Genomic DNA, 72,089 nt, shown 5'->3' with positions numbered 1-72,089 from the left:
CTTTTAGATTTTCTTCTGTATTGCTTGGGAGAATACTGGGAGGAATTTCAGTGACTTTCTTACTCAGCTGGCCCACTTGTGCCTCCAAATTTCTGATGGAGGACCTTGTTTCACTCATGAAACTTAAAGTGGCCTTAGACAGATCAGAGACTAAATTTGCTAAATTAGAGGGGCTCTGTTCAGAATTCTCTGTCTGTTGCTGAGAAGATGATGGAAAAGGATTGTTATTGCTTAGCTTGTTTCTTCCACCATTATTAAAACCTTGTTGAGGCTTTTGTTGATCCTTCCATGAGAAATTTGGATGATTTCTCCATGATGAATTATAGGTGTTTCCATAAGGTTCACCCATGTAATTTACCTCTGCTATTGCAGGGTTCTCAGGATCATAAGCTTCTTCAGAAGCTGCCTCTTTAGTACTGTTGGATGCATTTTGCCATCCATTCAGACTTTGAGAAATCATGTTGACTTGCTGAGTCAACACTTTGTTCTAAGCCAATATGACATTCAGAGTATCAATTTCAAGAACTTCCTTCCTCTGAGGCATCCCATTATTCACGAAATTCCTCTCAAAAGTGTACATGAATTGGTTATTTGCAATCATGTCAATAAGTTCTTGAGCTTCTGCAGGCGTTTTCTTTAAGTGAATGGATCCACTTGCAGAATGGTCCAATGACATTTTGGAAAACTCAGATAGACCATAATAGAATATATCTAATATGGTCCATTCTGAAAACATGTCAGAAGGACACTTTTTGGTCATCTACTTGTATCTTTCCCAAGCTTCAAAGAGGGATTCACCATCTTTTTGCTTGAAGGTCTGAACATCCACTCTAAGCTTGCTCAGCTTTTGAGGAGGAAAGAATTTATCCAAGAAGGCCATGACCAGCTTATCCCAGGAATCCAAGCTATCTTTAGGTTGAGAGTCCAACCATGTTCTAGCTCTGTCTCTTACAGCAAAAGGAAAAAGCATGAGCCTGTAGACTTCAGGATTTACTCCATTCATCTTTACAGTCTCACAGATCTGTAGAAACTCAGTTAAAAACTGATAAGGATCTTCAGATGAAGTCCATAAAACTTGCAGTTCTGTTGCATTAGAGCAACTAATTAAGGTTTCAACTCAAAATTGTTTGCCCCAATGGCAGGAATTGAGATGCTTCTTCCATCAAACTTGGACGTGGGTTTAGTAAAATCACCAAGCATCCTCCTTGCATTATTGTTTTTGGGTTCGGCTGCCATCTCCTTCTCTTGTTCAAAAATTTCAGAAAGGTTGCCTCTGGATTGTTGTAATTTAGCTTCTCTTAGTTTTCTCTTCAGAGTCCTTTCAGGTTCAGGATCAACTTCAACAAGAGTGCCTTTTTCCTTGTTCCTACTCATATGAAAGAAAAGAGAAAAAGAAAAGGAAGAGGAATCCTCTATGTCACAGTAAAGAGGATCCTTATTATTAGTAGAAGAAGAAAAGAATAAAAAAAGGAGAATCCAAACACAAGGTAAGGATAGAGGCAGTGATTGGAGATGAAGAGAGGTGAAGAGAAGTGTTAGTAAATAAATAAATAAATAAAAGAAGAGAAGAGAGAGAGAATTCGAAAATAATTTTGAAAAAGTAGTTAATGATTTTCGAAAATTAAAGATAAGATATAATTAAAATTAAAATTTAAAACAATTAAAAAGAATTTTTTGAAAAAGAGATGAGATATTTTCGAAAATTAAAGAGGGAAAAGTAGTTAGGCGGTTTTGAAAATGATAAGAAATAAACAAAAAGTCAATTAGTTAGTTGAAAAAGATATTAAAATCAAATTTGAAAAGATAAGAAGATAAGAAGTTAGATAAGATTTTGAAATCAAATTTTTGAAAAAGATAAGATTTTGAAAAAGATATGATAAAAAGATAAGATAAGAAGATATGATAAAAAGATAGGATTGAAAAAGATCTAATTTTTAAAATTAAAATTAATTACTTAACTAATAAGAAATTAAAAGATAAGATTCTAGAATTTAAAGATTGAACCTTTCTTAACAAGAAAGTAACAAACTTCAAATTTTTTAATCAATCATATTAATTGTTAGCATAATTTCGAAAATTAAGATAAAATTAAGAAAAAGATTTTTTGAAAAACATTTTAAAGAATTTTCGAAAATTAATAAGAAAAATGAAAAAGATTTAATTTTTGAAAAAGTTTTAAAAAGATAAGATTTTTTTAAAATTGAAAATTTGACTTGACTTGTAAGAAACAACTTAATTTTAAAATTTTTTTGACCAAGTCAACTCAAATTTTCGAAAATTTGGAGAGAAATAAGGAAAAGATATTTTTTTAATTTTTAAATTTTAATGATGAGAGAGAAAAACAACAAAAATGACTCACAACATGAAAATTATGAATCAAAACTCATGATGCATGCAAGAACACTATGAATGTCAAGATGAACACCAAGAACACTTTGAAGATCATGATGAACATCAAGAACATATTTTTGAAAAATTTTTTATGCAAAGAAAACATGCAAGACACCAAACTTAGAATTCTTTAATGCATGGATACCATGAATGCAAAAATGCATATGAAAAACAATAAAAGACACAAAACAAGAAAACATCAAGATCAAACAAGAAGATTTACCAAGAACAACTTGAAGATCATGAAGAACACTATGAATGCATGAATTTTTCGAAAAATGCATAAAAAAATTTTTAAAACATGCAATTGACACCAAACTTAAAAATTGACTCAAGACTCAAACAAGAAACAAAAAATATTTTTGATTTTTATGATTTTATGATTTTTTTTTGTATTTTCTTAATAAATTTTTCGAAAATATTCTTTAGAAAAATGAAAATAAGGAAAAAAAATTTTTCAAAGATTTTTTGAAAACATTTTGAAAAGAAAATTACCTAATCTGAGCAACAAGATGAACCGTCAGTTGTCCATACTCGAACAATCCCCGGCAACGGCGCCAAAAACTTGGTGGACGAAATTGTGATTGATGACAAGTCATCATATACCCATTTTTCAAGCTAATTTCACTTGTTTCACTAGTCTTTATGCACTTTCTTGCATCTTAAGTAAGTAATTTGGAATGAAAATGCATGACTTCTTTAAATCAAACAACCATCATTAAATTGATGCTAAATCATGAGGTTTGAGCTAAAATTAATTGATTTTTAATGAATTATAAACCTTATGAGTTTGGAGATACTTTGAATGGTTGCTTTGATTTCTTGTAGGTGAAGAAAAGAAGAAAAGAAGAAAAACGTGGCTTAAGAAGTGTGGCCATGGGAGGAGAAGTGTTGTGTAACATAGAAGGAGGAAGCAAACACTGCTCTCCAAGAGAGCAGCATAATGAACCAAGCCTCCAAAATATCACTGCCCTGCCCACAATAAGAGCGGAGCACAATTCTATGCCAAGGACCAAAGGAAGCAAAAATTCTGCCCTGCCCTCCTCAAGAGCAATATCGGGCTTCATCCAAGAAAAATTCAAAGGAAATTGCTCTCCTAGTGTTACCCATGGGTTTCAAACCCAAGAACAAGGAGGAAAGGAGTAGCGCTCAAATACAAGGAAAACAAGCAAAAATTGGCTTGTTTTCAATCTCCAAGAATCGAACACAGCACCATGAGGAAGCAAGGAACTAGGCGTTACTTTGGTGCCAAGAAAACCAAGGAAAAAGGGGCAGTGTGTGCTTCCACCAGGTTTCAAACTTGGGACCTCACCCTTGGTTGCCTTGCTGCGCTGCCCACAAGGAGAGCAGAGCAGCATTTCTTGGCACGGGCAGCACACAAGCGCGCACACAAGCACGCACGGCCAGGAGCATCACGCGCAGCTTGGACGCACGGAAGGCAAGCATGCACGCACACTGCCCTGCTCTTCGCAAGGGCAGGGCAGCATCCTGATGCTACACACGCTTAGCACGCACGCAATGAGGCCGCATGCACAATTTCCCTGCTCTGCCCTCCACAAGAGCAGACCAGCCTCCTAGAGCCAACTTCTTCATGGGCTAAAAATTGGATTAAAAATCCAATTTAATTCATTTCTTCACCAAATCAAAAGCCCATCCAAATTCCAAAATCCAAGAATAGAAAGTGTATAAATAGGAGATAGTTTGATGTAATTAGGACCCTTCTTTTGATTTTTGAATTTTTACATCTTTAGACTTCATTTTCTTTGAGAGCTTGGAACTGAGATCTTAGAGAATTGGGAAGGAGAATTGATCTCTCTTCTTCCTTGTTCTTACTTGAGCACTTTTTACTTTTCTTGTTTGAGTCTTGGGTGTGAAGAATTGAGGAATTTCTGTCTCAATCTCCATTTAAGATCTCTTTGATTTTCCTACTGTATAATTGAGTTGAATCCAATTTCCTTTACTGCTTCAATCTTTAATTTCTTGTTAATTGCTTTGTGAACTTGGATCTGGGAAGGCAATTGAGATCTAGACTTTGCTATCTAGTCTCTGGAGTCCTGAGATCCAATTTTCCTTTTGGTTTTTCTATTGAACCACTGCTGCAATTAAATTTCCATTTCTGTTTGAGATCTAGTCAATTCCAATTCATCTCTTGCTTTGATAATTGCTGCAAGTTAATTTCCCTTGCTTAAATTCTGAATTCCCAGTCCTCAAATCCCTTTTTCCATTTAAGCAATTTATATTTCTTGCACTTTAAGTTACTACAATTTACATTTCTTGCACTTTAAGTTTCAGTCATTTAATTTCTTGTTCTTTAAGATTCAGCACCTTTACTTTCAGTTCTCTTTAATTTCTGCAATTCATCCCTCTCCCTTTACATTTTCTGCTATTTACTTACTGCTGGATACAAAATCACTCAACCAATACTTGATTCGCTTGACTAAATCAACCACTGAACTAAAATTGCTCAATCCTTCAATCCCTGTGGGATCGACCTCACTCCCGTGAGTTTTATTACTTGATGCGACCCGGTACACTTGCCGGGGAGTTTTGTGTTGGATTGTTTTCCACACATCAGTGATCATCAACAATGGCTCCAAAGACTTGGTGCTCCTAAACATGAATTACACTTTGTCACAACTCTGCACAACTAACCAGCAAGTGTACTGGGTCGTCCAAGTAATACCTTACGTGAGTAAGGGTCGATCCCACAGAGATTGTTAGTATGAAGCAAGCTATGGTCACCTTGTAAATCCCAGTCAGGAGGATTTAAATGGATTAAGAGATTATTGGTTTAAATAATGATAATAAAATAAATAGAAAATAAAGATAAAGTTACTCATGTAATTCAATGGTGGGAATTTCAGATAGGTGTATGGAGGTGCTATGTTCCTTCTGAGTCTTTGCTTTTCTACTTCTTCCTTCCAGATTCTTATCACTCCTTTCTATAGCAAGCTATATGTAGGGCATCACTGTTGTCAATGGCTACATCCCATCCTCTCAGTGAAAATGGTCCAAATGCTCTGTCACAGCAAGACTAATCATCTGTCGGTTCTCAATCAGGTTGGAATAAAATCCCGTGATTCTTTTGCGTCTGTCACTAACGCCCAGCCTTCAGGAGTTTGAAGCTCGTCACAGACATTCAATCCCAAAATCCTACTCGAAATACCACAGACAAGGTTAGACTTTCCGGATTCCCATGAATGCCGCTATCAATTCTAGCTTATACCACGAAGATTCTGATTAAGGAATCCAAGAGATATGCGCCCGGTCTAAGGTAGAACGGAAGTGGTTGTCAGTCACGCGTTCATAGGTGAGAATGATGATGAGTGTCACGGATCATCACATTCATCAAGTTGAAGTGTAACGAATGGTGTGCGAAATTGTGATCACTACTTTTCACAACTCAAATAATCCCTAGTAATGGCCCCAAAAACTTGGTGCTCAATACCATGGCATAAACACAACTTTGCACAACTAACCAGCAAGTGCACTGGGTCGTCCAAGTAATAAACCTTACGCGAGTAAGGGTCGATCCCACGGAGATTGTTGGTATGAAGCAAGCTATGGTCACCTTGTAAATCTTAGTCAGGCAGACTCAAATGGGTATAGATGATATATAAATAAAACATAAAGATAAAGATAGAGATACTTATGTATATCATTGGTGAGAGCTTCAGATAAGCGTATGAAGATGCTTGTCCCTTCCGTCTCTCTGCTTTCCTACTGTCTTCATCCAATCCTTCTTACTCCTTTCCATGGCAAGCTTATGCAAGGGTTTCACCGTTGTCAGTGGCTACCTCCCATCCTCTCAGTGGAAATGTTCAACGCACCCTGTCACGGCACAGCTATCCATCTGTCGGTTCTCGATCAGGCCGGAATAGAATCCAGTGATTCTTTTGCGTCTGTCACTAACGCCCCGCCCTCAGGAGTTTGAAGCACGTCACAGTCATTCAATCATTGAATCCTACTCAGAATACCACAGACAAGGTTAGACCTTCCGGATTCTCTTGAATGCCGCCATCAGTTCTTGCCTATACCACGAAGACTCTGATCTCACGAAATGGCTGGCTCGTTTGTCAGGCGAGCATTCGGTTGTCAGGCGATCAACCATGCATCGTGTATCAGGAATCCAAGAGATATTCACCCAATCTAAGGTAGAACGGAGGTGGTTGTCAGTCACACGTTCATAGGTGAGAATGATGATGAGTGTCACGGATCATCACATTCATCAAGTTGAAGAACAAGTGATATCTTGGAACAAGAACAAGCGGAATTGAATAGAAGAACAATAGTAATTGCATTAATACTCGAGGTACAGCAGAGCTCCACACCTTAATCTATGGTGTGTAGAAACTCCACCGTTGAAAATACATAAGAACAAGGTCTAGGCATGGCCGAATGGCCAGCCTCCCAAAGTGATCAAAAGATCTAAAGATCAAAAGATTCCAAAGATCAGAAGATGTAAATACAATAGTAAAAGGTCATACTTATAGGAAACTAGTAGCCTAAGATTTACAAAGATGAGTAAATGACATAAAAATCCACTTCCGGGCCCACTTGGTGTGTGCTTGGGCTGAGCAATGAAGCATTTTTCGTGTAGAGACTCTTCTTGGAGTTAAACGCCAGCTTTTATGCCAGTTTGGGCGTTTAACTCCCATTTTGGTGCCAGTTCCGGCGTTTAACGCTGGGAATTCTGAAGGTGACTTTGAACGCCGGTTTGGGCCATCAAATCTTGGGCAAAGTATGGACTATCATATATTGCTGGAAAGCCCAGGATGTCTACTTTCCAACGCCGTTGAGAGCGCGCCAATTGGGCTTCTGTAGCTCCAGAAAATCCACTTCGAGTGCAGGGAAGTCAGAATCCAACAGCATCTGCAGTCCTTTTCAGTCTCTGAATCAGATTTTTGCTCAGGTCCCTCAATTTCAGCCAGAAAATACCTAAAATCACAGAAAAACACACAAACTCATAGTAAAGTCCAGAAAAGTGAATTTTAACTAAAAACTAATAAAAATATACTAAGAACTCAACTAAAACTACTAAAAACATACTAAAAACAATGCCAAAAAGCGTACAAATTATCCGCTCATCACAACACCAAACTTAAATTGTTGCTTGTCCTCAAGCAACTGAAAATCAAATAAGATAAAAAGAAGAGAATATGCAATGAACTCCAAAAACATCTATGAAGATCAGTATTAATTAGATGAGCGGGGCTTTTAGCTTTTTGCCTCTGAATAGTTTTGGCATCTCACTTTATCCTTCGAAATTCAGAATGACTGGCTTCTTTAGGAACTCAGAATCCAGATAGTGTCATTGATTCTCCTAGTTAAGTATGATGATTCTTGAACACAGCTACTTTATGAGTCTTCGCCGTGGCCCAAAGCACTCTGTCTTCCAGTATTACCACCGGATACATACATGCCACAGACACAAAATTGGGTGAACCTTTTCAGATTGTGACTCAGCTTTGCTAGAGTCCCCAGTATTAAGCACACTCTTTTTGGCTTGGATCACAACTTTATTTCTTTCTTTTTCTTTCTTTTTCTTTTTCTCCCTTTTTTCGTTTTTTTTTCGCCTCTTTTTTTTGTATTCACTGCTTTTTCTTGCTTCAAGAATCATTTTTATGATTTTTCATATCCTCAGTAACATGTCTCCTTTTTCATCATTCTTTCAAGAGCCAACATTCATGAACCACAAATTCAAAAGACATATGCACTGTTCAAGCATACATTCAGAGAACAAAAGTATTGCCACCACATCAATATAATTAATCTGTTATAAATTTTGAAATTCATGCAATTCTTCTCTTTTTCAATTAAGAACATTGTTTATTTAAGAAAGGTGATGGATTCATAGGACATTCATAACTTTAAGGCATAGACACTAATGATCATAAGACACAAACATGGATAAACATAAGCATGAAATTTCGAAAAACAAGAAAATAAAGAACAAGGAGATTAAAGAACGGGTCCACCTCAGTGATGGCGGCTTGTTCTTCCTCTTGAAGGTCTTATGGAGTGCTTGAGCTCCTCAATGTCTCTTCCTTGTCTTTGTTGCTCCTCTCTCATGATTCTTTGATCTTCTCTAATTTCATGGAGGAGGATGGAATGTTCTTGGTGCTCCACCCTTAGTTGTCCCATGTTGGAACTCAATTCTCCTAGGGAGGTGTTCAGTTGCTCCCAATAGTCTTGTGGAGGAAAGTGCATTCCTTGAGGCATCTCAGGGATCTCATGATGGGATGGGTCTCTTGTTTGCTCCATCCTTTTCTTAGTGATGGGCTTGTCCTCATCAATGAGGATGTCTCCCTCTATGTCAACTCCAACTGAATAACAGAGATGACAAATGAGATGAGGAAAGGCTAACCTTGCTAAGGTAGAGGACTTGTCCGCCACCTTATAGAGTTCTTGGGCTATAACCTCATGAACTTCTACTTCCTCTCCAATCATGATGCTATGGATCATGATGGCCCGGTCTAGAGTAACTTCAGACCGGTTGCTAGTAGGAATGATTGAGCGTTGGATAAACTCCAACCATCCTCTAGCCACGGGCTTGAGGTCATGCCTTCTTAATTGAACCGGCTTCCCTCTTGAATCTCTCTTCCATTGGGCGCCCTCTTCACATATGACTGTGAGGACTTGGTCCAACCTTTGATCAAAGTTGACCCTTCTAGTGTAAGGATATTCATCTCCTTGCATCATAGGCAAGTTGAATGCCAACCTTACATTTTCCGAACTAAAATCCAAGTATTTCCCCCGAACCATAGTAAGCCAATTCTTTGGATCCGGGTTCACACTTTGATCATGGTTCTTGGTGATCCATGCATTGGCATAGAACTCTTGAACCATTAAGATTCCGACTTGTTGAATGGGGTTGGTAAGAACTTCCCAACCTCTTCTTCGGATCTCATGTCGGATCTCCGGATATTCACTCTTTTTGAGTGAAAAAGGGACCTCGGGGATCACCTTCTTCAAGGCCACAACTTCATAGAAGTGGTCTTGATGCACCCTTGAGATGAATCTCTCCATCTCCCATGACTCGGAGGTGGAAGCTTTTGTCTTCCCTTTCCTCTTTCTAGAGGTTTCTCCGGCCTTGGATGCCATAAATGGTTATGGAAAAACAAAAAGCAATGCTTTTACCACACCAAACATAAAAGGTTTGCTCGTCCTCGAGCAAAAGAAGAAAGAAAAGAGTAGAAGAAGAAGAAATGAGGAAGAAGGGAATGGCTTTGTGTTCGGCCAAAGAGGGGGAGAAGTGGTGTTTAGGTTGTGTAAAAATGAAGGAGTGAAGAAGGGTTTATATAGGAGAGGGGGGCTCATGGTTCGGTCATGTAAGGGTGGGTTTGGGAGGGAAAGTGGTTTGAATTTGAAGGGTGAGGTAGGTGGGGTTTTATGAAGGATAGATGTGAGTGGTGAAGAGAAGATGGGATTTGATAGGTGAAGGGTTTTTGGGGAAGAGGTATTGAGGTGATTGGTGAATGGGTGAAGAAAAAGAGAGGGTGGTGGGGTTGGTGGGGATCCTGTGGGGTCCACAGATCCTGTGGTGTCAAGAAAAAGTCATCCCTGCACCAAATGGCATGCAAAAATGCGTTTTGAGCCAATTCTGGCGTTAAACGCCGGGCTGGTGCCCATTTCTGGCGTTTAACGCCAGGTTCTTGCCCTTTCCTGGCGTTTAACGCCAGTCTGGTGCCCCTTTCTGTCGTTAAACGCCGAGAATGGTGCCAGACTGGGCGTTAAACGCCCATCTGCTAGCCTTACTGGCGTTTAAACGCCAGTAGGTTCTTCCTCCAGGGTGTGCTATTTTTCTTCCTGTTTTTCATTCTGTTTTTGCTTTTTCAATTGATTTTGTGACTTCTCATGATCATCAACCTACAAAAAACATAAAGTAACAAAGGAAAATAGATAAAATATGACATTGGGTTGCCTCCCAACAAGCGCTTCTTTATTGTTAGTAGCTTGACAGAGGGCTCTCATGGACCCTCACAAATGCTCAGAGCAATGTTGGAACCTCCCAACACCAAACTTAGAGTTTGAATGTGGGGTTTCAACACCAAACTTAGAGTTTGGTTGTGGCCTCCCAACACCAAACTTAGAGTTTGACTGTGGGGGCTCTGCTTGACTCTGAATTGAAAGAAGCTCTTCATGCTTCCTCTCCATGGTGACAGAGGGATATCCTTAAGCCTTAAACACAAAGGATTCTTCATTCACTTGAATGATCAGTTCACATCCATCAACATCAATCACAGCCTTTGCTGTGGCTAGGAAGGGTCTGCCAAGGATGATAGATTCATCCATGCACTTCCCAGTCTCTAGGACTATAAAATCAGCAGGGATGTAATGGTCTTCAATCTTCACCAAAACATCCTCTACAAGTCCATAAGCTTGTTTTCTTGAATTGTCTGCCATCTCTAGTGAGATTCTTGCAGCTTGCACCTCAAAGATCCCTAGCTTCTCCATTACAGAGAGAGGCATGAGGTTTACACTTGACCCTAAGTCACACAGAGCCTTCTTGAAGGTCATGGTGCATATGGTACATGGTATTGAAAACTTCCCAGGGTCTTGTCTCTTTTGAGGTAATTTCTGCCTAGACCAGTCATCCAGTTCTTTGGTGAGCAAAGGGGGTTCATCCTCCCAAGTCTCATTTCCAAATAACTTGTCATTTAGCTTCATGATTGCTCCAAGGTATTTAGCAACTTGCTCTTCAGTGACATATTCATCCTCTTCAGAGAAGGAATACTCATCAGAGCTCATGAATGGCAGAAGTAAGTCCAATGGAATCTCTATGGTCTCATTTTGAGCCTCAGATTCCCATGGTTCCTCATTAGGGAACTCATTGGAGGTCAGTGCATGCCCATTGAGGTCTTCCTCAGTGGCGTTTACTGCCTCTCCTTCCTCTCCAAATTCGGCCATGTTGATGGCCTTGCACTCTCCTTTTGGATTTTCTTCTGTATTGCTTGGGAGAGTACTAGGAGGGAGTTCAGTAACTTTCTGCTCAGCTGTCCCACTTGTGCCTCCAAATTCCTAATGGAGGACCTTGTTTCAGTCATGAAACTTTGAGTGGTTTTGATTAGATCAGAGACCATGGTTGCTAAGTCATAGGGGTTCTGCTTAGAATTCTCTGTCTGTTGCTGAGAAGATGATGGAAAAGGCTTGCCATTGCTAAACCTGTTTCTTCCACCATTATTGTTGTTGAAACCTTGTTGAGGTCTCTGTTGATCCTTCCATGAGAAATTTGGATGATTTCTCCATGAAGAATTATAGGTGTTTCCATAGGGTTCTCCTAGGTAATTCACCTCTTCCATTGAAGGGTTCTCAGGATCATAGGCTTCTTCTTCAGATGAAGCATCCTTAGTACTGCTTGGTGCATTTTGCATTCCAGACAGACTTTGAGAAATTAAATTGACTTGTTGAGTCAATATCTTGTTCTGAGCCAGAATGGCATTCAGAGTATCAATCTCAAGAACTCCTTTCTTCTGATTTGTCCCATTGTTCACAGGATTCCTTTCAGAAGTGTACATGAATTGGTTATTTGCAACCATTTCAATTAGTTCTTGAGCTTCTGTAGGCGTCTTCTTCAGATGAAGAGATCCTCCAGTAGAGCTATCCAAAGACATCTTGGATAGTTCACAGAGACCATCATAGAAAATACCTATGATGCTCCATTCAGAAAGCATATCAGATGGACACTTTCTGATCAATTGTTTGTATCTTTCCCAAGCTTCATAGAGGGATTCTCCATCCTTCTGTCTGAAGGTTTGGACTTCCAGTCTTAGCTTACTCAATTTTTGAGGTGGAAAGAACTTTGCCAAGAAGGCATTGACTAGCTTTTCCCATGAGTCCAGGCTTTCTTTAGGTTGTGAGTCCAACCATGTCCTAGCTCTGTCTCTTACAGCAAAAGGGAATAGCATAAGTCTGTAGACCTCAGGGTCAACCCCATTAGTCTTGACAGTGTCACAGATTTGCAAGAATTCAGCTAAGAACTGATGAGGATCTTCCAATGGAAGTCCATGGAACTTGCAATTCTGTTGCATTAGAGAAACTAATTGAGGCTTAAGCTCAAAGTTGTTTGCTCCAATGGCAGGGATAGAGATGCTTCTCCCATAGAAGTCGGGAGTAGGTGCAGTAAAGTCACCCAGCACCTTCCTTGCATTGTTGGCATTGTTGTTGTTTTCGGCTACCATGGGTTCTTCTTCTTTGAAGATTTCTGTTAGGTCCTCTACAGAGAGTTGTGCCTTAGCTTCTCTTAGCTTTCGCTTCAAGGTCCTTTCAGGTTCAGGGTCAGCTTCAACAAGAATGCCTTTGTCTTTGTTCCTGCTCATATGAAAGAGAAGAGAACAAGAAAATATGGAATCCTCTATGTCACAGTATAGAGATTCCTTGAGGTGTCAGAGGAAAAGAAAAATAGAAGGAATAGGCAGAAGGATTCGAACTTTAATCAGATAGAGTTTGAATTGTGCATTGAGAATGAGTGGTACTCCATAAATAGAAGGATGTGAAAAGAGAGGAAGAAATTTTCGAAAATTAAGTTAAAAAGATTTTAAAAACATTTTGAAAAACTTTAATTGATTTTCGAAAACCAAGAGTGGGAAAGAAATCAAGTGATTTTTGAAAAAGATTTTGAATTTAGAAATCAAAAAGATATGATTGAAAACTATTTTGAAAAAGATGTGATTAAAAAGATTTGATTGAAAAGTTATGCTTTTAAAAAGATATGATTGAAAAGATATGATTTGAAAACAATTTAAAAAGATTTGATTTTAAAAATTAATGACTTGCCTAACAAGAAAAGATATGATTCAAACATTAAACCTTTCTCAACAGAAAAGGCAACATACTTGAAATGTTGAATCAAATCATTAATTGATAGCAAGTATCTTTGAAAAAGGAAAGAAATTGATTTTGAAAAAGATTTGATTGAAAAGATATGATTTGAAAAAGATTTGTTTTTTGAAAAACTTTGAAAACTTGAAAAAAAATTGATTTGAAAACAAAATCCTCCCTCTTGTGCCATCCTGGCGTTAAACGCCCAGAATGGTGCACATTCTGGCGTTTAACGCCCAATGCACTACCTTTTTGGGCGTTAAACGCCCAACCAGGTACCCTGGCTGGCGTTTAAACGCCAGTCTGTCCTTCTTCACTGGGCGTTTTGAACACCCAGCTTTTTCTGTGTAATTCCTCTACTGCATGTTCTGAATCTTCAGTTCCCTGTACTATTGACTTGAAAATAGAACCAAGATCAAATAAACAATGCATGCAAGACACCAAACTTAAAATTAGACACTAGACTCAAACAAGAAATATAAAATATTTTTGGTTTTTATGATTTTAAAATTTTTTTTGGATTTTTCGAAAATTATATGGAAATAGAAAATAAAGGTTTCAGAATTCTTAATTTGGATTCCAGGAATCATTGCAATGCTAGTCTAAGACTCCGGTCCAGGAATTAGATGGCTTCACAGCCAGCCAAGCTTTCAAAGAAAGCTTCGGTCCAAAACACTAGACATGGCCAATGGCCAGCCAAGCCTTACCAGATCATTGCTCCAATAGCAATATTGATAGAAATCAACAAGCTCTTGTGATGATCAGTTGAAACCTCGGTCCAATAAGATTAGACATGGCTTCACAGCCAGCCAGACTTCAACAGATCATCATGAAACACTAGAATTCATTCTTAAGAACTCTGAAGAAAAATACCTAATCTAAGCAACAAGATGAACCGTCAGTTGTCCATACTCGAAACAATCCCCGGCAACGGCGCCAAAAACTTGGTGTGCGAAATTGTGATCACTACTTTTCACAACTCAAATAATCCCTAGTAATGGCCCCAAAAACTTGGTGCTCAATACCATGGCATAAACACAACTTTGCACAACTAACCAGCAAGTGCACTGGGTCGTCCAAGTAATAAACCTTACGCGAGTAAGGGTCGATCCCACGGAGATTGTTGGTATGAAGCAAGCTATGGTCACCTTGTAAATCTTAGTCAGGCAGACTCAAATGGGTATAGATGATATATGAATAAAACATAAAGATAAAGATAGAGATACTTATGTATATCATTGGTGAGAGCTTCAGATAAGCGTATGAAGATGCTTGTCCCTTCCGTCTCTCTGCTTTCCTACTGTCTTCATCCAATCCTTCTTACTCCTTTCCATGGCAAGCTTATGCAAGGGTTTCACCGTTGTCAGTGGCTACCTCCCATCCTCTCAGTGGAAATGTTCAACGCACCCTGTCACGGCACGGCTATCCATCTGTCGGTTCTCGATCAGGCCGGAATAGAATCCAGTGATTCTTTTGCGTCTGTCACTAACGCCCCGCCCTCAGGAGTTTGAAGCACGTCACAGTCATTCAATCATTGAATCCTACTCAGAATACCACAGACAAGGTTAGACCTTCCGGATTCTCTTGAATGCCGCCATCAGTTCTTGCCTATACCACGAAGACTCTGATCTCACGGAATGGCTGGCTCGTTTGTCAGGCGAGCACTCGGTTGTCAGGCGATCAACCATGCATCGTGTATCAGGAATCTAAGAGATATTCACCCAATCTAAGGTAGAACGGAGGTGGTTGTCAGTCACACGTTCATAGGTGAGAATGATGATGAGTGTCACGGATCATCACATTCATCAAGTTGAAGAACAAGTGATATCTTGGAACAAGAACAAGCGGAATTGAATAGAAGAACAATAGTAATTGCATTAATACTCGAGGTACAGCAGAGCTCCACACCTTAATCTATGGTGTGTAGAAACTCCACCGTTGAAAATACATAAGAACAAGGTCTAGGCATGGCCGAATGGCCAGCCTCCCAAAGTGATCAAAAGATCTAAAGATCAAAAGATTCCAAAGATCAGAAGATGTAAATACAATAGTAAAAGGTCCTACTTATAGGAAACTAGTAGCCTAAGGTTTACAAAGATGAGTAAATGACATAAAAATCCACTTCCGAGCCCACTTGGTGTGTGCTTGGGCTGAGCAATGAAGCATTTTTCGTGTAGAGACTCTTCTTGGAGTTAAACGCCAGCTTTTATGCCAGTTTGGGCATTTAACTCCCATTTTGGTGCCAGTTCCAGCGTTTAACGCTGGGAATTCTGAAGGTGACTTTGAACGCCGGTTTGGGCCATCAAATCTTGGGCAAAGTATGGACTATCATATATTGCTGGAAAGCCCAGGATGTCTACTTTCCAACGCCGTTGAGAGCGCGCCAATTGGGCTTCTGTAGCTCCAGAAAATCCACTTCGAGTGCAGGGAGGTCAGAATCCAACAGCATCTGCAGTCCTTTTCAGTCTTTGAATCAGATTTTTGCTCAGGTCCCTCAATTTCAGCCAGAAAATACCTGAAATCACAGAAAAACACACAAACTCATAGTAAAGTCCAGAAAAGTGAATTTTAACTAAAAACTAATAAAAATATACTAAGAACTCAACTAAAACTACTAAAAACATACTAAAAACAATGCCAAAAAGCGTACAAATTATCCGCTCATCAACGAATATATTAGAACAGGAATAAATCGAATTGAATAGAAAATAGTAGTAATTGCATTGAAACTTGAGGTACAGCAGAGCTCCACACCCTTAATCTATGGTGTGTAGAAACTCCACCGTTGAAAATACATAAGTGATGAAGGTCCAGGCATGGCTGAGAGGCCAGCCCCCAAAACGTGGTCAAAAGATAAGAAATACAATCCAAGACATCTTATAAACTAGTAAAAAGTTCTATTTATACTAAACTAGCTACTAGGGTTTATAGAGGTAAGTACTTGATGCATAAATTCACTTCTGGGGCCCACTCGGTGTGTGCTTGGGCTGAGCTTGATCTATCCACGAGCTGAGGCTTCTCTTGGAGTTGAACACCAAGTTGTAACGTGTTTTGGGCGTTCAACTCTGGTTCGTGACGTGTTTCTGGCGTTTGACTCCAGAATGTAGCATGGAACTGGCGTTGAGCGCCAGTTTACGTCCTCAAATCTCAAATAAAGTATGGACTATTATATATTGCTGGAAAGCTCTGGATGTCTACTTTCCAACGCTTTTGAGAGCGCGCCATTTGAAGTTCTGTAGCTCCATAAAATCTATTTTGAGTGCAAGGAGGTTAGATTCCAACAGCATCCGCAGTCCTTTGTCATCCTATCAAAGTTTTGCTCAGGTCCCCCAATTTCAGCCAGAAAATACCTAAAATCACAGAAAAACACACAAACTCATAGTAAAGTCCAGAAATGTGAATTTAGCATAAAAACTAATGAAAACATCCCTAAAAGTAACTAGATCATACTAAAAACTACCTAAAAATAATGCCAAAAAGCGTATAAATTATTCGCTCATCACCTACTAATGCGGATAATTGGATACAAGCTATTGAGCGAGCTTTACAAGCTCAGCAGGTTCCTAATGAACAGTGGGTTGAGTTTAGAACCTACCAGCTGCACGGTGAAGCTCAGCATTGGTGGCAGGGCATGAGGCGTATTCTGCAGCCTGATGGGGTTGTGATCTCGTGGGAGTTGTTCCGAGAAGAATTCTATAAAAAATACTTTCCCAGCTCAGTTAGGAATTCCAAGAAATTTGAACTGCTTCAGTTGAAACAAGGCCAGATGACCGTTACTGAGTACACAAGTAAATTTGAGGAACTATGCCGCTTTTCACGCATCTGTCAGGGAGCTCCTGAGGATTTTGCTGAGTGAAAATGCATTAAGTATGAAGAAGGCCTTCGTAGTGACATTTAGAGCTTTGTAGCACCTATGGAGATCTGAACCTTCTCTGAACTGGTGAGCAAAACCAGAGTTGCTGAAGAATGTCTGAGAAAGGCGACATTAGATAAGAGTGACCACCAAAGCTCTGTTAGGGAAGATCGCGGAAGAAATTTTGCTCCTAGAGGTCAAAATTTCAAGCGAGGCGGCAATATTCCACAGCAACATCATGGCCAGAATAGCTTTCAGAGGTTCAATAATAACAAGAACCAGGGAAAAGGGCACGGAAAGCAGGCTCATTTTCCACAGGACGACTTGACTTGCAGGAGGTGTGGAAGGTACCACCCAAACACTCTGTGTAGGGCCGGTTGGGATGTCTGTTATTACTGTGGAAGAGCCGGACATATGTCCTGGAATTGCCCAAAAAAGAAGAATCATGATGCTAGGAGAGCTCCGCAGGCGGGACGAGTGTACACTATTTTGCCTGCTTTGCATGATGATAACCTATAACACTTATCATAATTCACCATCGGGCTGTGAGAATTGTAACTTCCAAGGGAATGATTGAAAGATGACTTTTAATTACTGAGACAGAACGGCAGTTGGTTGAAAGAGGATTGGAAGAGTAAGCATACAACTTGAGTTATAGGTTAGGGATCGAGAGTGTTGAGAGTGGTGCGACGACACTATTAGAATCGATGGAACTCAAGAGCTTGAAGGATTATAAAATAGAGGACGAGATCCGTCCAATCAAGTGTTCCCGGTATGAAATACCAATTGGACTGGAGAGTGCGTTAATGAATCCTTCCGAGTCATCCTAACCTTTTTTTGTAGCTTACAATGGAATTCTACCCCGAATGCCTTCTTAAATAATGAATGGATCAACTCCTAATTCTATCCCATACTTGCGCGAATCTCGTTTCTTTCAAATGAGTCTGAGTTTGTCTTGTCATAATAATGTAAGTTCGTGAATCTTAGGAACTTGTCGCGAGTAAAATTGCTCTCTTTTATAAAACTGGAAATCCGTTAACATCAGGGTGCGCTATATCTTCTCCTCAAACTAGCTTGAATTTCAATTCCTCTCTAAGAGTGCACCTTAACCCCTTCTTGTATATCTTGTTAATCTCTAGAACTTGTTGTACCCATCATATAGAGCATCCCTTTATTATGCAACAAATACCGTTCCAGTAATTCAATTACCTCTGGATTTATCATCTTTACAAGCTTGAGTCAGCATCACGTATAATGCCTAACCAAAAAAAAATGTCGGTCCTTTAATATTCTTCCATACCTTAGAAAACATTACTGTTTAGACACTTGACAGCAGTAACGGTTCTGAACTTCCTCGAAAGAAACTAGTTACACATTATTATATATTACTTTGACAGTCGGTGCGCAATTAAGATTAAAGGATTAAAACCAGAAGGTATTGAATTGTTTATGATATTAGTACGGAATAAGAATTGGAATGGGAGAACACACCTAAGGATTTGAACCCAAGAAGAGAAATGATCAATGCGCCTATCTCAGGTTACTAAACTTGAATTTTGGGGGCAAAATTCCTAATTAGGTGGGTAGGATGCTGGTGGACGAAATTGTGATTCTTAAAGTTGTACTTCTTGTACTTTTATGGAATTTGAAATTGGCACGTGTGATCACAACTCCGTTCAACTTAACCAGCAAGTGTACTGGTCATCCAAGTAATACCTTACGTGAGTAAGGGTCGATCCCACAGAGATTGTTGGTATGAAACAAGCTATGGTCACCTTGTAAATCTCAGTTAGGCAGATTAAATTGGTTTATGGTTTCGAAAATTAATAATAAAAAGAAAATAAAGAAGGGTAGAAATACTTATGTAAATCAATGGTGGGAATTTCAGATAGATGTATCGAGAAGATGTGTTCCTCTTGAAACTCTACTTCACTACTCGCTCTTCCTTCAATCCTTCTTACTCCTTTCCATGGCAAGCTGTATGTAGGGCATCACTATCATCAATGGCTACTTTTAATCCTCTCGGGAAAATGGTCCTATGCGCTGTCACTGCACGGCTAATCGTCTAGAGGCATCACCCTTGGTTGATAGCTACATCCCATCCTCTCAGTGAAAATGGTCCAAATGCTCTGTCACAGCACGGCTAATCATCTATCGGTTCTCAATCAGGTTGGAATAGAATCCATTGATTCTTTTGCGTTTGTCACTAACGCCCAGCCTTCAGGAGTTTGAAGCTCGTCACAGTCATTCAATACCGGAATCTTACTCGGAATACCACAGACAAGGTTAGACTTTCCGGATTCCCAGGATCCTACTCGGAATACCACAGACAAGGTTAGACTTTCCGGATCCTCATGAATGCCGCCATCTATCTAGCTTATACCACGAAGATTCTGTTGGGGAATCTAAGAGATATGCGCCCGGCCTAAGGTAGAACGGAAGTGGTTGTCAATCACGCGCGTTCATAGGTGAGAATGATAATGAGTGTCACGGATCATCACATTCATCAAAGTGTTGTGCAACGTATATCTTGGAATAAGAATAAGAGAAAATTGAATAAAAAGTAATAGTAATTGTATTGAAACTTGAGGTACAGCAGAGCTCCACACCCTTAATCTATGGTGTGCAGAAACTCCACCGTTGAAAATACATAAGTAAAAAGTTCAGACATGGCCGAATGGCCAGCCCCCAAAACGTGATCACAGGATTCAAAATACAATCCAGGATAATAATATGATAGTAAAAAGTTCTATTTATAATAAACTAGCTCCTAGGGTTTACATGAGTAAGTAATTGATGCATAAATCCACTTCCGGGGCCCACTTGGTGTATGCTTGGGCTGAGCTAGATCAATCCACGAGCTGAGGCTCCTCTTGGAGTTGAACTCCAAGTTATGACGTGTTTTGGGCGTTCAACTCCGGATCATGACGTTTTCCTGGCGTTTAACTCCAGACAGCACCATGTACTTGGCGTTCAACGCCAAGTTACGTCGTCAATTTCCGAATAAAGTATGGACTATTATATGTTGCTGGAAAAATCTGGATGTCTACTTTCCAACGCCGTTGAGAGCGCGCCATTTGGAGTTATGTAGCTCCAGAAAATCCATTTTGAGTGTAGGGAGGTCAGATTCCAACAGCATCAGCAGTCCTTTTGTCAGCCTTTTTCAGAGTTTTGCTCAAGTCCCTCAATTTCAGCCAGAATTTACCTAAAATCACAGAAAAACACACAAACTCATAGTAAAGTGCAAAAATGTGAATTTAACATAAAATCTAATGAAAACATCCCTAAAAGTAGCTTGAACTTACTAAAAACTACCTAAAAACAATGCCAAAAAGCGTATAAATTATCCGCTCATCACAACACCAAACTTAAATTGTTGCTTGTCCCCAAGCAACTGAAAATCAAATGGGATAAAAGAAGAGAATATACTATAAATTCCAGAATATCAATAAATATTAATTATAATTAGATGAGCGGGACTTGTAACTTTTTGCTTCTGAACAGTTTTGGCATCTCACTTTTTCCTTTGAAGTTCTAAATGATTGGCTTCTCTAGGAACTTAGAATTTCGGATAGTGTTATTGACTTTCCTAGTTAAGCATGTTGATTCTTGAACACAGCTACTTATGAGTCTTGGCCGTGGCCCTAAGCACTTTGTTTTCCAGTATTACCACCGGATACATAAATGCCACAGACACATAACTGGGTGAACCTTTTCAGATTGTGACTCAGCTTTGCTAGAGTCCCCAGTTAGTGGTGTCCAGAGCTCTTAAGCACACTCTTTTGCTTTGGATCACGACTTTAACCACTCAGTCTCAAGCTTTTCACTTGGACCTTCATGACACAAGCTCATGGTTAGGGACAGCTTAGTTTAGCCGCTTAGGCCTGGATTTTATTTCCTTGGGCCCTCCTATCCATTGATGCTCAAAGCCTTGGATCCATTTTACCCTTGCCTTTTGGTTTTAAGGGCTATTGGCTTTTTCTGCTTGCTTTTTCTTTTTCTTTGCTATTTTTTTCTTTTCGCCAATTTTTTTTTATTTTTTTCTATTTTTTTCGCAAGCTTTTGTTTTCACTGCTTTTTCTTGCTTCAAGAATCAATTTCATGATGTTTTTCAGATCATCAATAACATTTCTCTTTGTTCATCATTCTTTCAAGAGCCAACAATTTTAACATTCATAAACAACAAGATCAAAAGACATATGCACTATTCAAGCATTCATTCAGAAAACAAAAGTATTGTCACCACATCAATATAATTAAATTAAATTCAAGGATAATTTCGAAATTTATGTACTTCTTGTTCTTTTGAATTAAAACATTTTTCATTTAAGAGAGGTGAAGGATTAATGGATTTTATTCATAGCTTTAAGGCATGGTTACATACTAATGATCATGAAATAAAGACACAAAACATAGATAAACACAACATTAAAAACCAAAAAACAGAAAGAAATAAAGAACAAGGAATGAATCCACCTTTAGTGGCGTCTTCTTCTTGAAGGACCAACAATGTCCTTAAGCTCTTCTATGTCCCTTCCTTGCCTTTGTTGCTCCTCCCTCATTGCTCTTTGGTCTTCTCTTATTTCTTGGAGAATGATGGAGTGCTCATGATGTTCCACCCTTAATTGTTCAACATTGTGGCTCAAACCTTCTAAGGAAGTGTTGAGTTATTCCCAATAGTTGTTGGGAGGAAAGTGCATCCCTTGAGGCATCTCAGGGATTTCTTGATGATGAGCTTCCTCGTGCATCTCTTGAGAACCGTGAGGGGTCTCTCTTGCTTGCTCCATTCTCTTCTTGGTGATGGGCTTATCCTCTTCAATGAGGATGTCTCCTTCTATGATAACTCCAGCTGAGTAACATAGATGGCAAATAAGGTGAGGAAAAGCTAGCCTTGCCATGGGTGAGGGCTTGTCGGCTATTTTGTAGATTTCATTGGAGATGGCCTCATGAACTTCTACTTCCTCTCCAATCATGATGCCATGAATCATGATGGCCCGATCCACAGTAACTTCAGATCAGTTGCTAGTTGGAATGATGGAGCGTTGAATGAACTCCAACCATCCTCTAGCTACAGGCTTGAGGTCCAGTCTTCTTAGTTGGACTGGCTTGCCTTTGGAGTCTCTCTTCCATTGAGCTCCTTCCACACAAATATCCATAAGGACTTGGTCTAACCTTTGATCAAAGTTGACCCTTCTAGTGTAGGGGCGTTCATCTCCTTGCATCATGGGCAAGTGGAATGCCAACCTCACATTTTCCGGACTAAAATCCAAGTATTTCCCCCGAACCATTGTGAGATAATTCTTTGGACTCGGGTTCATACCTTGATCATGGTTCCTAGTGATCCATGCATTGGCATAGAACTCTTGAACCATTAAGATTCCGACTTGTTGCATGGGGTTGGTTAGGACTTCCCAACCTCTTCTTCGGACTTCATGTCGGATCTCCGGATACTCATTTTTCTTGAGCTTGAAAGGGACCTCAGGGATCACCTTCTTCTTTGCCACAACATCATAGAAGTGGTCTTGATGGCTCTTGGAGATGAATCTTTCCATCTCCCATGACTCGGAGGTGGAAGCTTTTGTCTTCCCTTTTCCTTTTCTAAAGGATACTCCGGCCTTAGGTGCCATTGATGGTAATGGAAAAACAAAAAGCTTATGCTTTTACCACACCAAACTTAAAATATTGCTCGCCCTCGAGCAAGAGAAGAAAGAAGAGAAGAAGAAGAAGAAGAAAATATGGTAGAGAGGGAGAGAGGTGGTTTCGGCTAAGTGGGAGAAGAGGGGTGTGTGTTGTGTGAAAATGAAGTAGAATGGAAGGGTATTTATAGGGAGATGGGGGGTATGTATTCGGCCATTTAGGGTGGGAATGGGTGGAAAAATGGTTTTGAAGTTTTGAAGGTAGGTGGGGTTTATGGGAAAGAGTGGATGGATGTGAGTGGTGAATGGGGTAATTGGGAAGAGGAATTGAGGTGATTGGTGAAAGTTGTTGGGAAGTGTGACATGGGGAAGAGTAATCACAAAAACTAGGATTAGGAGGTAAGGTGGGAATATGGTAGGTAGGGATCCTGTGGGGTCCACAGATCCTGAGGTGATCCTGTGGGGTCCACAGGTCCTGAGGTGTCAAGGAATTCCATCCCTGCACCAAATAGGCATGTAAAATGCCTTTGCACACTATTCTGGCGTTTAAACGCCCATTGGTGCACATTCTGGGCGTTCAACGCCCATGTAAAGCATGTTTCTGGCGTTGAACGCCAGTTTCATGCTTGTTACTGGCGTTCAGCGCCAGTTTTTCTTCTTTAGGCACATTTCTGGCGTTCAGCGCCAGAATGTTGCTTGTTTCTGGCGTTCAGCGCCAGAATGATGCTCTGTTCTGGCGTTGAACGCCAGCCAGATGCATCTTACTGGCGTTGAACGCCAGCCTGTGCGTCCTCTAGGGTGTGAATTTTTTTCTTCTGCTGTTTTTGATTCTGTTTTTAATTTTTATGATTTTTTCGTGACTCCTCATGATCATGTACCTAATAAAACACAAAATAACAATAAAATAAAAATTAGATAAATAAAATTGGGTTGCCTCCCAATAAGCGCTTCTTTAATGTCAATAGCTTGACAGTGGCTCTCATGGAGCCACAAGGTGATCAGGTCAATGTTGTATAGTTGGCAACACCAAACTTAGAGTTTGGATATGGGGTCTTAACACCAAACTTAGAGTTTGGTTGTGGCCTCACAACACCAAACTTAGAGTTTGACTGTGTGGGCTCTTCTTGACTCTGAACTGAGAGAAGCTCTTCATGCTTACTCTCTTTTGTCACAAAGGGATGGCCATGTGCCTTAAACACAAGGTAGTCCCCATTCAATTGAAGGACTAATTCACCTCTGTTGACATCTATCACAGCTCCTGCTGTGGCTAGGAAAGGCCTTCCAAGGATGATGCAATCATCCTCTTCCTTCCTAGTGTCTAAGATTATGAAATCAGCAGGGATGTAAAGGCCTTCAACCTTTACTAACACGTCCTCTACTATTCCATAGGCTTGTCTCAATGACTTGTCTGCCAGTTGTAATGAGAACAAGGCAGGTTGTACCTCAATGATCCCCAACTTCTCCATTACAGAGAGTGGCATAAGATTTATCCCTGACCCCAGATCACACAGAGCTTTTTCAAAGATCATGGTGCCTATGGTACAGGGTATTAAGAACTTGCCAGGATCTTGTTTCTTTTGAGGTAGAATTTTCTGAATCCAAATATCCAGTTCATTAATGAGCAAGGGAGGTTCACTTTCCCAAGTCTCATTACCAAATAACTTGGCATTCAGCTTCATGATAGCTCCTAAATATTGAGCAACTTGCTCTCCAGTCACATCTTCATCCTCTTCAGAGGATGAATAGTCTTCAGAACTCATGAATGGCAGAAGGAGATTTAAAGGAATCTCTATGGTCTCTATATGAGCCTCGGATTCCTTTGGATCCTTAATAGGAAACTCCTTCTTGCTTGAGGGACGTCCCAGGAGGTCTTTCTCACTAGGATTTTCGTCCTCCTCCTCCCTTGTGCATTCGGCCACTTTGATTATATCAATGGCTTTGCACTCTCCTTTTGGATTCTCTTCTGTATTGCTTGGGAGAATACTGGGAGGAGTTTCAATGACTTTCTTACTTAACTGGCCCACTTATGCCTCCAGATTTCTAATGGAGGATCTTGTTTCACTCATGAAACTAAAAGTGGCCTTTGACAGATCAGAGACTACATTGGCTAAATTAGAGGTGTTTTGTTCAGAATTCTCTGTCTGTTGTTGAGAAGATGATGGATATGGCTTGCTATTGCTCAGCCTATTGCGTCCACCATTGTTAAAGCCTTGTTGAGGCTTTTGTTGATCCTTCCATGAGAAATTTGGATGATTTCTCCATGATGAGTTATAGGTGTTTCCATAAGGTTCACCCATGTAATTAACCTCTGCCATGGCAGGGTTCTCAAGATCATAAGCTTCTTCAGAAGCTGCCTCTCTAGTACTGTTGGATGCATGTTGCCATCCATTCAGATTTTGAGAGATCATGTTGACCTGTTGAGTCAACACTTTGTTCTGAGCCAATATGGCATTCAGAGTATCAATTTCAAGAACTCCTTTCTTCTGAGGTATCCCATTGTTCACGGAATTCCTCTCAGAAGTGTACATGAATTGGTTGTTTGCAACCATGTCAATGAGTTCTTGAGCCTCTTCAGGCGTTTTCTTCAGGTGAATAGATCCACCTGCAGAATGGTCCAATGACATTTTTGAAAATTCAGAGAGACCATAATAGAATATATCTAATATGGTCCATTCTGAAAACATGTCAGATGGACATCTTTTGGTCAGCTGCTTGTATCTTTTCCAAGCTTCATAGAGGGATTCACCATCTTTTTGTTTGAAGGTTTAAACATCCACTCTCAGCTTGCTCAGCTTTTGAGGAGGAAAGAATTTATCCAAGAAGGCTGTGACCAGCTTATCCCAGGAATCCAGGCTATCCTTAGGTTGTGAATCCAACCATATTCTAGCTTTGTCTCTTACAGCAAAAGGGAAAAGCATGAGTCTGTAGACTTCAGGATCAACTCCATTCGTCTTTACAGTCTCACAGATCTGCAAGAACTCAGTTAAAAACTGATAAGGATCTTCAGATGGAAGTCCATAAAACTTGCAGTTTTGTTGCATTAAGGCAACTAGCTGAGGTTTCAGCTCGAAGTTGTTGGCTCCAATGGCAGGAATGGAGATGCTTCTTCCATCAAACTTGGACGTTGGCTTTGTGAAGTCACCAAACATTCTCCTTGCATTATTATTATTTTCGGCTGCCATCTCCTTCTCTTGTTCGAAAATTTCTGAAAGGTTGTTTCTGGATTGTTGTAATTTAGCTTCTCTTAATTTTCTCTTCAAAGTCCTTTCAGGTTCTGGATCAATTTCAACAAGAGTGCCTTTATCCCTGTTCCTGCTCATATGAAAGAGAAGAAAACAAGAAAAGAAAGAGGAATCCTCTATGTTACAGTATAGAGATTCCTTTATGTTAGTAGAAAAAGAAGGGAGTAGAAGAATGAAGAAGAATTCGGATTTTTAGATGAAGAGAGGTGAAGAGAAGTGTTAGTAAACAAATAATTAAATAGAAGAAGAAAAGAGAAAGAGAATTTCGAAAATAATTTTAAAAAGGGTTAGTGATTTTCGAAAATTAGAGATAAATTGTAATTAAAATTATTAATTAATTAAAAAGAATTTTTGAAAAAGAGAGAGGTATTTTCGAAATTAGAGAGGGAGAAGTAGTTAGTTGGTTTTGAAAAAGATAAGAAACAAACAAAAAGTTAGTTAGTTGATTGAAAAAGATTTGAAATCAAATTTTAAAAAGATAAGAAAATAAGAAGTTATATAAGATATTTTGAAATCAAATTTTGAAAAAGATAAAATTTTGAGAAGGATAAGATAAAAAGATAAGATAAAAATTTGAAGAAAAAGATATTTTGAAAAAGATTTAATTTTTAAAATGACTTAACTAACAAGAAACTACAAGATAAGATTCTAGAATTTAAAGATTGAACCTTTCTTAACAAGAAAGTAACAAACTTCAAATTTTTGAACCAATCACATTAATTGTTAGCTAATTTTCGAAAATTAGATATAAAAGCTAAGAAAAAGATTTTTGAGAAATAATTTTTTTAAAATTTTCGAAAATAATAAAAAAATGAAAAAGATATGATTTTTGAAAAAGATTTTGAAAAGATAAGATTTTTAAAATTGAAAATTTTGACTTGACTTGTAAGAAACAACTAATTTTAAAATTTTTGACCAAGTCAACCCAAAATTTCGAAAATTGGAGGGAAATAAGGAAAAGATATTTTTTTGATTTTTGAATTTTTAATTATGAGAGAGAAAAACAACAAGATTACTCAATGCATGAAATTTTTAGATCAAAACAATGAATGCATGCAAGAATGCTATGAATGTCAAGATGAACACCAAGAACACTTTGAAGATCATGATGAACATCAAGAACATAATTTTGAAAAATTTTTTTGATGCAAAGAAAACATGCAAGACACCAAACTTAGAAATCTTTAATGCATGGACTCTAACAAACAAAAAATGCATATGAAAAACAATCAAACAACACAAAGCAAGAAAACATCAAGATCAAACAAGAAGACTTATCAAGAACAACTTGAAGATCATGAAGAACACTATGAATGCATGGAATTTTCGAAAAATGCAAGAAAAAATTTTTAAAGCATGCAATTGACACCAAACTTAAAAATTGACTCAATATTCAAATAAGAAACACAAAATATTTTTTATTTTTATGATTTTCTAATTTTTTTTTGGAGTTTTATTAATTTTTTTTCGAAAATATAGTTTGGAAAAACAAAAATTAAAAGAAAAATTTTTGAAAAAGTTTTTGAAAAGAAAATTACCTAATCTGAGCAACAAGATGAACCGTCAGTTGTCCATACTCGAACAATCCCTGGCAACGGCGCCAAAAACTTGGTGGACGAAATTGTGATTCTTAAAGTTGTACTTCTTGTACTTTTATGGAATTTGAAATTGGCACGTGTGATCACAACTCCGTTCAACTTAACCAGCAAGTGTACTGGGTCATCCAAGTAATACCTTACGTGAGTAAGGGTCGATCCCACAGAGATTGTTGGTATGAAGCAAGCTATGGTCACCTTGTAAATCTCAGTTAGGCAGATTAAATTGGTTTATGGTTTCGAAAATTAATAATAAAAAGAAAATAAAGAAGGGTAGAAATACTTATATAAATTAATGGTGGGAATTTCAGATAGATGTATGGAGATGCTGTGTTCCTCTTGAAACTCTACTTCACTACTCGCTCTTTCTTCAATCCTTCTTACTCCTTTCCATGGCAAGCTGTATGTAGGGCATCACTATCATCAATGGCTACTTTTAATCCTCTCGGGAAAATGGTCCTATGCGCTGTCACTGCACGGCTAATCGTCTGGAGGCATCACCCTTGGTTGATAGCTACATCCCATCCTCTCAGTGAAAATGGTCCAAATGCTCTGTCACAGCACGACTAATCATCTGTCGGTTCTCAATCAGGTTGGAATAGAATCCATTGATTCTTTTGCGTTTGTCACTAACGCCCAGCCTTCAGGAGTTTGAAGCTCGTCACAGTCATTCAATACCGGAATCTTACTCGGAATACCACAGACAAGGTTAGACTTTCCGGATTCCCAGGATCCTACTCGGAATACCACAGACAAGGTTAGACTTTTCGGATCCTCATGAATGCCGCCATCTATTTAGCTTATACCACGAAGATTCTGTTGGGGAATCTAAGAGATATGCGCCCGGCCTAAGGTAGAACGGAAGTGGTTGTCAATCACGCGCGTTCATAGGTGAGAATGATGATGAGTGTCACGGATCATCACATTCATCAAAGTGTTGTGCAACGTATATCTTGGAATAAGAATAAGAGAAAATTGAATAAAAAGTAATAGTAATTGTATTGAAACTTGAGGTACAGCAGAGCTCCACACCCTTAATCTATGGTGTGCAGAAACTCCACCGTTGAAAATACATAAGTAAAAGGTTCAGGCATGGCCGAATGGCCAGCCCCTAAAACGTGATCACAGGATTCAAAATACAATCCAGGATAATAATATGATAGTAAAAAGTTCTATTTATAATAAACTAGCTCCTAGGGTTTACATGAGTAAGTAATTGATGCATAAATCCACTTCCGGGGCCCACTTGGTGTATGCTTGGGCTGAGCTAGATCAATCCACGAGCTAAGGCTCCTCTTGGAGTTGAACTCCGAGTTATGACGTGTTTTGGGCGTTCAACTCCGGATCATGACGTTTTTCTGGCGTTTAACTCCAGACAGCAGCATGTACTTGGCGTTCAACGCCAAGTTACGTCGTCAATTTCCAAATAAAGTATGGACTATTATATATTGCTGGAAAACTCTGGATGTCTACTTTCCAACGCCGTCGAGAGCGCGCCATTTGGAGTTCTGTAGCTCCAGAAAATCCATTTTGAGTGCAGGGAGGTCAGATTCCAACAGCATCAGCAGTCCTTTTGTCAGCCTTTTTCAGAGTTTTGCTCAAGTCCCTCAATTTCAGCCAGAATTTACCTGAAATCACAAAAAAACACACAAACTCATAGTAAAGTCCAGAAATGTGAATTTAACCTAAAAACTAATGAAAACATCCCTAAAAGTAGCTTGAACTTACTAAAAACTACCTAAAAACAATGCCAAAAAGCGTATAAATTATCCGCTCATCAGATGTAAACCGCGCAAATTTTACAAATAATTAGTCAATAGATTAAATTTTAATAAGAAAAATTAAAAATGTAAATCTAATATTAAAATAGGATAGAGCTAATTAAAACGAGAATTTTGACACTAATTTTAAAGAAATTGGCCCAAGATTGGGCTAAATGGGCCAAACCGGTCAAACCGGACCTAAAATAGGCCCGTGGGCCCCACCCACTCACTTAATAAAGTGAGTTAAGATCTTCTTTCTCCCTTCTTGCATGCTAAACACGCTGTTGGGTGGCCATGGAAGAGGGGAAGAAGCAAAACCTCACCTAAACTTCAATCCTTGATAACTTTTGATCCAGAGCTCCGATCACTGCAACATTTGCAGCCACGCGTCCGCGGCGTCGAACTCTACAAAATCCAGTATCTTTCAAGGTGAGAAAATCAAAATCCCAGCTCCAATTCTCTCTTCTTAAATTTGGGAATATTAAGGTTTTTGGGTGTTAAGATTTTAGTTAAATTGATGATTATAGGATCAAATTGAGTTGAGGAATGAGCGGACTTTAGTTTGATTGAGGCACATACAAGATAAGGATGACCTAAACCCTAGCCAAATCTTAAATTTATTATGTAAAATCTGAATTTGGAATATATATGTGAATTAGGTGTGAATTAAGTTTATATATAAGTATTGGAATTGAAAAGTAAGCATTTGGAAGCTTGGTGATGATTGAAGCTAAGATTGTAGCTGGTTTCTCAAAGCTTGAGGGGCTGTGTTGTGACTTATGAGGCTGCCTTGGACAAAATATAGTGATCAGCCAAGGTATGATTTAGGTTTCATGCATTTAACATATAAGGTCTTGTAAAAACTTAAGCTAGAGACTATAGGATATGTTGAAATGGTTTTATGCCTTAAATGACTAGTCTTGTGACATTGATGGTAAATTGATGGTTAGGTTTGTGTTGGATTTAATGAGTATGTGTAATGAGAACGAATAATGGTAAGTTGAATGTGTTGTTGGAGTATGTTTAAGAGATTTTGTGGTTATGGCTTGTTGATTGGTTCATGATTATTTATGAGTGTTTATTTTGGGATTGATGGGATTTTTTTATGATAAATAATGTTGTGATAATGATTGAAGAATTTTACGATGATAATAACATGTGAAATTGAAGTAATATGATGGTTCTGAGTGAAATGTGTAAAATTGAGAAAATGTGATATATTCGGGTTAGGGTGGTTAGAGTGGTTGTGTGATGGTAAAGGGTAAGTGATATTGATGATTTTGGTATGTTGAGCTGAATAAGAATGGGTTTGAAGAGGGAATGTGAATTTGGTGGAAAATGGGGTTTGGTATATTTGGTAAAAAAAGTGAATTTTGATGAACTTTGGTAGTCCGTAACTTGCTCCACAAATTTTGGTTGAAGATGAGATTCGTTTTAAATTAAAGAAGGTTTTAAAAGGATAAAAATGATATAAGGTTTGCGAAAAACTGAATTTTGTAGAGGAAGTTATGGATGCCAGAAAATCGGTGGAAAAAAACTGAAATTTTGAATATTATAGCAGAATCAGATTTTTCTGATGTGTGCCCACGCACACAGCTGTGCGCACGCACCCAACAGAAGCAAAAAGTTTACTTGTGTGTACGCACGCCTTGTGTGTATGCACACACCAGGATATGCCTTCTATTGGTGGCACTAGCACATGTGAAGCGCATGCATACCAAGTGATGTGTGTATACGCACGCATTTGTGCGCACGCACACGTCCTGATATTTTCTGAGCTGTGTGCCTGCGTACGCACATGCCCTATTTTCCAGCACTTGAGTTTTTAGATTTAAACTTTGTTTTGAACCCCTAAACCCCTATTTTCCCCTGTAAACCTTAGATCTTACTAGTAAGCTTAGTACTTAGTGGAAGATGGGAGTTTAAGGTAACTTGGGAATGAAGTAAGAGGTAAGAATGATGAATTATATAAGAAGAAGGCGTATATGTGAATACACACCAGGATAGGCTTTCTATTGGTGGCACTAGCACAGGTGAAACGCATGCACACCAAGTGATGTGTGCGCGCGCACGCATTCGTGCGCACGCACACGTCCTGATATTTTCTGAGTTGTGCGCACGCACAGGGGTGTGCATACGCACACGCCCTGTTTTCCAGCACTTGAGTTTTTAGATTTAAACTTGGTTTTGAACCCCTAAACCCCTATTTTTCCCCCTGTTAACCTTAGATCTTACTAGTAAGCTTAGTACTTTGTGGAAGATAGGAGTTTAAGGTAACTTGGGAATGAAGTAAGAGGTAAGAATGATGAATTATATAAGAAGAAGGCGTATATGTAAATGATCTATGATGTTGAGGCTTGAATGATTGATTTTCTGCATTATAAGATGGATGAGGCAAGTAAAAGAATAATGTAAGAAGTTGAGAATTAATAATGTTAATCCATCAAGAATATTAAAATGTATGATCAATTAGTTAAGTGAAATTGAGCATGATGAAATGAGAGATGAATTAGTATTGAGAACAAAAATGATAAATTTTAAAACACGATTGAATAACTTGAGCTTGGGGCGTTGTCCCCATGTCAGCCGGGATTTTCTCGTGGTTATTATTAAGCTTGGGGTATTGTCTTCCCCATGCCAGCTTGGAGTGTTCTCTCTTCTCCCCATGTCAGCTTGGGATTCATCCCATGGATATTATTGAGCTTGCGGGAGTTCTCTTCCCCATGTCAGCTTGGGGATTCTTCCCTTGGTGTACTTTTGAGCTTGAGAACATGTCGGGATGGCAACGCAACCGACGATTGATATCAACCTATAAATTAATAAAAGTATTACTATTTCTTCTTCGATCCATGTTTGATTTACTTCTAAGATGTATATCCGCTCTTCATTATGGTGAATAGGATGATCAGTGACAATCATCTCTGTTCATCATACTAAGACGAACGTCCCTGACAAACACCCGCGTCTACTTGGGTTCGTGTGAATACATGACTGGAAAGCACGAGCCAACAGCTATGTTTATACATCTCTCAGACGGTTAATCCAGGACTTCGTTAGGGACTTCTTGAGACACCAGTTCAGCCGATTTCCAGGGAGATTAGGGTCTCTGTGGTATAGGCTAGAATCCAAGGAAGCAGCACTCTCTGATTCGGAAGATTCGACCTTGTCCGTGGTGTTTTGAGTAGGATCGCCAGGAGAATGAACTGCTAGAGCTTCACCCTTCGTCAGATTGGATGACCATGGCCAATGGCGTTCAATCTGTAGCAAAGGAGATCAATGACCACGACCCATGGTGTTGATCACATACAGCCTGCCATGGAAGAGATCACTCACAAGCAAAGAAGATAGTAATACTAGAATTAATTCAGAAAGGCAAAGTAACTCTAGTTCTCAACTCTATTCCTATTACTGATTCCATCCAAATTTACAAATACAAATTATGAATAGTTTCCCCTTATCATCAAAACATATCCAACACCTTCTGATTCCGCATGACTAAGACCTGCAAGATAACCATAGCTTGCTTCAAACCATAATCCTCGTGGGATCGACCCTGACTCGCTCAGGTATTACTTGGACAACCCAGTGCACTTGCTGGTACAGCTGTACGAAAGTGTGGGGATTCGTGCACCAAGTTTTTGGTGCTGTTGCCGGAGATTGTTCGAGTTTGGACAAACTGACGGATTGTCTTGCTCCCTAGATCAGATAACTTTTATTTTTGTTATTTTATTTGAGTCTTTTATTTTTATTTTCTTCTTCTTCAATTTTCGAAAAATCAAAAAACTTTTCAAAAATATTTTTCTTTTTTTGTTCTTAGTTTGAGTCTTTTTATTTATGTTCTTGGTAAATTTTCGTTTCTTTGAGTCTTTGTTTTTGACCTTATTGCAATTTTCGATTTTTTGGTATCTTCCTTTCAAAAATTTTTCAAAAATAGTTTTTCTTTGGTTAAATCTTGTGTCAGATTTTTTAGTTTGGTGTCTTCTTGTTACTTTGCTTTTAATTTTCGAAAATTTGTGTTTAGTTTTCTAAAAATTTTAAGTTTGGTGTTCTTTATATGTTCTTGTGTTTTTTGAATTTTCTTGAGTCTTGTTCTTTGTGTTCTTGTTAGTCTTCAAAGTGTTCTTGAGTTTTCTTTGTGTTTGATCTTAAAATTTTTAAGTTTGGTATTCCTTTGTGTTTCCCTCCAAAATTTTCGAAAATAAGGAGCATTAGATCTAAAAATTTTAAGTCTTGTATTTTTTACTTATTTTTCTCTTTCAACATTAAATTCAAAAATAAAAAGATATCTTTTCTATTTTTATTTAACCATTATTTTCGAAATTAACATTAAAATTTCAGATTTTAATTTCAAAATTTTATCTTACCATATCTTAGTGTTCAAGTTTTCAAAAATAAAATCTTTTCAAAAATAAAAATCATATTTTTTTTCAAAAATGATATCTTTTTCAAAATTTTATCTTATCTTTTTCAATTTTCAAAATTAAGAATTCAAATTTCAATTTTTAAAATTAAATCTTTTTCAAAATAAAATTTCAAAATCTTATCTTTTTGATATCCTTTTCAAATCTTTTTTGTTTCTTATCTTATCTTTTCTAATTTCAAATTTTAAAATTAAATCTTTTTCAAATCTTTTTAATTTCTTATCTTATCTTTTCTTATCTTTTTAATTTCAAATTCAAATCTTTTCTTATCTTATCTCTTATCTTAATTTAAATTCAAATCTTTTCTTAATTAATTATTTATCTTCTCTCTCTTCTTTTTCAAAACTTCCTAACTAACTTTTCTCTCTTAATTTTCGAAAACTCTTTCTTCTTCTCTCTCTTTTATTTTTGAAAAATCAATAACTAATTTTCAATTCTTTTTAAATTATTAACTTAACTTTCGAAAATTAATTAATAAATAAAATAAAAACAAAAATATTTTAATTCTTGTTTATTTTTTAATTTATACTTCTCTACTCCTATCACCTATTTTCAAAGTATCCTTCTTCTACTTCTTTATTCTATCTTCTTCTTCTTCTTCACATCTCACTGGAAGCTCTTTGGTCCAAGTAGCAAAAAAAGCTTTCTTCTTCTCTCTTCTATTCTCTTTTCTTGTTTATGACCAGGAACGTGAATAAAGAACCTCTATTTAGACCTGATCCTAAGCCTAAAAGGACTTTAAGGAGAAGCTTAAAACAAGCTAAAGCACAACACTCTGGAAGAGACCTTTCAGAAAGTTTTGAATAGGAAATAGAGGACATGGCCGAACCTCAAGAGGAGCCAAGAAAGGTCCTTGGTGACTTCACCATGTTTACCTTTGACTTTTATGGCAGAAGTATCTATGTACCTGCCATTGGAGCTAACAATTTTTAGCTTAAGCCTCAGTTAGTCTCTCTTCTGCAGCAGAACTGCAAATTTCATGGACTTCCACTAGAAGATCTTTATCAGTTCTTAGCAAATTTTTTATAGATCAGTGATACTATGAAGACTAATAGAGTAAATCCTGAAGTCTATAAGCTTATGCTCTTTTCTTTTGCTGTAAGAGACAAAGCTAAGTTATGGTTGGATTCCCAGCCAAGAGAGAGTATTGACTCTTGGGAAAAGCTGGTTAATGCTTTTCTAGCTAAATTCTTTCCTCCTCAAAGGATGAGCAAGATTAGAGTGAAAATTCAAACCTTCAGACAAAGAGAAGGTGAATCCCTCTATGAAACTTGGGAAAGATACAAACAACTGATCAGGAGATGTTCTCCTTACATGCTCTCAGAGTGGTCAATCATAGGCATGTTCTATAATGGCTTGTCTGAGATATCCAAGATTTCATTGGATAGCTCTTCAGGTGGATCCCTCCACTTGAAGAAAATGCCTGCAGAAGCAAGAAAGCTCATTGAGATGGTTGCAAACAACTAATTCATATAAACCTCTAAGAGGAATCCTATAAATCATGGAATTCTCAAAAGAAAGGAGTTCGTGAAGTTGAGACTTTGAATGCCATCCTAGCTCAGAATAAGATCTTGACTCAACAAGTCAATATGATCTCCCAGCATTTGACCAGAATACAAACTGCAGCTGGAAGTAATCAGGAAACTTCTTCTAAAACAGAAGCTTATGATCCTGATCAACCTAGCTACCATGGATGAGGTGAATTACATGGAAGAACCCTATGGAAACACTTACAACCCTTCATGGAGGAATCATCCTAAACTCTCATGGAAGGATCAACAGAAACCTCAGCAAGGTTTCAATAACAATCAAGGTGGTAGGAACCCGAATAGGTTCAACAACAGACCACCATTCCCATCTTCTCAAGGGAATATGGAGACCTCTAAGCAGGGCCTTTCTGACTTAGCCATTCTAGTCTCCAGCCTCACTAAGACCACCCATAGTTTCATTAATGAAACAAGATCCTCCATTAGAAACTTGAAGGTACAGGTTGGTCAACTGAGCAAGAGGATCCCTGAGACTCCTCCAGACACTCTTCCTAGTAACACTGAGGTGAATCCAAGACAAGAGTGTAAGGCCATAATCATGGAGGTAGAGGCCAAATTAGAGGAGAATGGGAAGGCATTGAACGCCAGTGAAGAAGCCTTCACTGGGCATTCAACGCCCAATCTAGCAGCAAGCCTGGCGCTGAACGCTAGTGAGGAACCCCTCACTGGGCGTTCAATGCCCATTCACCCAAGGAAGCTAACGTTGAACGCCAGCAAGGACATCCCTGCTGGGCATTCAATGCCCATAATGCTAGAGGGACTAGCGTTTAACGCTAGTCAAGGTGGACAGAAAGGGCGTTCAATGCCTGATAAGCTAACAGAGCTGGCGTTGAACGCCAGCCCAAGCACATCCTTTGAGTGCCTAAATCCCACTCAAGAACCCTCTAGCCTAGAACCAAAGGAAACCATAAATACAATTAAGGTTCCTTTGAATGCACTTCTGTAGTGCATAAGTTCTTATGACTATTCATCCTCGGATGAGGATGAAGACACTAGGGAAGAGCAAGTTGCTCGTTTCCTAGGAGCTCTAATGAAGCTGAATACCAAGATATTTTGTACAAAACCTCTAGAGGAAGAACCTCTACTGCTCACCAAAGAACTCCATGCTTTGGTTCAGCAAGAGCTACCTCAGAAGCTTCTAGACCTTGGACGCTTTCTGATTCCTTGCACCATAGGCATCATGATGTTTGATAAGGCTCTGTGTGACCTAGGGTCAAGCATCAACCTCATGCCACTCTCTGTAATGGAGAAGATGGGAATCTTTGAGGTACAAGCTGCACACATCTCATTAGAGATGGCAAACAATACCATGAAGAAGCCATATGGCTTAATAGAGGATGTTTTGGTGAAAGTTGAAAACCACTACATCCCTGTAAACTTCATTGTCTTGGACATTAGAGAGGATGAGGATGACTCTGTCATCCTTGGAAGATATTTCCTAGTCACAACCAATGCCATCATTGATGTGGCTAAGGGAAAAATGACCCTACAATTAGGGGAGGACCACATCTTCTTCAAGATGCCTCATCCCAATTCTCCCTCTAAAAGAAAGATAACTGTGCAACACCTAGTGTGCCAATCCTCTCTTTTTGTGCAGAGTATTGTAGAGCCCCCAAATATCAAATATAAGTTTGGGGTTGGGCAGCCATCAACAAGCTCTAAGCACAAAGGTACTAAAAAAAAGTACCTAAAGGCTAGAGGGACAAGAAAGTTCCTACTGAAGGCCTCTCACCTAGCATGAGAGTTGTCTTCACCAAGAATCCAGTCCTACCACATACAGTGAGCAATGTCCTATCTCTAAAGCATGTAGAGCTCATTCATAAGAGGATAGAAAGAAAGTTCACAGTCATGGGCGAAAATCTGACCCCATACTCACCTCCGTAAGGAACTAAACGTCAAGCTAGTGACGTTAAAAGAGCGCTTATTGGGAGGCAACCCAATCTTAATTAATTATTTATTTCCTTTTATTTTGTTTTGTTTGGTTTTTTTTCAGAGTCATGATCAGGTGCATCAGTCAAGACACATAATTCACAGTAGTGAAAACAGAACATTCTGGATGGAGTGTTAAAGTTGAATGCCAACCAGGATATCTCTGCTTGGCGTTCAACGCCCCTCATGGGCAGCACTGCTGGAGTTGAACGCCAGCCATGTAGAAGTCACTGGGTGTTCAAACGCCAATGCAGAAAAGCACAGAATCTGGATTCCCTAGCCTCTTAGGACCTATGAGTCCCACAGCATCTTTCACCTACCACACTTACTTTCACACTTCTCTATACACACTTCCGTATAAATTCTAACCCAATCACATCCATACCACTTTCCCATGACCATCATAACTCCCACCTACCCACATCCACTTCAAAATCAAATTTTCCACCCAAAACCCACTCTATGGCCAAACCTTAACACTAACCTCATCCTATAAATACCCCTCTTCTATCCCTTCATACACACACCTCTCATACACTCATAACACCCACAAGGTCGAGCCCTCTCTCTCCCTCTCTATCCTTCTATTTTCTTCTTCTTCTACTCCATTCTTCTCCTTTCTTTATTTTTGCTCGAGGACGAGTGATGAGTCCATATTTTACGATATATTTTGTTTTGATTTGAGTGGATTCCATCACATAAACCCACATTTATTCACCTAAATAGCATGCTTTTGAGATTTCTTCCTAAATTGTGCTTGAAAGTGAAAACATGCTCTTTTGTGCTTAATTTAGTCAATTTTATTCTCTTTAATCCCATTTGGTACCTTGATGTATTTGTTAAGTGATTTCAGGTTTCTAAGGCAAATATGGGTTGAAGAAGTGAGGAAAAGAGCATGCAAAAGGGAAGAATTCAAGAATTGAAGGATTTAGAAAGCTGCCAATCCTGACCTCTCTGTACTAAATTGGTCATAACTTGAGCTACAGAGGTCCAAATGAGGCGGTTTTAGCGGCATTGGAAAGCTAACGTCCGGGGCTTCAAATTGATATGCAATTTGTTCTAGTGGACATAAGTCTAAGTGTGCACAGGTACTTGTGCGTACGCACAAGTCAGGATTCAGCATATATGCGGACGCACACATGGTCCCTGCACGTGACCTCATTAATGCAAATCACTAGGGGTGAATTCTGGGCCTCCAAAACCCAATTCAACTCATTTTTTGAAGCTATTTAAGGCCAAAGTGAAGAGGAATGAAGGGGGAGGCAATTAGGTTTAGCTTTTATTATGTTTTCTCTTAGTTTATAGAGAGAGAAGCTCCCCCCTCTCTCTAGAATTACGGTTAGTTAGTTTAATTTCTTGTAATTTCTACTTTTAATTCTTTTTTTATTTACTTTCCTTGTCATTTGTTATTATTGCACCTTTATCTTCTCCATCTCTTTTGTTATTCTCTCATTTATGTCAATTTTCATGTTTATGGATACTTTATTAATTTTACTTTCAATTAATACAATTTATGTTTTATGTAATTTATTGCTTTCTTTACTTGTTATTGTCATTTTCTTGCTTTTGGTAGTTAGAGTTTATTTTTAATGCATTTTAATATTATTTTATTTTCATGCACACCTAGTGTTTGATAAAATGCTTGGCTTAGTCTTTACTTAGTTTTTCTCCAATCTTGGCTTGAAATTGATGACTTTGGTGATCCTTGAGTCATTGATGTCCATTCTTATCTGATATATTAGAATAGTTAGTTGATTTGGTCTCCCTTGACTCTATGTGACCCCTTAGTGTTGACATAGGACTTAGGGATTAGAATTAACTATGCCTATTTGACTTATCTTTGATGTAAGATTGACTAAGTAGGATTAACTCTTCATAATCATCATATGTTTGTGGTCAATGTCTAGGATAGGTAGTCTTAGCTCTCAATTACTTGCCAAGAGATTTCTTGCATTTGAAGTTTTCTTTCCTTCATTTAATTGCTTTGACTTTTATTGCTTTGACTTTTACTTTCTTGCATGTTTAGTTTTCCACACTCTTGATTGAGAAATTGGGTGTTTGGGTGGAATTGAGTTGTGGATGTCCATTCCGCATTGTGTGAGAATGGCTAATTGGTTTGGTTTCCATTGACGCTAGTCTTTCACTAAGTAATTAGTGAGTTGACTAGGACTTATGGATTGAGACCAATTATGCCCTTTTGACTAATTCTCAAGGAAGATTGACTAATTTGGATTGACCTCACACATTTGCCATGTTTGTGGTCTATAACTAGGATAGAAATCCTAAATTTCCCAAATTCTTGCCAAGAGTCCTTTTTAGCACTTAATTTCTATTTTCGTTGCTTTTAATTGCCTTCCTTTAATTTCTTTCATGTTCATTTAATTTCTTGCTATTTACATTTCTTGCTCTCTCTTGCTTTCCCAAATTCCCATGTTCCCTCATAGCCAATAAATGTACATTTCATTGCAATTCCTAGGGAAGACGACTCGAGGTTGAATTACTCTCGATCTCGGTTATTTTGTACTTGAATTTAAAACATTTGATGTGGGAATTAATTGTTGGTCTAGACTATAATTTCAACGATGAAATTCTATTTTGTGAAAATCTAGATCGACGATAAATTCCTAACTATCAACGAGCAAAGTTTTAAGTTTGGTATTGAAAAAGCATAGCTTTTTTTTCTTTCCACTACCATTCATGGCACCCAAGGTTGGAGACTCCTTTAGAAAGAGGAAAGGAAAGGCAGTAGCCACCACCTCTGAATCTTGGGAGATGGAGAGATTCATCACCAAAGCATACCAAGACCACTTCTATGAAGTAGTGGCTGAGAAGAAAGTGATCCCTGAGGTCCCTTTCAGACTCAAGAAGAATGAGTATCCAAAAATCCAAAGAGAGATCCGGAGAAGAGGTTGGAAAGTCCTAACCAATCCCATCCAAGAGGTTGGGATCCTAATGGTACAAGAGTTCTAGGCTAATGCATGGGTTACTAAAAACCATGACACTAGTGTGAACCCAAATCCAAGGAATTGGATCACCATTGTCCGAGGGAGAATCTTAGATTTCATCCCAGAACGCTTGCCTCTAATGCAAGAAGATCCTCATCCTTACACTAGGAGAGTCAATTTTGATCAGAGATTGGATCAAGTGCTCTCAGACATCTGTGTGGAAGGAGCACAGTGGAAAAGGTATTCCCAAGACAACCCCATTCAACTAAGAAAGACTTACTTTAAGCCCATAGCTAGAGGATGGCTGGAGTTCATCGAAAGATCCATCATCCCTACTAGCAATCGGTCAGAAGTGACTGTTGACAGAGCCATCATGATCCAATGCATCATGATTGGAAGTGAGGTAAAAGTACATGAGGTAATTCCTCCAGAATTGTACAAGGTAGCTGAGAAGCCTCACACCAATACAAGGTTAGCATTTCCACACCTCATCTGTCATATATGCAATTCAGCTGGAATTGTCATAGAAAGAAATATCTCTATTGGGGAGGATAAGCCCATCACTAAGAAGAGGATGGAGCAAACTAGAGAGCATGCACATGAGCCTGTGCATCCACCTCAGCATGAGATCCTTGAGATCCTCAAGGGATGTGTTTTCCTCCTTAAAACTATTGGGATCAATGGCATACTTCTCTTGGAGAAAAAAGCACTAACATGGAACAATTGAGGTTGGAGCATCAAGAACATGCGATAAAATAAGAGAAGATCAAAGAGCCATAAGAAAGGAACAAAGGGCTATGAGGAAAGAGCAATAAAGGCAAAGGAGTTGCATTGAAGAGATCAAGCATCGCATTGGATCCTCAAGGAGGGACACCAGACACCACCATTAGAGGTGGATTCGTTCTCTTTACACCTCTTTTTTGTTATTTTTCTATTTTTTGTTATGTTACGTTTTCTGATCTCTTGTTTTGGTTGCATTTGCATTTGCATTGATGTTTTAAAGTTATAAAATGTCCAATATATTTCTTATCTTGCTTAAAAGAAAATTTTATTTGAAAAGAATTGAGGGATACATGAATTTTATGTTTAATGAGTTTTGACACTGAAATTACTAAGTTGGAAACATTGTGATAATGAGAAGAATTATGACTTGTATTAAGAGGAATTGGGAATCTTCGATAATTTATTAGCTAAGATTTAGTTTCTGATTACCCTGTTTAGTTTAGAAAGGACCCTAGGCTTGAACTTTAGGTTGATTGGAGTATAAGATCGCCTAGCAAGTTCGTATCATTTTACATTATCTCTATTTGAAATTATTACCGTACTGAGAACCTTTGGGTTCTCACTGGTTGTCAGATTTTGTTTCCAGATGTAGGACGTGACACACCTCGTTAAGCGTGCTATTTTTCTCTCAGAAGCGAAAACTCTCTTTTGGGATTTTAGTTTGTGTTTAGCAATGTATATTTATGTTCTCCACTTTGTATATCACAGCTGTATATCCTCTTAGAGGTTAATTATGGAGAAACAGGCAGTATATTTTGTATCTTTCTGAGTTGTACTATACTATCTAGTCGACCTCTGCTTCACAGGTCGTATCTAGTGATTTGATATGTATCTATTTTGGATTCCTGTATGTGTGTGTGTGTATATATATATACTAAAATACCCTTGGGGGGGGGGGGTAGGGCTAAGCGGAGCGAAAAGGGTTTCCCATGAGATGGGAAATGAAAACTATTAGCCCCACAGGGGGTTTGTGAATAATTGATTGTCTGATAATGAGCAAGAAATATCCGTCTTTCTGCTAAACAGGATGTATTGAACTCATAATTCAATATATATATATATATATATATATATATATATATATATATATATATATATATATATATATATATAGTCTCCTCTGTTTTTATAACCTATGCTTTTTTTTTCTGTCATCTTCCTTCATAGGCTCCTAGATATATTTATATCTTTCAACTATATGTATGTATTTTTGTTTCTAGATGTCATAATGCCTTACCATCTCTGATTTACAACTATAGCGTAAGGTTTTGTGTGGTAGGGTGTTACATTTGGACTACTGCAAGAAAGAAATCTAAGAATACTTAGACATATGCTGAATTATGCTATCAAAATCTCCTTGGAGCTATATAGGATTTTTATGTAATAAAAGCTTTTGAAATAGAAAAAGGAGCTCCCAGGTTAGTAATTAATTACAAGCCTCTAAATAAAGCCTTAAAATGAATAAGATATCCTCTATCAAATAAGAATGACTTAATTAAAAGATTAAGTAATGCTAATATTTTTTCTAAATTTGATATAAAATTTCGATATTATTAAATATCCCTAAAAAAAGAAGGATAAAATGATTTAATTTATTTTAAAAAATTGAATTATTAATTGTTAGATTAATAACGCACTACAATTGTAAGTATATACTAAAGGGTTTAATTTTATGCCGTAAATAATAGGTTAACTATGTTCAGTTAGAGTTTAATGAAATTCTAGTTAAAGTATTTTTCGATTAAAATTATCTCTTTTAGGTGATTATTATTTTGTAAAGTGTTATGATTCTAAAAGAATTTTTTCAATGTCATGCAACCTACCGCTGTATAACGAGTATGAGGAGGTTTAGGCAGCATGATGTGCCGTTAGACAATAGGATCATGACGTACTTGCAGATAGTTAGTCTGGCCCATCTCGTGAGACTCAACGACCACTGGTTTAGGTTGGATGAACCATTAGCCATAATAACCATAAATACAATGGTTTTAAATGTATTGTCATAAATTCAATAAATATATTTATAATATAATTTATTAGATATGTTTAATCATAATCATTAAAATTAATCTAATAGCTATAAATACATTCTCACATTCTCACATAAGAATGTCATTCCCATCTAATATATTTCATATATATATATATATATAAAATAAAAGTATACGGTAGTCTATTTTATCAAAATAACTATCAACAATTATAATAATTATAATTATATATATAAATTAGTAATAATTATTTTGTTGATTTAAATAATAATATAAAACATATATTTATTAGTAATACATTTTTATTATTTTCAATACTTTGTCACAAAATATTAAATATTTTAATTTAGTATAAAATATTCAAGTTAAAATATTTTATTTATTTCATAATTAATAATAAATATTAAAAAAATATAAAATTTATTTCAACACTAATAAATATAATTTATTACATTAGTAATCATGAAATATATAAAAAAGTATAAAATAAATATTTTTGCAGCAAGTTGAAATATTTTATATTATCTATTAAAACATTAAAAACAAAATAAATTTTGTTACAATAATAATATATATATTTTATATTATTACTATTATTTTTATTTGAACTCACCTAATTATTATTAATTTATGTATATAATTATAATTAATGATCATTATTTGTTCAAATAAATTAAAATATATTATTTTAATCTTAAAAAAATATCTAGCATATTTTTTATAAATATTGTAAAAAAATATCATTTTAAGTTTGATTAGTCTATTAGTTCTTTTATTTTTTTTAAATTTGTAATTAGATTCTCGTACTATTTTTTTCAATTGAATTTTTATACCGCTTTTAATTTTGTAATTAAGTTCTTTTTAGTGTAAAAATATTAACATTAACAGAATTTTTTTTAGCAAATTGAAGATTCCTACGGTTAAAAACCTAATTAGATTTTTTATCATATATTTTTTGAAAATAATATTCTATTAAATTTAATATTTTTGATACGAAAATGTCCTAATTACAAAATTAAAAGTAATGTAAAAATTCAATTAAAATAAAAAATATAGGGATCTAAATTTAGTTAAATAATTACAATCAATAGAGTAATTAAAGTGTCATTTTATCTTTTAATAAATATATGAGTTTAGTTTTGATGTATTGAAAGAGTAAAATGTTTTATATAATTATCTAATTATATCTATTTTTAAATAATTATTAATATAATAATTATTTTGGGGCTAACAAAAATACTCTCAAATTTTATTATCGATAAAAATATCTTCAAATGATTTAAATACAAGATAAAAATGCCTAATATTAAATATGTATTCTCAAAATATGTTTTAGAGATTAAATTTTAATGCATTTTTTCGCAAATATGATTAAAAAAATGAAATATTTTTATCCTTTAAATTTGATAATTTTTCGCTAAGTATATAATTTTTGGTAATTTTTTTGTCAACAACCAATAATACTTTTAAAAAAAGAGTAAAACTTTAGAGATCAAAATTTTATCTAATTTTTCCTGTGCATTTTTTAAATAATTATTTGAATATTCTTATAAAATTTTAGATTAAATACATAAACAGTTTATTAAATACAAAAGTTATTTTCTATTTATAAAATAATAATTTTTTGGATATTTTTTGTTATATTTTTATTAATATCAAAATAATTTACACATATTTTTGTTAGTTTATTCTTTTATTTTCGAGATATTATATGATGGGAGATAATTAGAATTAAATTCATAATATATATTAAAATTTTACTTTTTGAATGGATGAGAAACTAAGAATTTAGAAAATTGGTTATTTTCAAACTTTAAATAGTGAAAAAATCCTTATTATTTTTTATTTTATGTTTAGAAAAATAAAAAATTGTACTTAAATAATTTTATTATTAATAAAAATATATTTAAATTTATCAAAAAATATCTTTTAAATAATTTAAAATACGATAAAAAATCTTATGAAAATTCAAATTCTAAAATATTGTTTGAAAAATTCATATTTAATATTGAATATTTTTGTTCCGTTTTTGTTCGGTTTTTATCATGTATTTTTTTATTTTTCAGTTTTTTACTCTTTTTAAAAAAATTAAATTCTATATTCATTTTCTGGGTTATGCCTTTGCTCTCCGTTGCTCCTCACCTCCATCTCTCTCTTCGCCTTTCTCTCTAAAATCTCAGAACTCCGAATTGCTCCCTTTCACGCACCATAGCCCTATTAATTTATTATCTCCTTCTTTGGTTCCAGGTTCGTGTACCCTAATTTGTAACCGTCTAATTCGACGCCGTTTTTTTTCCTAATAATCTATTTTGCGTTTGTTCTCGGAGCATTTCATCTGAGCCATTTCTTCGATTTCGATTAGTGTTTCTCCGGGGGAAACCGTTGCCTGAGATCTTGGTTTTGATTTCGGACATCGAATTTTTTCTCTGCGGGATTTGGGTTCTGCTTTTTCATGCAATTTGCGTCATCGAGCTGGCTCTTGCCGTCATGTTCGTGTTTTCGATTTATTTTGGGCATGTTTCTATTTTTTCTTCATTGGTTTTCGCTTTAGTTATTGTCAACTTTTTAATTTCTGTTTTAGGGTTTTGTTCATGGGTTTTTTTCTTTTTTAATTTAATTTTTTAGAGGTGGGTTTTTGGGTTTATTAGAAATGTAAGTTTTAATTATTATGTTTTGGACTTTGAGACATGAGGGGGAAGGTACCACCCCTTTCATTATCTGATGTTTATCTTTGGTGTCAATTGATGAACTATTGGAATTTGATTTTTTTTTTGTTTTAAAATTTTTACGCTTCTTTCAGTTTATCGTGACAATGTGCCTTGCTTCTGTATTTGTTATTTAATAATCGTTTAATATATAGTAGGACTTTCTCTGATGTGGTTGAAAAGATTAGCCTTACGTGTTTGAGTGATTTAATTATTGCGGAATGATGTATGAATGCTTCACTGTGTTGTAATGCGATTTGGGGTTTGAGGGGCTAGGTTTGATGCATTATTTGTGTTCTTATCTGACAGCTGTTATAAGAGGAGTGTTAAGGCAATAGTGCTTGATAGGGATGGCTGGGATTGCTATTGAGGAACCTGGAGTTGGGAAGTCCGTGGAGGGAATGTTAAGTGGGCAGCGATGTCAAACTGGGGAAGCACTGGCTGAGTGGCGGTCTTCTGAGCAGGTGGAGAATGGAATCCCCTCAACTTCACCCCCTTATTGGGACACTGATGACGATGACGATGGTGGTGAATCTATAATTGTCAAAAATGTTACTTTTCTATTGTTGATGAAATTTAAATTTAAAATTTTCCTTCTTTACAGGACCAAAACCGTCTGAGTTATATGGAAAATATACATGGAAGATAGAAAAATTTTCTCAGATTACCAAACGGGAACTTCGCAGTAATGCATTTGAGGTTGGCGGCTACAAGTGGTATGGTGCTTTCAATAAACTTACTGGTCTCAATGTGCTTTAGCGCTTAACTATCTAAATTTGTTGACATCATTTTAATTTAAATCTATCTACGAATATTTATAACAAGGTAATCAAAGATATAAACTACCCGTATAGCACTAGGGATTTCAACTGCATGTGTTGAGAAGGCTACAGGAAAGTTCATGCCTCACTGATGGAAGGTGTTGACGTTGAAAAGAAAACTATACTAGTTTGCGCTGCTTTCTTCCTATAAGTTGATGACTGATATTTTGTTCGTAGTAAATTAATAGATTAACATATTCAACCGAATTTAAAACCAAGTTGCTTGCTGCTTAGAGCCTCATGTCTGACAATTACTGATTCCTCACCCTTTTCATGTTACAATCGCAATGTATTGTTTCCTTAGGCAGTCCTTATAATGTGAAAAAGCTTGCCGTCGCTGTGTACGGTGTACATATCAGTTTAGTTTTTAACCTAATCATGATGTGGTGTGACAGGTATATTTTAATTTACCCACAAGGTTGTGATGTCTGCAATCATCTCTCTCTGTTTCTTTGTGTTGCAAATCATGACAAACTTCTTCCAGGTTGGAGTCTTCTAGACTCTTCTGATTTCTTTGATGATTGTTAATTTTACCATCATCAATCGATCTGATAGTAATTGATTTCGTTTTGCATTTTTTTTAAAAACTTTCTCACTTTTTTATTTGTAATACAGGATGGAGTCATTTTGCTCAATTCACCATAGCTGTGGTCAATAAAGACCCAAAGAAATCAAAGTATTCTGGTATGTTTGCTAATAGTAGGCTTAGCTGTCGGAGTTCACAATTAGTCTAACGTCATTGTTAAGTGGTTTTCTCTGAGTTTTCTAGATACGTTGCACCGATTTTGGAAGAAGGAGCATGACTGGGGATGGAAAAAATTCATGGAGCTCTCGAAGGTGTATGATGGATTTGTTGACACTTCTGACAATCTGATTATAAAAGCTCAAGTTCAAGTCATTAGGTACATATGATCTATTTTAATAATCTTACAAAGATGCACACAGCCATACATCATTATGTATAAATGTATATTATATAGTGCATAATCTTGACTCCATTTATTTACTTATCTAATATAAAAGATAATGAATGTAATTCTGCTAGTGACAGTGATTGGTCCTTTCCAATACCTACTACAGGATATGAGAAAGCCGGCAAGAATTGTTATTGTCTTCTTCTTGTCATCTTTTTGTTGTTGTTGTTGTTGTTGTTGTCAAATATAGGTTTTATTTGGATTGATGAAAAGCTGGCAAGAAAAGTTTTGGTCAAGTTGGTTCTATAAAAACTTCATTCTATTCTCTTATCATTTGTGAAGTAGGTTGTAACCCATGGATTGCATTTGTTGCCTTTTGTAATCCTTTAATATCTTCCATGATTATTTCTGATTTCACCTAAGTTAAACTCTGAATTTTCTGTTGAAGGTAGAGGATAACTGTTTTTTCTATGTTAGTACAGTGTTATTTTCTATTTGGTTCTTATTTCTGGATTTAACTACAATCTGCTTCAAGTTCGATGGAGTTCTTGTTATATTTTAACAGGACTCAGCTTCCTTGACCATTCTGGTTTCCTTGAATCAAAACTTGCAACATTCATATTGTTTTTTTATTTTTTATATTTTATTTTTATTTTGAATTCAAAGTTGAACTTTAATGGTTGGGGATCCCAGGGTGTTCTTCACCTTGTTACTACATTATCTCTTTTGGATTGATGAAGAATTCCATTGAGATAAAGATAGGGAATATCTTTACATGAAAATAGGAGGAAGGATGAGTGTATAGCAGCATTAGCTGTAGCGAATGAATCTGTTGAAAAATGGTAATGGCAAATGAATCTCTAGAATCTACATCATTTAGCTGTGCATTGTTCTGGACAATCTGGGAAATAATGTACTAACAGAAGTGCAAAGTAAATTGATTGCTGCTTGTTTGTTATGTTGGTTGTCCTGTCTTGTGTTTGTTTTAAACTGAGTTTTTAGTAATGCTTATGCTGGCGTCAGGTTGGATGTTGTCGTTTTGCACTTTTGCTGGCAGTGGTGCAGTGCTCCTTGGAATTTTTGCTTCAGATGTGTGACCATATTTTTTTTGTTATTTATGCACAGGGAGAAAGCTGACAGGCCTTTTCGTTGCCTTGATTGTCAGTATAGGAGAGAACTTGTAAGGGTGTATTTGACAAATGTGGAACAGATTTGCCGTCGTTTTGTGGAGGAGAGAAGAGGCAAACTTGGGAAGTTGATAGAGGATAAAGCTAGGTGGTTAAGGTATTCTATGCTCTTCTGTAGAACTATTAACTGGTTATGTTTGCCTGTAATTATTATCATGCTCCAAAATTTTTCCTGAAAAGGTGGCATATCAAACTATGTAGCCCATGACCATCAGTAAGTTAATACATGAACCATTCAATCATATATAAGTTATAACATACTAGGATTCAGACCCTCGAAACTGAGCAAATGTGAAAAGGAGAAGGTAATGGGGTAATCAATGTTAGATTAATAACTTCTATTGTATGGTGGGTCCTCCTTAATGATTCAAAGTTGGTAAATAACTTCCCACATTAAGCAGAAACTCACTTTAGAGGACCCAAATCCAACTTCATATCTTTGATTTATTGAATCTAATGGTAATTTGCATTTGCAGCTTCTGTACATTCTGGCGGGAAATTGATCAAGCTTCTAGGTGCCGCATGTCTCAGGAAAAGACAGATGTAATTTTGAAAGTAGTTGTAAAGCATTTCTTTATAGAGAAAGAAGTGACTTCTACTTTAGTAATGGACTCCTTATATAGTGGATTGAAGGCTCTTGAAGGCCATACTCCATCAAAGAAAGGTACGGCAAAATTGTTGGATGTTGAGGAACTGCCAGCACCAATTGTTCGCGTTGAGAAAGATATGTTTGTTCTGGTGGATGATGTTCTTCTTCTACTTGAGAGGGCGGCTATAGAACCTCTTCCTCCAAAAGATGAGAAGGGTCCTCAAAATCGTACAAAGGTGAATAATAATTTGTTTTCGTAAAATGTGATTGAGGAAGTATGCTGATGGCTGGTGATAGTAGCAATTAGCAAGTGCACTGGATCTGATTTTGTTAGTATAATAATCTGATTCTCTCTGTTATGACCCTAGATATCTTTTCAGTTATTGACCATCCAAAATGTCAAAGACTGGATTTCAGCCATTGTTTATTAGTTTGTCATCTTGATCAAAGACACTGTTTATAGTGTTGTGTATAGGTTGCTGGTTTGGTATTCTTGGTCTTAGGATTTATGATTTTTGCTAGATTGCTGGTTTTTCATGACAAATATGTTTGCATAGAGCAGTTTACCATTGCAGTATTTATCAACATTGACAGTATAAGATCTTATCAGCTATTCCCTCCAGTAAAAGTAACTGTCCTGTTATAAATGTGAACAGAGATTAAATAAATGATTAATTATGTATGTGGATTTGCGTAATTTTGATGCATTTTACAGTATTATCTAACTTGACAAATCTTCACGTCTTTATTACTTCTTTCAACTATTCTTTCTTCTCGATAATAATAGGGATATGATAAGAAAAAAATAATTTATCTTCTCTAGATCTTATCAGCAGGACTGTTATTTATGTGCAGAAAAGATTAACCAAACAGGATAGTTATGTTTGACTGGAGGTAGTATTTTATACAATTAGTTGTCCTATTCCTTTATCGAAGTTTTATATCATCAGGTGCACCAAATGCCTAAAGGGCAATTGATACTTTAGTAATTCTTTTGAGTGTTAAGAAACCTGGTTCACCTCTTTTGGCAGGATGGAAACACTGGGGAGGACTTCAATAAAGATTCTATTGAGCGTGATGAAAGGCGCCTTACAGAATTGGGTCGTAGGACTTTGGAAATTTTTGTCCTTGCTCATATATTCAGGTTGTAATGCAATTATATCTTAGAAAATATACTCTAAAATTTACTTATATATTTAAAGTAAGCTTAAGGGAGTATTCACACTTAGATCATTTAATGGGCAATGATCATGGTACATTCTGTTGAATTAAGAGTGAATACATACTCACGTTTTCACTTTACAGAGAAATTTGCATTGGAGGAGTGTCTTCCTTAGTTATTGATTCTTCAATTTGTCTTTATTAACTGTTTCTCTACTATTCTTTATTTTAGCTCTTGCTACCTCCTGAATTAAATTTTAGGGCTCCGCATGTAGGGGTTTGTTGATCATTCTGAAGGGGCCTGTTTAAATTGACATCACTCAGCTATGATGCTAACCAATTTCATATTTCATATATTTTCAAGTTTTACTTTCATTTTAAAATTTAAAAGTTCTTTACAATTTTGTGTTTTTGAAGAGGATTAGAGTTTCTTACGAGAGTTCAGTAACTTTCTTTTCTGAGAAGTAGAGTACATGGCTTGCCTCCCTATGTTATTTCAAATGTAATGGCCAGAACTTGTCTTGGGCATCTTCTGGAAATTCCAAGACTATTATTGATCCTATACAATGGCAATTATAATTACCAATAAGATTGTCTATTCATAACCTCAGATTTGCAGTTTAGGGTTGTCTGCAAAGACTTTTGGAATGTTTCTTCTACAGAGTAGAGAATTCTTATCTATAATATTTCAGAGGATGTGAACTGTGAAGTGAGGGCTTTTGACCTTGTTTCCAGTAGATGACATGATACTCTGTAACTAAGTGTGTACTATCTAATCTTCTGAACCGTATTGAGCAATGACTCTATGACTTGATGATAATGGATAACCATGGGACTTGTATGTGGAACTTGATTATATGTTCCATTTGAGACAATAAGAAATGATGCGCAGCTAGCATTATATTTAAAGTCTCATATATGATGATTCGCAATAAGCTTGAGTTCAGTGGAAGCTTGTCCACTCTTGTAGTCTAATATAATTATCAATGCAATAGTGAACAAGTGCTTGTCAAAATATTTGGCAGCGCATGCTTTGTGTTCTTCATGTATGAAGTGTGAATTGTAAACACCTGGTTTTGGTAATATATAATCTGTCTACAATGTTTGTATTGCTCATTCATTTCATTGATATAATTTAGTTTTATGTTGACTTGTATCTTTAAGAGACGAATGGATTACGATGTACTAAGTAACTATTTCATTGGTGCAGCAATAAGATTGAGGTTTCATACCAGGAAGCTGTTGCCCTGAAGAGACAAGAGGAACTTATCCGCGAAGAGGCAGCATGGTTAGCAGAAAGTGAGCAGAAAGCAAAACGTGGACTTAATGATAGGGAAAAGAAAAATAAGAAGAAACAGGTTTGGCACTCATCTTCAGATATCATAAATTTGATTTTACTGATGCTACATCCTGTGTCATCTTAACAAAATTAGTTATACTAGAATATCTGATTGAGATTTGTATGCAATCATCTGATATTTCCAGTTAATAATTTATTTTAAAACTCGAGTCAAGATCAAATCTTTCTTAGAAAATGAATCATAAATAACAAGTATTATAAAATGATCACATTATCCTGTTATTTGTAATGAGCAGCAGCAAAATACATTACTATTTTTTGACATTATATTGAGTTTATATATTAAATCCCATGCTTTGTATATTGGTTTGTAATGAGTTCATTTCTTGGCTTGCATGATTCAACTTTATTAATGTATTTTCTACGTGTCTTAGATCCTTTGATTCTTTTCTACATATCTTAGATCCTTCGATTCTTTTCTACATATCTTTTTTTGGGCTAATGATTTGGAAACTTGGATTATTTTCCCCACTAGGCTGTGTTTGTTTTGAGGTAACGAGACCAAGACTGGGGGGATTGAAACTCAATATCATGTTTGGTGGTCAGAGACTGGAAATAAAATTTCAGTTCTCAGTCCCTTCAGTACCTCTAGAAAGTGGGGACACAAGGGATTGAAATTTTTGGGGATGAAGATTAAAACTTTATTGATATTTCTTTCCTAAAATGCCCTTATTCGAAATTTTATATTCCAAGTCTGCTCCTCATAGTCCTTCCATTGCCACTCCACTGCCAACACTTCATAGCCCTCACCTCTCACCCCCCAACCTCAGCACACCTCTCACCCCCACCACCGTATCTCTGCCATTACCGAATTCCACCACCACCAACAGCAATAAGACCAAGAACAACAACAATCTCATAAACATATGTCAAAATCAGATTCAACAATCATAAACAAGAGGATTTCAAAATCAGGAAAGGAAAGAGAAGAACAGGGGGCAGCATTGGAGATCTGAGGAAGAAGAAATCTTCACCGAAGAAGCTCAACGAAAAGAAGGAACCTCTCCAATCCGAAGAAGAGGAACAGCCACAAGAAGCTGAGGGCAACAATATCACCGTTTTCAATGATCTCGTCAACACTTTCAATTTATCATCCATGGAGGAAAAAGATCCCGAAAAGGATTCAAAGATCTTAAGGAAGAAGGGTTTGGTGTATGATCCTTCTTCTGTGTTCTTCATCAACTTCGTCTTCGTCTTCCAGTGGTGTTTTCGATTTGGGTTCAACTTAGGGTTCCTCCAAAGGTTTTGTGGATGTAGGTTATGGTGAAGATGTGGGGTGCTTCAAGGGGAATACTAGTAATTTCACTTATTTAAGGGTGGCTGCATGGGTAGGGTTAGGGTTTTAATTAATAAGGGTATTTTAGTAATTTCACTTATTTAAGTCTCTATTTTTATCTTAAATCAAACAAGATATTGAGACATAACTCAGTCCTATACACTTTACACCAAATGCAATATAAAGACTTATTAAGTCTTTGTCTCTCAGTCTTTGTCTCTCAGTCTCAGTCTCTCTTCTAAACGCAACCTTAATACCTTATAAGCCGTTTTAGTATACTCTAATGATATTTTTCCAGATGTTCACATTCTTTTGAATTGCTTGCTTTCCTGATGTGCATGTTTTTGTGTTGGTTGGGTTTTCTGAAAGTAGTTCTTTCACTTCAGGCCAAACAGAAACGGAACAATCGAAAAGGAAAGGATAAAGGGAGGGAGGAGAGGCCAACCATGGCTGTACTTGACAAGCACCATGAAAATGCTGCTGATGAGAAAAAGGATTCTAACATGGAGGAAGTTCATACTCAGGATGAAAAGTTTGAAGCCCTGGATGTTGTGTCTGATGCGTCAGACTCCATTGATGGAGTTGGTGAAGTGCTTCAGCTTGACTCAGAAGACAGAGATGCTGGTCCTGCTAATTGGGATACTGATACATCTGAAATTCATCCTACAACTGAGGCTAGTAGCAATGGGGTAGGCAGCCTTTCATCTATGCAAAATGGAATTGCTGAGAAGAGAAGCAGTTTAGTGATGGATGACAGTTCTTCAACATGCTCCACTGATTCGTTGCCATCTGCAGTGATGAATGACCGGACCTCATTTTCAAATTACAAAGTCCAAAAGTCCCCTAGCAGGTAACCATATAGCTCATGGTGTGTTTCATGTGGATGGATTTTGATTTCAATGATTTATGCATGTTATTGATTTGGCACTATGTATCTGTAGAAGTAAGAACCAAGGTAAAACATCATGCGGTGGAGGTAGTTGGACAACTGAAATGGATAGTCAGCTATCTGGTTCCACTGCAGAGGTTGGGGACATTAATAATGCATCAGGAAGTGGTAAAGTTGGTCAATCTGAGCCCGAGAGTGGTGTTCTTTGCTTGCAGGATCGATTAAAGTGGCTTGAGAAGCATGATAGCAAGGTGGTCTTAGTTTCGAGATATCTTGTACAATTTGCTATAATTACTGGATATGTCCTGTTTTTGCCCATTGTTTTCAAGATGTCTCACTTCCTACTTGGAGAGCCAGATTGGTTTCTTCATTGAGAATCACTTCAAAAGACATTTTAAAAGATCTTGGATATGAGATGACTGCTGATCTTGTTTGCCTTATTTTGCTCCAAGTCTGGCAAAGTAATTTGATACTCTAGGGCCAAAAGAAGTTGATGTTTCAATATAGCTTTCATATCTAGAGAATGATCTACACAGGAATTGAATGCTCAACAATGATGCTTATATTTTTTTCTCTCCCATCATTCAGATGTGATTTTAGGATAGTTTTTTATGCTGCTTCCAAACCATAATTTTAGATAAATCGCTTTGTATCTATGTAGCAATGCCCTAGATGCTTTATGTTGAAATAGCAGGAAACTTGATTTGAAATGGTAGTAAAAATGGATAGGTGAATTCTTTTCCTTAATTTTTGTAATCATCCCATGCTTTTTTAATCTTTTCTTTTTCCTGCTACAAACTAGTCTCGTTTTCAATAGATGATTTTAATGTGTCCAATCTTATATTGAAGTATCTTTTCATAGTACTGTTGCAGTTTGAGCCTGATATTATTCCCTCCTACTTTTCTAATTGATAGGAAGACGAGCAGAGCACTGAAGAATGTATTGATGCTGAAAGATCTGTTGAAATAGAAAGCCTACAGAAAGAGAAGACATCAGTGGTGCCATCCTCACCAAGCAGTCCTCAAGGGAGCTTACTCTCATCTGTTAAAATGAAGTCAGAACACCACGCTAGTGCTACTGTAGATCCTGTTCATGTCAGGAAAACATCTTTAAGTGGTTCACAGCAAACCGACAAAGATGCATCTTTAACTTCGGTATCCCAAGTAACAATTGTGCCCAAGAGAGAATTCCAGAAGACTTCACCCCCTAGATTAACTGAGAGATCAATGTCCCAATCACCTATGATGTCACGGCCTTCAAGTGCTCCTCTAGTTCCTGGTCCCAGACCAACTGCCCCTGTTATTTCCATGGTGCAAACTCCACTACTTGCACGCTCAGTGAGTGCAACTGGTTGCTTAGGTCCTGATCCCTCTTCTGCAACTCATAATTATGTTCCTCAGTCTTACAGGAATGCAATAATAGGAAACCCTGTGGCCTCTGCTAGTCTCAGTCATTCCAGCTCCAATTCAGGCGTAAACCAAACTCCTGGTTACTCACAACCACCCCCCTTGGCATCATCACCAGTATATGTGTCGCATAGCTCGGACAAAATGGATTCTAATGCTGGCCAGTCTGCTCTTCCCTTTGGCATGATTACACAGGATATTTTACAGAATGGCCCGCAGTGGCTTGACGGCTCACAAAGGGAAGCCAGCAGGAGTATGCACTATGAACCACCTTCACGACTTAATGAAGTTCAAAACCTTGACTTCTACAGGTCGGTACACAATAGATCTCTGGGAAATATACCCGGTGAGTTCCTAGCCTGCACATCGGGGCGTCAGAGCCAAGGATTGCTCGTGGATGAGTTCCCACATCTTGATATCATAAATGATCTGCTTGATGATGAACAAAGTATCGGGGAGACAACCAGTGCAAGTTCTGTCTTCCAGTCACCCAATGATGGACCGCAGTTACTAAATCGGCAGTTCACTTTTCCTGGAGACTTAGGTACAAATGATTTGGGATCGTCAAGCAGTTGTAGGTTTGAGCGGTCACATAGTTACCATGATCCTGGGTTTCAGCAAGGTTATAGCTCATCTAGTGGGCATTTTGACTCACTGAGGGATTATCTTCCCCAGGTGAGTACACTACCATATGGAAATGGCAAGGTAGATAGGATGATGCCAAACCAGTGGCGGGTGGCTGGATCCGATCTGTCTTATTTAGGAATGAGAAATACGCAAAATGGTTACTCATACTATCAAGATTACTCAAACACGAGTGGTGTCAATGGCTATACTGTATTCAGGCCTTCAAATGGTTCCTAGAGGAAAAAGGATCAGGAAGGTTGCCTACACATTAGTAGTAAACAAAAGTAATAATGTACTTGAGGAGATTGTTGGGTTTCTTTGGATTGGAGTGAGGTTGTAATCCCTTGATAAAATATTTTGTAAAGAGAGCTGAGTAATTTGCTTCCAGTTTTTATTGAAAGTAGACATGTCCTGGCTTCCCGAATTATCGTTATTTCTAAGCGTTCAAGAGTTCTGGGGTTTTGGTTTTCGGGGATGTTTAGGCACTATTACATTCATTTCGAAAATGGATTTCACGCGTTGAACTAGAGGCATCCAAATCGAAGATAAATCTGTTGTAAGCAGGCCATGTTTTTATTTGGAAGATATGCCTTGGTATTGAATGATTGTATTGTGGTAGAGTGAACTACTATTTTTATCTATTAAAGTTTAAAATATTAACCAATACAAAAAAAAAATTTAAAATATTGACAAATTTATTCATGAATAAACAAAAATTTTGTATTCACAAAAGATGAAAAAGAGTTGTCATTTTTACCTATAGAAATTTGAAATATTAATAAATTTATCCATGAATAAAATTAACAATTGAGTATTTTTATCACATAAAAATTATTTTTGTGAGTACAAAATTAATTTTATTTATATGTAGTTAAATTGTCAATGTTTTAAAATTTTATTATTAGAAATAATAATTTATTCTGTTTGACTTTAAAAATTGATTGTAGAGACAACTTTCAAGTTAGGCCTAATGCGCAACGATGGTATGATAAAGGTGCAGTAAGCATAAACTTTTTTTAGGATGCAAGGGTCTTATTATTTCTGTTGATCACATTTGAAAAAACGATTTACTTATTAAAATATATTATTAATTATATTATTGAGTCTATTATATTATTTTTACATGATATTATATCCAAGGGAACTCATGTATTGGTATCATTTCATGTATTAATAGCCAGTAGTGTATTTAATCTACTTTTTTATAAATTGTGGTTAATAACAAATTTGAACTTAGGCAAAATAGTAATTATTTTATATTAAAATTAAAAAGATTATGGATTTAGCTCTATATATATATATATATATATATATATATATATATATATATATATATATATATATTAGCATTTTAGGAAATAAAATTTGTGCACTAACCCTCTCATATTTTAAAACTTTTCCGTAAAGAGTTTTTTCTTTATTGAAATCTTTTAGTATTACACAGTTACACTTAAAATATCATAATTGAAACAATTTGAATATTTTACAATTATAAAAGCATAATATATAATATATAAATAAGCATGAAATACAAAATCAAAGCTTAATATTGTTTCGAAAAGATAAATATATAATTTTAGATTTAAGGTTGTTTAATTGTATTTGAAATAAAATATGAATTCAATTTAAAAAGACTAAAATATTTAGAATTTATTTAAAAAAAAGGCTAAAACACCCTTATCCAGTACCTTATTGGTGAGACCAAGGTTCTGAAAATCGAACCGGTCATCGAACCGTTCTATTGACTGGTTCACTGGTTTATTGGTTCAACCGATTCAACCGTGGTTCAACCGAAATAACCGTTTTATAATAAAATAATAAATAAAATATAAATAAGTACATCAAGATTAACAAAAATCAACTATATTTAACTAAGATTAACAAAATTTTCAAACATAATTTTAACAAGATAAATTAACAGAGTTTTCAAACCAATTTTAATAAGTTCAGCACAACGATTAATAGAAAAAAAAGGCTAGCACTGTATGCAAAAAAAAAAAGTAATCTCTAGCTCTCCAATTGCTTAACCTCCTTTTCTTCCCAACACCTTCAAAATAATCTCTAGCTCATCCCACAATAAGTTATATCAATTAGAAATTATCAAACCACATTCATTTTTTATGCAAAAAAAGTTTTATCATGGAAAGCTTCATTGCAAGAATGCAAGAATGCAAGTCTGGCGTGCAGGTCCTCGGACAGCAAATCAATACAAACATTCAAGAAAAAGAAAGGCAACACAGCAACAACACAATAAAAAATTAAAGGAACATTTAAAACACAGCAACAACTCAACACTTATAGGAACATTTAAAACACAGCAACAAAGAAAGAAATATGTAAGAATCAGTATTGCTGAGAACAATAATTTGAACGTGTATGCTCAAAGAATCAAAGGCTAAGCTTCACTGGGAAAGTGAAAAACACCCCCAACGAAGGAAACTTCAATCACAGCTTAAACCAAAATTCACAATCCCTTTAAATTGAAGCAGCAAGCAACTTGAGAACTAATGCAAGGTTAACAAGATTAAGCAGTGAACTAAATCAGCTTAATTCTAACAAAGATTAAATGAGCTAAATCAACTAATTATTCAATGATTTAATCCAAAAAACATAATAATACATCACAGGAGCAGAGCTAACAATGATTCAAATTTCAATCTGAGTAGCACTAATAGAATCTAAAAAAAATCAATGTTCAGGCAGAATCTCAAACAAATCATTGAACCAATGTTCAGAGCAAAGATAAAAAAAAACAGAGAACGAAAATTTTTAAAAAATGAAGCCATTGCCTTCGTGAGGTCGAGGAAGCCGCACCAATTGTTGAATGAGGAAGAAGCGCAGAGCCGCAGACGACCGGACGAAGACACGGTGGTGTCTGAGCGCATCGGAGGCGGCGTTGAGTGAGACCCTTGCGGCGGTGGAGGAGTAACCTAGGGTTTGTGTTTTGGGAGTGGGGGGCTGTGTACCTGTATTTGAATGAGGAGGAGGAGGAGAAGTGGGGAACCTGCGCGATGGAGGCTTCCACGTTCGCACGGTGGCTGCGCGATGGAAGGGAAGGAAGGCTGCGAGGGCTGCGGTGAGATGGAGGGGAAGTAAGGGAGCATGCGGCGGCTATTTGAAGTTCCGACGATGGCGGTAGCAGGCGGTGGCTGGACAGACGACCAGGAGCTCGATAAGAGGAGCCCTGAACTTAGTGTGAGAGAGGCACTGAGGTAGAGACCGTTCTGGATCTGGATTCGATGCTGGAGTCTGGACGATGGAACTTGGCTAGGGCTGTTAGTGTGCAGCATATAGAAACGACGGCGTTTTGTTCCTTATTCAAAAAACCGGCCGGGTCACGGTTCGGTTCGACCGACCGGTTCTCTGTCGGTTCAACGGTTCAATTGCGGTTTTTGAAATTAGCGGTTTTAGCATTTGTTCGATTCGTTTTTTGTAGCGGTTCACGGTTTAACCGGTTCGACCGGCCGGTCCGAACCGGTTTTCCGAACATTGGGTGAGACTGATATAAGGCTCGGATATTTGATATGTACTTCCCATGTCAATGTGAATATGGAAACAAATAATTATAATCATTAAATTTGTTTCAAAATTTTGTTGCGATTCTATGTAAGCATCTTCAATTTGAGTTTGCATAGGATAGTGTATGATTGCATAGAAACATTTTAATTTTGAATTTTGGGGTTGCTGTTAGCTAACCAAGTACAAGAGAATAGTAAAGCACTTTATTCGTTTTGGTACCTTGTTCTGAGGGTTATCTGAAATGGGGTTGTTTTTGGGCTTGTAAGTGAAGCCCAAATCCTCAATAGAATGTGTTTCGACTTGTCCCATGTCCTGTGACCGTCGTCCGAGTTGTTCGTGAGAAAGTGGGGGGGGGGGGTGAAACCTACAAAATACTCCGATGCCTAAGTCAGCAAGGGTTTCAGCAGGTTTTTTGTGTATTGGAACTTAAATGTTTTGAGTGTATCAGGGTATTTATAGAAGATGAGCCAATAACCACCATTGGAGTAGTTTCACTTTTGATGGTGGATAACCGTTCCTTTATTATAGGGTTGTTAGGATATCTCTTCTAGAAGTGGGTGAGAGATTCAGGGAGGCAGTTACTTATTTGGATGAGCATAAGCTGCCCGTTTTCATCGGATCCGACCTCCTTAAAGAGGTTGAATAAACGGTAGAGGCCATTCTCTTTATTGGGCCTTTCAGCTTTAGTGGGCATGGCTTAGCACTTCAAATCAGCATTAAACCTTCCAAAATTGGGCTAGACAAGTTCCAAAATGGCGAGCCATGTGTCTTTTTATTGAAGTCACACGCAGGGACTTGTGCGTACGCACACTTGCTGATTTTTCACCTGTACGTACGCACAGGGTTGTTCATAGGCACACTTGCTGATTTCTGTATTATGCGTGGGCACTGGTGATTTTGACCCTTGTGCGTGGGGACAGAAAGTGTGTGTGGGCACACTCTGAAATACTTTTCTCCTTTGTTTTCTTCATGTTTTTTCCCTTTTTGCATGCTTTCTTCCACTTCTACCAAATCATTCTTGCCTCTAGGACCTGAAATCACTCAACAAACATATGACGGCATCGAATGGAATAAAAGTGGGATTAAATTGCTATTTTGGTGAATAAGTATGACTTTCTATGATGAAACACAAAAGTATGCTATTTTGGTGAATAAGTTTGAGTTTATGTGATGAAATCCATCCAATTCAAGCAAAAAATTATCATCAAATATGGACTCATCAATGAGGGTGGGTGATTTCCTCAGACCCCACATCTCAACGTAAGCGGGATTAACCAACCATCCTTACGCCGGCGCTGTAACCTCGAGAAAGCGAGATATATCAATCGTCCTCGCCAGGCGTAAAGCAAATTACCAATCATAACATATCATAATATGTATTCAGTTCAGCGATCACTTCTCATATATCGCAAGTTCATTAACCCCAGTCTTTCATATATTATCATTAACTTTCATTTCATCAGTTTATTGTCCTTCTCAGAATTAGGCCCGTTACACCACTCAATACATTTCAAAAATTCACTTTTGTAACAACCATGATTTTCGAGTATGCGAGATCTTTTCTGAAGGCACGAAATCCTATGGAAGATCAGTAAGGGGAGAATCTCTGATATATCATCAAGTATCTCAATCCTCATTGTCATTATTTCATCTTCAAGCTAGAACCTTTTTGAGGCAAGCTCGATAATGCAGTCACGAAGAACCTAGTTTTTGAACCGTATCGGTTAGGAGTTTTGATTCTGCTTTCCGTAAATAGTCTCAATTTGACAAACCGGACCCGATTCGTGAGAGAAGAGATATGATAGGATAATATTATCATTATATTAGTATTAAAAGCTGCTTGAATGGTATTATAAGGTTACCTGTCTGTTTTAGTTAAAAATAGAAAATCGATTTAACCGGGTTCATAGTTTACTGGTGCAGCTTAGCACCAGCACTCTCTGATGACTCTAGCAATGCTAAGGTCTCATTATACATGTTTTATTCTCATAATAAATATGTTACTAGTGTCATTTATGCTAGTAGCTCAGAAAATAATTTTTAAAGATATTTTTACAAGTGTTCCGATACATCTAGTTTTAGTAGTTATACACTTGAGATATTTTAATATTATTTTAATCCACCACCAAGCCAACCAATCACAACTCACCCTACACCCCCAAAACACCCAAGGCTGGCTCATTTTCACTTTGTGGCCAAAAATAGGAAGAGAGAAAAAGAGAGAAAAGTTCTTAGTTCCAAATCTTCAAAGCTTGATTTCTTCTGACCTAAAACTCAAATCAAAACTCCGATTTCACCAAAATGATCCTCTCTTCTTCCTCCACATAACCATATAACTTATCAAGAATGGAAATAAGGTGAGATGGCTGTTCCTTTCCCCTTTCAATTCGGTTTTCAAGGAAACATGCTTAAACATGTATTTTCTTGATGTTCTTCCTTAGGAATCATGCTTAACTTGACTTGAGAGCCAAGAAACGTTAATTTCCAGCAAGTCTAAGGTGAGATATCCCTTTCTAACGTGCTGAGAGAGATTTGGCAGTTGAGGGTTTTTGGATTTAAAGTTGTTCTTGATGTGATTTAGGAGGAAAAAGTGCTTAAGGACCACCTAAGGACATAACCGAATCAGGAGCAGCAAAACCAGGTACGGTTTGATAAAATTAATCTTGATTGATTGGGTTTGAGTTGTGTAATTATGATATGGTTTGGTTATGCTTGAAATTGATTGTTTATATGAGTGATTCTTGTTGAAATTTTGGTGAAAATTTGATGAAATTTGATGATATTTAACTTTGAATTTGTGTTCTTCATGGCTGCTGAAAAATGAAACCCTAGGCCTTAAATTGGGGTTCAATTTGTGTTAAAACCATGTGGAAAATATGGGGTTTTAGTGGCTGGGAATTTATTTTGAATTATGGTAAAAATTGGTTGCTGAAAAGATTGAAAAACGGGTAAAAACAGAGAAAGAATATGAAGAATTTACGAAGAACACGAAGAAAACTTTGAGTGTGACGAAGATCATTGAAGAACACCTTTTAGATCTTAAAAAGGGCAAGGTTGTAATTATTTTGGTGTTTGAGGGGTTATTTTGTAATTTCTGAAAGTTAGGGTGGTTAAAGTAGAAATATTAAAAGTTATGGATGGTAAAAAGTAAATCTTAAAGGTTAAAAGTTAAAGTGGGGTAATTTTCGAAAATTTAATGATAAAATAATAAATAATAATAAAATATTAAATAATAATATTTAATTAAAAATAATATTTTAATAAAAATAATAAAATAATGCAGAAAAGGCAGTTTTCTGTAAAAGTTTTAGAAAGACAACTTTAAGCGCAAAATCTCATAATTACCTTCATAAAACACCTAGGGAGTGGTAATAACATGATAGTGAGGCAAAGATAAAGGAAAGATAAGAAGTTAAAGAAAAGATAAAAACCAAAGAAAAGTCTGTAAAGTTTTAATGACAGAAAAACAGACAGAAATTAGTGAACGAACTAGGGCAACATAGTTAGTCCTTGAGTTGCGACTAGGGTTAGGTATTATATGAAAAGTTAAACTGTTTCAGTATAGACTTAATGAACCTATACTTGGGACAGGCTAACTATTCATACCGAAATTTACATAAGCTTTAAATACATACGTTAAACAGAGAAATCAGAAAAAAGTAAAGAGATATAGAGAAGAGAGTAATTAGAGCAGAGTAAAGAGACAAATAGAAAAGAGTAGTATGATAAAAAGCAGAGGACCTGTTGAAGGGTCATTTGTTGCTTGAAGCAACCTAAGAGGTGCTTGTTTATTTATTTGTTGCATTAAGGCAACTCCAGAGTTATTTGTTTGTTCATCTGCTGCATTGAGGCAGTCAGATAGATGGTGGTGCGACCACTGAGAACGCTTTCCTGCGGTACAGATCCATATTTTAATTCTGTAAGACAGAGGGGTTATTTCCTGCTACAGAAGTACCGTGACCACTTGTTCCATTTCTGTAGTGGCAGAGGGGTTATTTCCTGTATACAAAAGGTGTGTCGGCATACATCCCTGCAATGGCAGATGTGTTATTTTCTGCGTGCAGTGGACCCTGTGGTGGCAGAGGGGTTATTTCCTGTACACAGGGGGTATATCCAAGTGGAAAGCCATACCTGTTTCAGCTGCTTCTGGTTACGTTGGGAGCGGGTAGAAACTGACAGATGAGCTCATTACCTGCACTAGGGCTAGACATGCATCATACTTGGTTGTGCATTTCCTCTGTTATGATTGTTGTATGAATGTATGCTTTCCTTGTGTGTCTCCGTGTTTTTGTTATTTTCTTGTATTCTTCTATTTGTGTTATGCTATCTGTTTTCTCTATCTTCCCTATTTATTTGTATCTTCTATTTACTGTTTTCTGTATTCTACTATTTGCTTGCTAAATAATACGAAGTTAATGAACTTAACTAATAACCCCGACCCTACTAAGAACTCCCCAGTTCTTACCCATTCTCTCTCCCTTCCCCCTCTAGATGGAAGCAAGGGCATCCTTCCGTAGTCCACTGATGATCATTCTGCAAAAGGGTTCTGCTCTAGGTGTCTTCTGAGTCGAGAGTGAACTCCGTTATCTATTTATATGTATATACTGTGAGACCAGCCGACATCTATGCCCCGTTTATCTATGAACTTTAACCTAAGTCCTCCGTACGATGCTGTTGTTATGCGGCCACTCAATAAAGTACCAGTGATATGCTCTAAGACGATGTATGATCATTGACGTTAGGATTTTTGCTAGTAAAGAATTTATAAAAATATTCGAGTTGTAGATATAGCTTCTAAACTAACAGAAATCCCTTCGTACAAAAGTTTTGGTTGTCACAAGTAACAAACCCCTTTAAAATTGATAACCGAGTATTTGAACCTCGGGTCGTCTTCTCAAGGAATTGCAGGGAGGTATATTCTTATTATTGGTTATGAAAAAGTGTGTTTTGGGGTTTTGGATTAAGGTAAAAGGTTAGTTGAATGACAAGTAAGATAAAATAATAATAACTGTAAAATAAACCTTTGGCAAGGTATAAGAACTGGATGTCCTATCCTAGTTATCCTTATCAATTGTGATGAGAATTGGATTTTTCTCCCACCTTGTTAACCTTTAACTATGAAGGTAAGTTAAGTGGATGAATTAATTCGAATCCTCAAGTCCTAGTCTTTCCTTGGGAAAGGCTAGAGTTATTGGAATATGAATTAATGAAATGAAGAAATCCAATTTTCAATCAACAATGAGTTTGATAACTCTAGAGTCACCAATTATTTAACCAAAGCCAAAAGGGAAACTATCTAAATTAAATAAAAAGCATTCATAAATAAAACAATCATAAATTGAAATACCTCAAATAACATTAATTAAGAAAATCAATCCAAACATGGAACATTGAAAATAAATAAATACAAAGAACATTGAACCTGGGATTGAGAGTCACTCCTAAAACTAAGAGAAGTCCTAAATCCTAATCCTAAGAGAGAGGAGAGAACCTCTCTCTCTGAAAACTACATCTAAAATAATAAAAAGAGAATTATGAATAGCATGATGAGTCTCTGCAAGTTCCCTGACTTTAATCTGTGTTTCTGGGCCAAAAACTGGGTTGAAATACGGCCCAGAATCTCTACCAGCGACTTTTGTAATTCTGCAGATCGCGCTCGTCACGCGATCACGTCATCCATACGGACACGTCATTCGCGTTTTTTCCCTACCACGCGTTCGCGTCGTCCATGCTTCCGCGTCACTTGTGCTTTTCCAATCCGCGCGGTCGCGTGAGCCATGCGATTGCGTCACTTTGATTTCTTCTGTTTCACGCGGTCGCATGAGCCATGCGACCGCGTGACTTTTCGCTGGTCATCTCCTCAATTCCTTGTATTCATTCCATCTTTGCATACTTCTTCTTGATTCTTTAAGCCATTCCTGCCCTATGAAGCCTGAAACACTTAACATACAGATCAAGGCATCGAATGGTAATAAGAGAGGATTAAGAGTAGCTAAATTAAGACCAAAGAAGCATGTTTTCAATCATGTAATAATTTTAGGAAGGAAATATAAATGCATGCTAATCATATGAATAAGTGGGTAAAGACCATGATAAAACCACACAATTAAACACATTGTAAACCATAAAATAGTAGTTTATCAACCTCCCCACACTTAAATATTAGCATGTCCTCATGCTAAACTCAAGGAGACCAAATAAATGAGTAGGGAAAGGCAAGACTCATGCAATGCAACCTATGAATGTGAATGCAACTACATGCTAAAATGATTCTACCTACTTGGTGAAAAAGTAAATAAATCTTTCAAGAATAAATATTAACTGGATTTCACTAATTCAAATCACAAAATACAATATAAATAACTTGCAAGAAGAAAATAGCTCATAAAAGCAGGGAACATAGAATTAAGCACTGAACCCTTACTAGTAGTGTATATCATTCTAACTCTCAAGTATCTAGGGTCAATTCTCTCAATTCTCTACTAATCTTGCTTTCTCTAGCTTACTCTTCATCTAACAATCAACAAAAATTTAATGTACCAATACACAAATCAAGAGGTCTTTTAAGGGTTGTAATGGGGTTAGGGTCAAGGTAGGATTGTATTTGGCCAAGTGGACTAAAATTTGAATCCTTAATTAACATAAACTTTCCACCTAACTTAAGACAATCCATTTAATTAAAATACAAAATCTAACTTCCCATCAACTGTGTTTACTACATATTTATGCATTCCAAGTTTTGAGTACAGCTCATATGCATTGATTTCACTTATTTATTTTGGGGCATTTTGTCCCCTTTTATTACTTGCTTTTTTTTTATTCTTCTTAATGCATATGATTAAGGTTTTGAATGCATAAACATGTTCTTAACATTTTTCATATTTTTACACAAAGTCTAACATACTCAATTCCCAAACCAAGCGTTTCCAAACCCACTTTTCCCCACACTTAATTCATGCGCATTCTCAGTAGTCTAAGCTAATCAAGGATTCAAATCAGGGACATTATTGTTTTCCACTTAGAGTTAGTGATGAGATAAAGTAAAGAACAAGGGGTAAAATAGGCTCAACATGGGTTTGCAAAGGATGATAAAAGGTAAGGCCATAAGGATATGTAAGCTCAGTGAAACAAGGCCTCAATCATATAAGTGCATGCATACATCAAATAATGGAAATATAGAATTAAGCAAGGCAAAGATCACAATTTTAGAGAGAAAAACACACACCAAAAATAAAAAATTGGTTGATAAAATGCAACCAATTCAAATAGGCTCAAAAATCTCACAGGTTTTATGTGTTCGAGCTCTAGACTATGTTCCAATAATATTTCTTCAAACAAGTTTTTCAAAAAGTTTTATTCAAATTAGTGAAATACTATAAAAATTTCTTTAAAAAGAAAATATTACTTTAACCAAGTGGTAAAATATGCAAAAATCAAACAAATATGCAATCAATCATGCAAATGCAACAATGAACAAGGAAAATAAAATAAAACATTGGTGTTGAGAAGGGACTAACTAACCCGTGGAGATCGGTATCGACCTCCCCACACTTAAAGATTGCACCGTCCTCGGTGCATGCTGAGATGTGCAGGTGGATGGGGGTTGTAGTTCCTCAGCTAGTGCTCTTTTGTGTTCCTGTCCTTGCCGGTGGTTTGGGAGTAGCTTTCTCTGTTTACCCTTCTTGGTGGCCATCCTGAAAGGGAAAAAAGGAAAGTAACAAGCAAAGCTAGGGGATCCAGCAAGGAAGAGAGCGGGAAAGGTGGTAATCAATGCACAGTAAAGAAGAATGATGTTGACACATGGTCATGACTACATGTGAAAAGTCATCAATGGAAATATAGTAAGTGCATGTGATGACAGTTAAATGCAAGATGTTTATTGGCATGCTGGCAAAGGCATGAGTAGCATAGATCAAGCATTCAATGTCCAAGTTGGATTACCAAGTCTTCCAAACTAATAATATGTTTGGAAAAACAATTATATTTAAATAATAAAATAGAGAATGGGTTATGTGAAAAGCAGGCATTTAGAGTAGTAGATTTAAAAGAAATCTAAAAATAGTTTAAAATGTCATATGGGCGTTTTCACAAACACATAGCATGCATGTTAAATAAGGTGTGAAAAATATTAATTAGAACATGCAAGCACCCTTATAATAATATATAATTGTTTAAACAAATCCCAAATAATCCATAAGCAAAATATGGGGAATAGTGACCCAAATAAATTTTCAACACCAATTAAAAGAAAAAAGAAGAAAAAGAAAGGAAGGAAGAAAGAAATAAGAAGGGAAAGAAAAGATGTAGATTTGGGGGAGAAAAGAGAAGATATCTTGGCTGATCTGGATAAGTTGTGCGGCGCAGGCGACGCGAACGCGTGAGTGACGCGTTCGCGCGGTTGGCGCTATTGTCAAGTGACGCGGCCGCGTGGGGCACGCGGTCGCGTGAGTGAATTCGTGCTACAGGCGCGAGGGCAGCCGCGCGCTCGCGCAACTTTCTGTTCAAAATCTTATTTTGCCAAAAAATCTGGGTGACGCGGTCGCGTGGGTGATGCTATCGCGTGGATGGCCATTTTTGAAAGACGACGCGGCCGCGTGGGGCACGCATTCGCATGGGAGGGCTTGGGCTTCTAGTACGAGTCCAGCCCAATTTCAGCACAACTTTCGGCCATGCACGTTTTTGACGTCGATTTTCATGGCACACGACCGCGTGGGAGGCCAAAGTTCCACATGACACGGTCGCATGAGCGACGTGGTCGCGTGGGGTCAAAGTATGCTAAAGGCGCGCCTCCAGCCACGCTCTCGCGTGACTCTCTGTTCAATTCTTTTCTTCCCAACGCACTAGTGACGCGGACGCGTCGCATGCATGTTTTTTATTTATTTTTTTTATGATTATACAGTATGCAGAGTGCAATGCTTAATATGAATGCTATGCATGATTCTAGGTTCAATAAAAATCAAAAACAAACAAAACATACTAGAATTAAAACTGAAAAGGGACGATCATACCATGGTGGGTTGTCACCCACCTAGCACTTTTAGTTAAAGTCCTTAAGTTGGACATTTGGCGAGCTCCTTGTCATGGTGGCTTATGCTTGTACTGATCCAGGAATCCTCAATAATGTTTGGAGTTCCAGTAGCCTCCGGGGTCCCAAACTAGGCATGTAAAGCCCTTAAGAAACTTCAAACAGATTCTTAGGCTCTCGGGATGACAAATGTCAGAGCAGATTCCAGGATCCCAAATCTTGCTTTTACACCCATTTGTGTCGGGATCTGTATCTTTCCAGCTGGGTAATAAGTAATTTGAATTCTCACTGCAGCTATGATGAGCGGATAATTTATACGCTTTTTGGCATTGTTTTTAGTATGTTTTTAGTATGTTTTAGTTAGTTTTTAGTATATTTTTTTTAGTTTCTAGTTAAAATTCACTTTTCTGGACTTTACTATGAGTTTGTGTGTTTTTCTGTGATTTCAGGTATTTTCTGGCTGAAATTGAGGGACCTGAGCAAAAATCTGATTCAGAGGCTGAAAAGAACTGCAGATGCTGTTGGATTCTGACCTCCCTACATTCGAAGTAGATTTTCTGGAGCTACAGAAGCCCAATTGGCACGCTCTCAACGGCGTTGGAAAGTAGACATCCTGGGCTTTCCAGATAATAGTCCCTACTTTGCCTAAGATTTGATGGCCCAAACCGGCGTTCCAAATCAGCTCAAAACTGCCTGGCGTTAAACGCCGGAACTGGCACAAGAATGGGAGTTAAACGCCCAAACTGGCATAAAAGCTGGCGTTTAACTCCAAGAAAAGTCTCTACACATGAAAGCTTCAATGCTCAGCCCAAGCACACACCAAGTGGGCCCGGAAGTAGATTTTTATGTCATTTACTCATCTTTGTAAACCCTAGGCTACTAGTTCTCTACAAATAGGACCTTTTGCTATTGTATTTATCATCTTGAGACCTTTGAATCTTTTGATCACGTTTTGGGGGCTGGCCTCACGGCTATTGTTCTACACACCATAGATTAAGGTGTGTAGCTCCGCTGTACCTCGAGTATTAATGCAATTACTATTGTTCTTCTATTCAATTCAGCTTGTTCTTGTTCTAAGATATCACTTGTTCTTCAACTTGATGAATGTGATGATCCGTGACACTCATCATCATTCTCACCTATGAACGTGTGCCTGACAACCACCTCCGTTCTACCTTAGATTGAGTGGATATCTCTTGGATCCCTTAATCAGAATCTTCGTGGTATAAGCTAGAATTGATGGCGGCATTCAAGAGAATCCGGAAGGTCTAAACCTTATCTGTGGTATTCTGAGTAGGATTCAATGATTGAATGACTGTGACGAGCTTCAAACTCCTGAAGGCTGGGCGTTAGTGACAGACGCAAAAGAATCAATGGATTCTATTCCAACTTGATTGAGAACCGACAGATGATTAGCCATTCAACAAGTCGGAATCTTAATGGTTCAAAAGTTCTATGCCAATGCATGGATCACCAAGAGCCATGATCAAAGTGTGAACCCGAACCCAAAGAATTGGCTTACAATGGTTCGGGGGAAATGCTTAGATTTTAGTCCGGAAAATGTAAGGTTGGCATTTAACTTGCCCATGATGCAAGGAGATGAACACCCTTACACTAGAAGGGTCAACTTTGATCAAAGGTTAGACCAAGTCCTCATAGACATTTGTTTAGAGGGCACTCAATGGAAGAGAGATTCAAGAGGGAAGCCAGTTCAACTAAGAAGGCATGACCTCAAGCCCGTGGCTAGGGGATGGTTGGAGTTTATCCAACGCACTAGCAACCGGTCCGATGTTACCATAGACCGGGCCATCATGATTCATAGCATCATGATTGGAGAGGAAGTAGAAGTTCATGAGGTTATAGCCCAAGAACTTTATAAGGTGGCGGACAAGTCCTCTACTTTGGCAAGGTTAGCCTTTCCTCATCTCATTTGTCACCTCTGTTATTCAGTTGGAATTGACATAGAGGGAGACACCCTCATTGATTAGGACAAGCCCATCACTAAGAAAAGGATGGAGCAAACAAGAGATCCCACTCATCATGAAATCCCTGAGATACCTCAAGGGATGCACTTTCCTCCACAAAACTATTGGGAGCAAATCAACACCTCCCTAGGAGAATTGAGTTCCAACATGGGACAACTAAGGGTTGAGCACCAAGAGCATTCCATCTTCCTCCATGAAATTAGAGAAGATCAAAGAATCATGAGAGAGGAACAACAAAGGCAAGGAAGAGACATTGAGGAGCTCAAGCACTCCATAAGATCTTCAAGAGGAAGAACAAGCCGCCATCACTAAGGTGGACCCGTTCTTTAATTTCCTTGTTCTTTATTTTTCCGTTTTTCGAAAATTATGCTTATGTTTATCTATGTTTGTGTCTTATGGTCATTAGTGTCTTAGTGTCTATGCCTTAAAGTTATGAATGTCCTATGAATCCATCACCTTTCTTGAATGAAAAATGTTCTTAATTGAAAAAGAGAAGAATTGCATGAATTTTGAATTTTATAACAGATTAATTATTTTGATGTGGTGGCAATACTTTTGTTTTCTGAATGTATGCTTAAACAGTGCATATGTCTTTTGAATTTGTTGTTCATGAATATTGGCTCTTGAAAGAATGATGAAAAAGGAGACATGTTACTGAGGATCTGAAAAATCATAAAAATGATTCTTGAAGCAAGAAAAAGCAGTGAATTCAAAAAAAAAAGAGTATATGCAAAAAAAAAAAGAAAAAAAAGAAAAAAGAAAAAGAAAAAAAAAAGTAATGAAGTTGTGATCCAAGGCAAAAAGAGTGTGCTTAAGAACCCTGGACACCTCTAATTGGGGACTCTAGCAAAGCTGAGTCACAATCTGAAAAGGTTCACCCAATTATGTGTCTGTGGCATGTATGTATCCGGTGGTAATACTGGAAGACAGAGTGCTTTGGGCCACGGCCAAGACTCATAAAGTAGCTGTGTTCAAGAATCATCATACTTAACTAGGAGAATCAATAACACTATCTGGATTCTGAGTTCCTATAGAAGCCAATCACTCTGAATTTCAAAGGATAGAGTGAGATGCCAAAACTGTCAGAGGCAAAAAGCTAAAAGCCCCGCTCATCTAATTCATACTGATTTTCATAGATGTTTTTGGAATTCGTTGCATATTCTCTTCTTTTTATCTTATTTGATTTTCAGTTGCTTGGGGACAAGCAACAATTTAAGTTTGGTGTTGTGATGAGCGGATAATTTATACGCTTTTTGGCATTGTTTTTAGTATGTTTTAGTTAGTTTTTAGTAAATTTTTATTAGTTTCTAGTTAAAATTAACTTTTCTGGACTTTACTATGAGTTTGTGTGTTTTTCTGTGATTTTAGGTATTTTCTGGCTGAAATTGAGGGACCTGAGCAAAAATCTGATTCAGAGGCTGAAAAGGACTGTAGATGCTGAAAAGGACTGTAGATGCTGTTGGATTCTGACCTTCTTGCACTCGAAGTGGATTTTCTGGAGCTATAGAAGCCCAATTGGCGCGCTCTCAACGGCGTTGGAAAGTAGACATCCTAGGCTTTCCAGCAATGTATAATAGTCCATACTTTGCCTAAGATTTGATGGCCCAAACTGGCGTTCCATATCAGCTCAAAACTGGCCAGCGTTAAACGCAGGAACTGGCACAAGAATGGGAGTTAAACGCCCAAACTTGCATAAAAGCTGGCGTT

General features: G+C 37.1%; 1 protein-coding gene and 2 non-coding genes across 3 annotated transcripts; all 3 read left to right on the top strand.

The window, feature by feature from the left end:
- The first annotated feature begins 734 nt into the window (after window positions 1-734).
- LOC130964500 (small nucleolar RNA R71) lies at window positions 735-838 on the top strand. The gene has a single exon (XR_009080591.1). It is a non-coding gene; the product is annotated as a small nucleolar RNA R71 (small nucleolar RNA).
- Window positions 839-12,059: 11,221 nt separating this feature from the next.
- On the top strand, window positions 12,060-12,167 carry LOC130964350 (small nucleolar RNA R71). Its single transcript, XR_009080447.1, has one exon. It is a non-coding gene; the product is annotated as a small nucleolar RNA R71 (small nucleolar RNA).
- Window positions 12,168-45,009: 32,842 nt separating this feature from the next.
- Window positions 45,010-56,322, top strand: LOC130960814 (TNF receptor-associated factor homolog 1a-like). Its single transcript, XM_057886289.1, has 13 exons — window positions 45,010-45,164; window positions 45,932-46,147; window positions 46,227-46,338; window positions 46,839-46,927; window positions 47,059-47,127; window positions 47,213-47,345; window positions 48,483-48,641; window positions 49,021-49,369; window positions 50,165-50,277; window positions 51,505-51,652; window positions 53,317-53,780; window positions 53,872-54,070; window positions 54,735-56,322. The coding sequence occupies exons 2-13, from the start codon at window positions 45,973-45,975 to the stop codon at window positions 56,088-56,090; spliced, it is 3,366 nt and encodes a 1,121-aa protein (XP_057742272.1). The 5' UTR covers window positions 45,010-45,164; window positions 45,932-45,972; the 3' UTR covers window positions 56,091-56,322.
- Window positions 56,323-72,089: the final 15,767 nt, after the last annotated feature.

This window comes from Arachis stenosperma, chromosome 2 (genome assembly GCF_014773155.1).
Source record: "Arachis stenosperma cultivar V10309 chromosome 2, arast.V10309.gnm1.PFL2, whole genome shotgun sequence".
Lineage (NCBI taxonomy): Eukaryota > Viridiplantae > Streptophyta > Magnoliopsida > Fabales > Fabaceae > Arachis > Arachis stenosperma.
This window is presented reverse-complemented; position numbering and strand designations above follow the sequence as displayed.

What these genes read in the sequence shown, in the direction of transcription:
- LOC130960814 (XM_057886289.1), top strand. Translation starts at nt 45,973, where the DNA reads ATGGCTGGGATTGCTATTGAGGAACCTGGAGTTGGGAAGTCCGTGGAG. An exon ending in CACTGATGACGATGACGATG is followed by an intron (nt 46,148 to 46,226) that starts GTGGTGAATCTA and finishes CCTTCTTTACAG; the next exon opens with GACCAAAACCGTCTGAGTTA. An exon ending in TTGAGAAGCATGATAGCAAG is followed by an intron (nt 54,071 to 54,734) that starts GTGGTCTTAGTT and finishes TCTAATTGATAG; the next exon opens with GAAGACGAGCAGAGCACTGA.